General features: G+C 43.9%; 1 protein-coding gene across 2 annotated transcripts; it reads left to right on the top strand.

Moving 5' to 3' along the window:
• Positions 1-16856: 16856 nt before the first annotated feature.
• kpnb3 (karyopherin (importin) beta 3) lies at positions 16857-70757 on the top strand. 2 transcript variants are annotated; one of them, XM_084324413.1, is made up of 26 exons: positions 16857-17028; positions 19340-19420; positions 24973-25165; positions 28057-28159; positions 28400-28496; positions 29279-29383; positions 33391-33513; positions 35375-35495; positions 37325-37412; positions 37673-37779; positions 38958-39082; positions 39775-39864; positions 41106-41279; positions 42372-42590; positions 45887-45970; positions 48593-48725; positions 51334-51455; positions 55184-55280; positions 56247-56419; positions 57883-57994; positions 59412-59467; positions 60479-60601; positions 65344-65563; positions 67106-67334; positions 68738-68879; positions 69394-70757. In XM_084324413.1, the coding sequence occupies exons 1-26, from the start codon at positions 16951-16953 to the stop codon at positions 69478-69480; spliced, it is 3282 nt and encodes a 1093-aa protein (XP_084180539.1). In that variant the 5' UTR covers positions 16857-16950; the 3' UTR covers positions 69481-70757. The 2 variants fall into 2 exon arrangements, with proteins under 2 accessions (XP_084180539.1, XP_084180540.1); XM_084324414.1 differs by lacking the exons at positions 16857-17028; positions 19340-19420; positions 24973-25165; ... (2 more) ...; positions 29279-29383; positions 33391-33513 and adding an exon at positions 34893-34920.
• Positions 70758-72089: the final 1332 nt, after the last annotated feature.

The following is a 72089-nucleotide window of genomic DNA, read 5'->3' as shown; positions in this document are numbered from 1 at the left end:
ACCCTCATCTGCACCATTGTTTACACTGTTCATGTTTCCCATATTTCTATATTCAGAGTTAATTATATTGTTTACACTGTAATTTTTTTCGCTCATATTTTTATATTCAGATCTTAATTTATGTCTTTCTACTATTACCCTGCCCATACCTATCCCTCCCCAATGTTGCTATGACGCCCCCCCCCCCCTAAGTAAAATGCATATCTTATATTATCTTATATTTTATTACGCTTGTCTTGTGACGCCACTTATCGATTTCACACAGTTATCGATAAATCGATAAGTGGTCTCAGCCTTAGTTTTCTCTATGCTGCTCCATGAGTGCATGGTATCCCCTACATTTATTTTTTAATATTATTTTTGGAATACTCCCGATCACAGGTAAGCTTGATCCTGCAATGCTTTTACATCGATCGGGCTGATGTTTTTAGTGTTCAATGCAAATGCTGTTACTGACAATCAAATAATCAGAAACGACCCCCCCCCCCCCCCCATTTCATGCATTCATGATGGAACATAATACCTATGATATAGATTTGATTTCGGGATAATAGCGTATACAGGCAAGAAATGGCAACGTCTATAGTGGAATCGACGTATAGGGCTTTAACTGTTCCTAATTTATGCAAATGACATGTCGTCAGCTTGTGACTGCAACTTGTTTGCGGACGACTCAGCCCTGCTGGTCTCTGACAAGAACAAGTTGCAGGTTGAAAAAACCCTCAGCTTGGAACTAGGCAAAATCTGCATATGGCTCGCTGATAACAAACTATCATTACACATGGTCAAAACAGAGTCCATTCTCTTCGGTTCAAATAACAAACTCAGCAAGACCGACGGCTTCTCAGTTACAGTGGGTGACAATATTGTCACAAGGAAAGATGAAATTACCTACCTGGGTTCCATCCTAGAGGCAAATCTTTCCTGTGACAAAATGGCATCCAATGTAATAAAAAAAGTCAACCAACGATTCTTGTACCGGATCTCCTCTCTGGTAAACAAGAATACCCTGAAGACTCTGGCAGGAGCACTCATTCAAGGGTACTACGACTATGCTTGCACCTCATGGTACAAAGCACCTCAAAGGCGCTAAAAACAAGATTACAAACTAGTCAGACTACTACTTGTAACTTGACCTTACCCCTAGAACCCACCTCACCCCTGCACACTTTGACAACCTAGGATGGCTTAGAGTAGACGACAGAGTACAGCAACTTGCAATGGGCCTGGTCTACAAGATACACTATACGACTAAGGTACCCATGTACATGTCAAAATACTTCCCAAAGGTCAGTGAATACCACGACCACAACACCAGAGGAAACTCAACAAATCATGTTAAACCCAGATTCGGCTCAAACAAGGGACTAAACACGTTTCGCAATTATGCCACATCAATGTGGAACGCCCTACCCAAAGCTGTAAAGGAATGTGAATCCCTACCCACATTCAAAACCGCTCTTAAAGAGCACCTACGGGAGGCTGCAATTCGAAACTGGCCACCATAAATGTCCAAACCCCCCACCCCCACCCCCTCCTAATAGACAGTCTCCTCCCCACCGCATGTATATATTCTCTCCCCGCCGTATATGTATATTTCTCTCCCACCCACCCACCCACCCACCCACCCCCTCCTAATGTACAGTCCCCTCCCCATCATATGTATATACTCTGTCAGGATCTATGAGTAACAGTACTGTATATTTGAATACCGTATATGTCACAAATGTATCAGTACTAAATACCTATATGTCCCGGACCCTATGCCATAAATGTCATGTATGTTGAGTATGTCTTAAATGTCAATATGAAATGAAAATGGGGGACCCTGATGTAAACAAGACAAACGTCTTTCTCTGGTCTGCATCCTCTTAACAATTGTGTGTATTGAGCCGTACTGTATTGTACCCATTCTGCAATCTGTTAAATAAAGTTGAGTTCATTCATTCAACTCAACATTTCATGAATTACCCTAGACCGCTCTAAAACCATACTTATATTCACCACGGTATAACACGGGAACGTATGGATGAAAAGATTTATTCTTTTTCACATATTGAACGATAAATAGGTGATGTCAAATGGGCCATAGTATTGTATCCATAGCTATAATATAGAATATAGTTATAGCTCTACAAACAAGGTGACTCAGTGCAAAGCATGGTGTATTTTGGGGGGAAATAACCCTTTGGGGTGGGAAGAAGAAAAAGAAAAGAAGACTATTTACGTTTTGAAAAGTTACAACTAAGCCAGCAGTGTAGCCAGGACCAGTGGTGAGTCATATTGAGAAAGAGTCACGTTATTCTTTTTTTTGTGTTTTATTTTTCTTTATTAATCAAATCAAATCAAATGTATTTGTAAGGCCCGACAACACACGTTAATGTCCCCATTATTATTGTTATTATTATTTCTATTGAACAAGAGAGAACAGCCAGGACCAGTGGTGAGTCATATTGAGTAATACTATTGTTTATCATTGTTTTTCAATTAGTTATCACGCTGAGTAAATTGTAGGTTTACTGACAGCTATTGTTTCCCATGCACTATAGCCTGCCCTTCCAGCATCAGTGAGGGGCAATTAGATTAACACCAGGGAGTGGGCAGGATTATGAAGTTTACACTGTTCTCCTGTTCTTACTCTGTAAATACAGAATACCTACTCTGTACAGACAGAGTAACAACAGAGGGTAGGCTGGATTATGAGGTTTACAGTTTTCTCTGTTTCTTACTCTGTTAAATACACAGAACCAACAAGGCATGTGCTGTTATCCCGTTCTTACTGTATTATTACCCAATAAAAACAAATGATCACAGTAAACTCTGTCAAACATTACATCTGATGTTACAATAAGGGACCCAAGACTAGCTGTTTGGTTCTATAGCTTTCATGTCACAAACACCATGCAACATTAACTTTTGAACAGACGGTGAGAAAACTAAATAGAAATATAATTCTTTCTTTCTTTTTATTCTTACCAAAACAAAACAAATAATTAATTACCACAACAAAACCTAATATTAAACTTGAATTTATTTCTTATAAAATATTACTTATTTCTTATAATCGATTACTTATTCTAGTATGTAATAATTAATAATAAATATTCTTCCATCGACTAAAAACAATCAATATTTTCAATCAATATCTGAAAAGAAAATCTTACTGTCTTTTACTATTATGTACTATGCTACTATGCCTATACTACTATCTACTATGCTAATATGCCTATACTACTATCTACTATGCTATCTACTATGAAGATAATCTCACACATATCCCAAGGTTCTAAACTGTATGTTACACACATTAATTTAGTTTGACAGTTATTGAGAATTAATGAGTTTGAATATATCCTCCTGTGATGTCATCGGGGGACACTGAATCCTTGTGACAGAAAAGGCTAGCAGAGAACAAAGCCAGCAGAGAACAAAGCCAATTTATCAAGCACACTGGTAATGCGCTGGTTATTTTTTCCAGATCTTCACCCATCCCCTTTATAAAATGTTCCTAAAACCATGAATGAATGAATGAATGAATGAATGAATGAATGAATGAATGAATGAATGAATGAATGAATGAATGAATGAATGAATGAATGAATGAATGAATGCATGAATGATAATAGAGACTCTAATAAGGGTCATCGAACATTGCAATAGTTGTAGGTTCTGCACTTGTATGCTGTCATCCTATCTCAATGGCCGCTCCTATCAAGTATCACAGAGAGGCACCCTATCGGACCCCCACTCCCTACAGATGGGTGTCCCCCAGGGCTAGGTCCTTGGACCCCTTCTCTTCTCTTCTACTCACATCTCATGCCTTCTGTGCACGCTACCGCAGCCTCCCAGGCAGAACCAACAGGACCACGAATAGTTTCTTCCCCAGTCAGACTTCTGAATCAAAACTCACTGTATACCTGTGTATATAGCCCATAGCTTATGTAGACTTTATACCACTGTTAAATTGATGACACTTAAAGGAACACGCCAACATTTTGGGAAATTAGCTCACCGTCTTCTCCAGAGATAGGCAAGAAGATAGATACCAGTTTCCTCTCTGTGCGTTCAGTAGAAAGCTATCTGGCTGCATGTTAGCCTAGCTTAGCACAATGAATGGAAGCGGACATGACCGCTTATTGATTGATTGATTGAAAACTTTATTAACAGATTGCAGAATGGGTACAATACAGTACAGCTCAATACACGCAATTGTTAAGGGGATGCAGACCAGAGAAAGACTTTCGTCTTGTTTACATCAGGGTCCCCCATTTTCAATTCATCAGGACATATATGACATACATGACATACAGATAGTCAGTACTGCTACATCTATACATTTATGACATACTAGATTTGCAAATACAGTACTGTTTGTGATACAGAAGGAGTCAAGAAAAGGGAGTATATACATTTGACGTAGAAACTGTACATTGGAGGAGGTTGGGTGGGGGGGGTTGGGTACGTTGGGATATTGACAACCATACTGGGTAATTTACATTGGAGGTGGTTGGGGGGGGGGGGGCACACTGTATAAACAAGCAAAACTGTACATTGAGGGGGGGGGGAGACACTGTACAAACAAACAAAATTGTACATTGGACTATTGACAAAACCATACTAGGTAAATGACTGTACATTGGAGGGGGTTGGGTTAGGATATTTACAGGGGCCAGTGTTGAATTGCAGTCTCCCGTAGGTGTCCCTTGAGAGAGGTTTTGAAAGTGGGTAGTGATCCACATTCCTTTACAGCTTTGGGTAGGGCGTTCCACATTGATGTGGCATAATTGCGAAACGTGTTTAGTCCCTTATTTGAGCCGAATCTGGGTTTAACATGATTTGTGGAGCTTAGCCTAGACATTATCCAACTAACACCTCTCCCGAAGGCTAACCGGTCATGTCCGCTTCCATTCATTGTGCTAGGCTAACATGCAGCCAGATAGCTTTCCCAAGATGTTGGCATGTTCTTTTAACTCTTCCTCTCCTTTCCTCCTTCAAATACCCAAGAAAGGATCTCTGGCTGCCGGTCCGACATTTCCGCCTGGATGACAATGAACCTCAAACTGAACCTGAGCAAAACAGAGCTACTTCACTTGCGAAGTTCGATCCTCCCCACTGATCGAACTTTCCCCCGTCCGCGACCGTCAAGAACCTGGGTGTGGTCCTTGATAGCCGGCTGGACTTCTCTGCTGACATCGCCTCAACAACCAGAACCTGCTGATTCTTCCTGAGCAACGTGTAAAGGATCAGCACCTTCCTGACAAAAGATGTCTCGCCTTGACTATTGCAATGCACTTCTAGCTGTTCCCGCCTGCTGCAAGGTTCTTGACCTGGCATTCTGTGCAACAAAGGGAACGGCTCCCTCCTACAGTACCTCCAGTCAATGGTCTCTAACTACACCCCCTCAAGATCCCTATGCTCTGGGCGGCTGTGTAGCGCAGTGGACTAAGCACTCGCCTACAACCGCAGAGACTCTGGGATCGAATCCAGCTGTCAGCGGTACCTCCGGCTTGGTCAGTCGTCCTTACTAACACAATTGGCAGTGTTAGTGAGTGGGAAGCCGGTGGGGGGGGGGGGGGGGTGTGCTGGTCGTTGTAAACTGCGACTCCTAATGGTCGGTCGGGGCACCTGTTCAGCAGGGAGGGGATCTGGGGGAAATAGCGTGCCGTGAACCTCCGCACACGTTACGTTCCCCCAGTGAAACTCCTCGCTGTCGGGTGAAAAGAAGCGGCTGGCGACTCCACATGTATCGGAGGAGGCATGTGGTGGTTCTACACCCTCCCCAGGCCGACAGTGGGGAAATGTGCGCAACGACCAGAAAGGGAATTGGCATAACGAATAATTGGGATGGGTGAAAAATACAGAAAGCCCAAAAATAAATAGAAAAAAAAAAGAATAATAATAAAAAGAATAAAAACATCCCTATGCTCTGCAACTTCTGGCTACCTGAGACCCACTTCTATTCGGGCTCCTGGTTGAAACGAAACTATTCTCTGTCCCCGCTCCATGGTGGTGTTCAGGTGTTCTCACCAGTCAGGACAGCTGAAACCTGTCAAATATTCTGCCATCGACTAAAAACACACCTTTTCAATCAATATCAACAAACCTTCTTACTATTTATGTACTATGCTACTATGCCTATATTACTATCTACTATGCTAATATGCCTATACTACTATCTACTATGCTACGGGCGACAGTGGCTCGAGAGGTAGAACAGTCGTCTGGCAATCCGGAGGTTCTCGGTTCGATTCCCGCTCCTCCCGGGCAGCGTGTCGGTGTCCTTGAGCAAGACACTTCACCCCTAATTGCTACCGATGAGCAGGTTGGCACCTTGCATGGTTGCCTCCGCTGTCGGTGTGTGAATGTGTGAGTGAATGGGTAAAATGTGAGTAACAAATTGTAAAGCGCTTTGCATAAAAGCTCTATATAAAAAAAAGCAGCCATTTACTATGCCTATACTACTATCTACTATGCTAATATGCCTATACTACTATCTACTATGCGAATATGCCTATACTACTATCTACTATGCGAATATGCCTATACTACTATCTACTATGCGAATATGCCTATACTACTATCTACTATGCGAATATGCCTATACTACTATGCACTCAGAGTGAAGCACTCAAGTTCAGCACTGCTAGATGAACAATACCACTTACCCAAAGGTGTATTCCTCCTGTTGACACAATTTGTAAGTCGCCTTGGATAAAAGCATCAGCTAAAAGACTAAATGTGAATGTAGTATGTACCCATCGATGTTGACCCCAGTGCAGAATATAAAATGCAGAAGTAGCTTGTGGTCTGGTTATCTGCCACACAGCAAAAACTGCTAATGTAGTTTAAATGGTTTACATTTGTTTTTATTTATGTGGAGTTTATTTTCTCTGTGACAGCAAAACGGGACAAGCGATCATAAACTCCTGTCAGTTACTGTAAACTGTACTTTATAAACGTGTTTATGGTTGTGTAATGTCCATCTTATGGGTTCCATTTAAAGCATGCATATGATACTTTAATGTATAACTATTCTTATAAATGAATGCTAGTGACAGGTGCAATGCATTCCTATTACTTCCTTGTCTCCACCTGTGGTAAGCTCCGGAGCTCCGGTATAGACCATGACTTCAGCAGGTAAGTGCAATGTTTTTTCCACATTCAGAGACATTCTATTTCAGTCTTTTGACTCTTTTCCCTTTTTTTATTCTTCTCAACTGTGTATAATTCACTATCTGTTGATTCTCATGGGGTAGCGAGGCTGAGGGTGTGAGTATGATGACACCCTGCCCAGGCTGCCCAAAAGCACTCAGACTGTTTGGGTAGTGCCATTGCCTTGGGTAATGTGTGGTCAACAATACAATTTACATTATTACTCTGCCATGCGAGAAGCCTTCTCTGGTGTCTCTCCTTGGATTGGGTGCCTTGACATGTAGTCAGATGCAGGGATAGGCAAAACTCACAAAATAACTGGGAACTATTCAAATACTAATCAAACCCCCCTCCCATGAAGATTTGACCGTGCGCATGATGGACCTATCTGGTTCCACCACACCGTACACCAGGATGTCATCACCGATGTTCCTCACACTGGGCCTGGGGACACCTTCTAGCATTTCTTGAATTATGTTTCGGAACACTTAGGCATGGAACTGATGCTGCAATTGAGTCTGGTAAACCTCCAGAGGCCAGTGTGGGTCAAGAAAGTGGTGATGTACCTTGATTCTGGATGCAATTCATGCTGATGTTAGCAGAGCATTCAGGTCCGTTTGCGTTGTATTGCCTGATTTGGAAGGCGCATGTTCATGCAGATGCAAACCGTTTCAGCGTTCTTTGGCTTTGTTGTAACAACCATAGGAGAAACCCATGGTGTCGGTTCGCTGATCTTTTCAATAATTCCTTGCTTCTGAAGCTTGTCCATCTGATCCGGCTGAACAGAGGGTTGTATCATGATGTCATCAATGTGCAGTTTGACCTGGAACTACGCCTTTCCTATGCGGCTGTTGAACTCTTTAGGAGAAAAGAGAGCCAAATGTATTTTATTGACTCAAAATTACATATATTATTTATCCAAAACAAATGGTACAATTTAAATGTCCCCTAAATGATCAAATGTACTCCTTGCAACTATTTTCAAGGTAAACCAGAAATGAAATGAAATGTAAGGTTAAAAAGAGAATAATTTACATCAGGCATCTATGTGGGCAGCATGGGAGGGCTTGACTGGTTTACCATCTGGCATATATGGGGGCAGCCCAGAGGACTTGCTCATTCAGTCCATGATTCAGTCAGTCATTGAGTCAGCTCATTGTGCTAAATGAGTTAAGCTGCAATCAAACCAGGAACGTGATGACCCAATGGTATGTTCACTTTTACCTTCCCTGCTTGCTTAGATGTGCATGTGCCCTGCTTGCTTAGATGTGCATGTGCCCTGCTTGCTTAGATGTGCATGTGCCCTGCTTGCTTTATGATATATGCTCTGCTTGCTCTGTTCATGTGCTTTGCTTGTGTTAGCATGTTAGCTCTGCTCAACATGAAATGTTTGTAGCATGTTAGCTCTGTTCATGTGCTTTGCTTGTGTTAGCATGTTAGCTCTGCTCAACATGAAATGTTTGTAGCATGTTAGCTCTGCTCAGCATGCTATGTTTGACATGCGGCCCCAGTGCACCCTGGGAAATGGTGTTTCTGTAGGCCTGTAATGTCTGGCATTACAACAGTTTTTGAATATATTGTTTGAACATTTTGATGCATGACATTCATGACATGGTTAAGTTTAAAGAACAATGTTGATTGGTGTAATAAATAAATAAGTAAATACTATATATATAATATAGGTTATATATGGTATGTTGTATATATATATATATATATATATATATTAAAGGTTATATGTGGTATATATATATATAAATAAATAATAAATAAATGGATAAATATATAAATAAATAGATAAATATATATATATATAATATAGGTTATATGGTGTATATATATATATATATATAATAAGAATAATACAAAATGTCAAATGTATTGGTAAATGCTGAATGAATGTTCTTAATGAAAATGCATTTGGTAATTGTTTATTTGAATGAACTGATAATATAGGCTAAATGTATTAATGTTAACTATAATTTATGGTATTATTATAGCCTATGTATTTATGTTGAAACTTTCCTTTCATACCCTTTCAGGTTTATAACCTGCTATTGTGACTGCTATTGAGACAACCATTTGTCAACCAAATAATGACAAACAAAGGTCAAAGAAGTCACAGAGTTATATCCATCCTTGATCACGTTGCCTGAGCCCTTCAAGTGGGGAAAATAAGAACAAACTTGACAGCGGCCATCTGGTAATCAGATGGTTCCCTGTTAGATTCCAGCTCCTCCCGGCAGCATGTTGAAGTTTCCTTGACACTTAACCCCTAACTGCTCCCGATTAACAGGTTGGCACCTTGCATGATTGCCTCTGCTGTTGGTGTGTGAATGTGTGAGTGAATGGGTGAATGTGAGGCATAAGTTGTCTTAAGCACTTTGGATATTCAGATTCAGACAACTTTATTGATCTTTGACTTTATTGACTTTATTGATTGAGTGGGGCAATTCATATTTGTAGCTTCACGAGTAACAAAAACAACAAACAACAAAAACAAAACAAAACATCTCAATGACAGCACGGCAACAACAACATTCCATGCAATACACAATCCAGTAATGTCATAATCACGGCGAGAGCCTTCCTCACCCCTCCTCCTTCCACACCCTTATATGGGCAACATCCGACCCCAGCATTCCCACGCTGCCAGAGGGACATCAATCAGTGCAGCTGTGAGGGATTCCCTCATCAAACAACCCCTACATCAGCCCACGGATCCTGCTCTCCCTCGTCGCAGTGTTAACCTAACAACCTAGGTACGACGACGCACTCTAGCCTTGCTACTCTATCCTTGTTGCCTGCCTTGTCCTAATATTTGTTCTCCCTGTGCCTAGGACCACCACTCCCGAGCTACGCCGTCTCCCGAGACACCACCCACCTGGACGCTCCTGTGCTGCACAAGGAGTGCACCTGTCCATTTGCACATTCCTGTACTATCATACCTGTCTGCCTGGTGCCTACATTAAAACCAACCTAAAACATTCCATTCTCTCTCTCCTGTGTTCTGCTATTGCGCTCCGCCACTGCTGCCCTAACAAGTCAAAGTCAAAGTCAAAAATAGATAGGCCACTGAACCAGCAGATAAAATAAAAAGTTAACACATTCCCTGCCACGGTTATATCCATCAATGTAGCCTCACTGCCACCACTCTAAGCCTATGGAGATGTTCACCTTCTTTGCAGGGCTATAACTTTTTAAATTGTATTGCTATATTGACATTACTATGGCCCATTCAACATCGATTATCTATTGTTCAGGATGTAGGAACGTTATACTTTTTCATTCATAGATTCATACAAAAATACCTTCTAGAATTTAAGTATGTTTTTATCGTTTTCTGCAGTAATTCATAGAATGTGAGTTATAGGCATAAACGCATATATAATCAATTGCCGTTTATTCCCGATACACGCTATATTAAAAAATTCAACTGTATATGATCCTATACGTTATGCGTCATCATGCGCGGATGAAAGGGGGGGGGGTTGTTTATAATTCCGTGATCGTCAGTAAATGCTTTATGTAGTATGGGTGATATATTGATCAGATCGGTTTGCAGTGAAATTAATGAACAATTGGGCTGAAAATAGCGTCAGCGTCCTCTTACCGTGCGTCAATGAGACTGGCGGGGAAAGATCCCAGGTATAGGACGTCGATCGCCTAGGTCCATTTCCGGTTTGTATGTCGAAATAAACGCAGAAATCATATCGATTATTAAGTTTATAAAGCGATCGATATGTACATAGTGTCTGTCGGGAGCCTTGCGACAATATCTGACGGCCGGATGAATGTAATCGACGCACACCTCCCACTTCCTGTTGTTCGAGTGTAACTCGCCCGACCATCCACCAGGCGGCGCTATTGAGCCGTCGTTGTATTGAGCCGTAGGGTCCAGCTTCAGCGCCGGAGGTGTATATATGAATTATGAATGCCATGGCGAAAAAATGAAATATTGATCTCAATATTGCTGTACAGCGTGGTCTGGCGGTCAAAGCATGGCGGGCAATAACGTTTTTATTTTTTTTAAACTTTGGCCATTCCGCTGGCTCTTTTTTGCGTTTATCGCATTTTCTCTGGTCAAGAATGACCGACAGAAACAGGTTTGAATGGGTACAGATGGGGGGAAGACACTCTGAGAAAGATACGGCTGCAGTCCGGGAATCGAACTCGCTAACCCCAGATCCGTGACGAGCACGGTTGTCCCCGGCGCCGAAATAGCGCTCGAGGTACGCGGTGAGCTACTGGAGCTCCCCAGGGCAATAACGTTTTAAAGCGTTTCCGGCGGTGGATGTGTTAAAGGAACACGCCAACATTTTTGGAAATTAGCTTACCGTCTTCTCCAGAGAGAGACAAGAAGATATACCAGTTTCCTCTCTGTGCGTTCAGTAGAAAGCTATCTAGCTGCATGTTAGCCTAGCTTAGCACAATGAATGGAAGCGGACATGACCGGTTAGCCTTCGGGAGACGTGTTAGTTGGACAATGCCTAGGCTAACCGGTCATGTCCGCTTCCATTCATTGTGCTAAGCTAGGCTAACGTGCAGCCAGATTGCTTTCTACTGAACACACAGGGAGGAAACTGGTATCTCTCTTCTTGTCTCTCTCTGGAGAAGATGGTAAGCTAATTTCCAAACATTTTGGCGTGTTCCTTTAAGAAGCATAACAGCAATGGCCCGGGCTTAATAAAGGAACACTTGACTTGACCAAACACAACTTCAATTGTTGTACCCTTCTGCATGATTAAGTGGAGATTAAGATTAGATTAAAACTGGACTTTGAAGAAGAAGATTAAGATTAAGATTAAACTGGACTTTGAAGAAGTCTTTATTCATTGCACACATTGACAATGTGAAGCGAACCTTAAAAACATAGGCCATTCAAATTTTTTTGAGTACCACACCATCACACGGAGGCTTACAAGGTTACTGTATTAACCCTTTATTGCTCATGATGAGCAGGTTGGCACCTTTCATGGTTGCCTCCGCCGTCGGTGTGAATATGTGAGTGAATGGGTAAAATGTGAGGAACAAATTGTAAAGCACTTTGGATAAATGCAGCCATTTACCATTTACCAGTAAGTGCAAGTAGTAATGATAATAGTAGTTGTAGGAGCCAAAGCCATATATTTAGGTTATTGTATTATATGAATGTTTATGTTTATTTGTATAACCTTACATTGAAACGGCATTAGGAATATTGATTAGATTTAGATAAAGTCATTGAACCGTGTTATTTGTCATAATAGAACATTCTAGAACATTTGTGATGTCACAGTATGATGTCATGCCAGAACGTTCTAGAACATTTGTGATGTCACAGTATGATGTCATGACCGAACGTTCTGGAACATTCGTGATGTCACTGTATGATGTCATAACCGAACATTCTAGAACATTTGTGTCTCTATTATAGTCCACAATAGCGTCGCCGCCGAGATGGTGGATATTCAACTATGAATTGGGGGGATTGGCGGGATTGTGGATTGCTCTTGAACAATTCTCTCGAGACGTCGTATGTGGAGGCAGCTAAGGTGCATCGGCCTAAGAAGAAGAAGTCTTCAGTGGAGAAAGAGTCAGAGTCAGTGAAGGGATTGATCGGCGACGGTGACATGAAGGGGAGTGACATCAAAAAGGAGGCGCGAGCGCTCAGGGAGGGGAGGAACGACAGCGATAGGGGTGAGAATAGCCAGGGCAAAGGGAAGGAGTCGGGTGGTGACAGAATGGAGTATAGTGGGGAGGAGAGTGAGAAAGAAGGGTGGGAAAAGGTGGGGAAGAAGAGTAGGGAAAGTGAGGGAAAGGGGAGTAAGAGGAAGAAAGAGGAGGAGAGGAACGACAGCGATGGGGGTGAGAATAGCCAGGGCAAGGGTAAGGGGTCGGGTGGTGACGATATAGAGTGTAGGGGGGAGGAGAGTGGGGAAGAAGGGTGGACGAAGGTGGAGAAGAAGAGTGAGGTAAGTGAGGGGAAGGGGAGTAAGAGGAAGAAAGTGAGGGAAGATAGCTCAAGTGGGTCAGAAGGCGAGGGTGGAGGAAATGATGTTGCAGAAGTGATTCATATAGTGGTTAGGCTTGAGGGGGAGAGGGGAGTGAGGAAATTAGGTATGCTTGAGTTGCCCAAACTCATTGACGAGCAATTAGGTGAGGTAAAGTACGCGAGAGTTTTGGGGGATGGGAATCTGGCCGTAGGGTGTGTTAGTGAGGAGCAGGTGGAGAGGGCTAGGAAGATGAGGAGCATTGGTGGGGTGGGTATAAGTAAGGTAGTGAGAGTAGGGGAGAAGAGGGAGGGGGGATGTAAGGGGGTGATAGCTGGGGTACTGGTCGAGGTTAGCGTAGAGCAGCTGGTGGAAGAGTTAAGGGGGGACGTGCATAATGGCATAGTTAAGAGTGCAGAAAGGATGAAGAGGGGAGCAGATAGGATAGTGACGGAGACGGTAGTGATTAAGTTTGAGGGTGGGGTTGTTCCCAGTGAGGTGTTTGTAGGGCATAGGATGTTTAGGGTTAGGTAATTTGTTCAGAGTCCTCTTAGGTGTTATAGGTGCCAGGAGTTTGGCCATATAGCTATTACGTGTAGGAAGGGACAGAGGTGTGCTAGGTGTGGCGGGGAACATGACTATGGGAAGTGTGGAGAGGGAGTGAAGCTGAAGTGTTGTAGTTGTGGTGGGGAGCATAGTGTAGCATTTAGGGGGTGTGAGGTGATGAAGAGGGAGGTCGTGGTTCAGAGAGTGAGAAGGGAGGGTAAGTTATCGTATGCAGAGGCGGCTAGGAGGGTAGGACAGGGAAGTCAAGAAAGGGTGCAGGGGGTTGGAGAAGGGCATTTGGCAGAGAGGGTAGAGCAGGAGGATAGAGAGAGGGTATGGGAGGAGAAATTTGGTATTGTGGCCTTCGTGGCAGGGGTAGTTAATGTTACGGCAGAGATTAAGGGTAGAACAGATAGGGTAAAGATGATTGTTAGGATAGCGGTTCAACATTTGGGAATGGAAGGTCTGAAATGGGAGGAGGTGGTTAGGGAATTGGATAAGGGGGTTGTGAGGGACCAAGCAGTCCAGAATAAGATCGCAGGGGGCAAGGAGTGTCTCGCAGAGGGGGGCTCAGTCAGGAAGTAGCAGCATTAGGTGCACTCCATTGGACAATGTAGGGGATGACGGATTCCAGTAGACTGCGGGAAATTCAAAAGAAGAAAGAAGAAGAAGAAGAGCTCATCAAAAGAACTGCAGAGGGCAGTAATAAGCCACGATGCGTCTACACTGCCGGAAATTCAAAAGAAGAAGAAGAAGAAGAACATGGAGCGTGTAGCTTGAAACAGGACTGAACAGGACTGAACAGATAGACTAAACAACATAGACTGAAGCCTGCATTTTTCAACCAAGGTGCCAAGCCTATACCATTTTGCTGTGGAAAGAGCCGGCAAGTTGATTTACGGCTTTCCAGTGTGGAGGCATTTTCATGTGTCGAGTCGGCGGTGATTTTGGAGACTGGGAAAATACAGTTTTCTTACATTGTAGTAGTGATGTGAATATTTAGGAAAGTAGCTTTAGGACCACTTCTGTAAAGAAAGACTTCGCTGTGGAAGAGAAATAAACCATTTGGATATCTTTGTTTTACACTGGAGCGGCTGTGGACATTATTTTCCTTTATCAACGAACGTACTACTCACGAGTAAGCAACTTTAACCAGTAGAGTGGAACGTCGGCCCTCATAGTAGTAGTGAACAGTAGTGGGTGGAAGGATTCAATCAGACAGTAGTAATAGTGATGATGGTCCAAACCGTAGTAACACACTGCACCAGAGTCCGTGCCGTGTTTATTATTAAGGGTCAGACAGTCCGACTCAAAACAGTTCTCAAGTTCACCAGCCGTTAGCTCTCCAGCAATTGATAGCAGTCCGTGCCTCACGGCTGTGGAGCCTGGTGGCCACTGGCACATCTGAAAAGTAAAATAAGTAATGCTGTGTTCTGTCAGGATCTAGCAGGTTTTTTTGCTATAAAAAATATCTATCTATAAATCTACCATATCTATCTGTCTATCTATCCGTCTATAAGTCTATCTATTGTAAATGACTTAAACAAGTGTGTACAATCAACTGTTATCTACTGTGTTAAAACTATTGGTATATGTGTGCACACAGGGAATGTCAAATCCATACATTCTTGTTAGGAGACGAGAGTCTGTGTTCTAATAATATTGAGCTCAGTTGTAATCCAGTCCTACCTAGCTGACCAATACCTGTTCAGATAGTAGATTTGGGTGAAGGCCCGACTGGATTATTTGACAATTTATATGTGAGTAAATATCTCACAGTTCTTTTTTTTCTTATGGACAAAAGTGGAGAAGAGAGAAGCAGCAGCATGTCACTAGCGTTAATGTACAAGAATAGTTATACTTTAATTTAAAGTATTGTATCAAGATTCAAATCATGTCCTGACATCCATGCTATGGAACCCATGAGATGGACATTACAACTGACGACAAGCGAAAGAGCTTCATGAAAGTAAGACCAACACCTCTAACCAGCTACTCCTAACAAGCTATCCAGAAAACTCTGAAAATGACTTCTGCGTCTACTCTCCCGTCCTTGATTGATTGATTGATTGCTCAATACATACAATTGCTTTCGTCTTGTTTACATCAGGGTCCCCCATTTTCAATTCATCATATTCCCCATGTTCAACGTACACAGTGAACCCAACTTAATTGTCTCGAGATGGAAGAAATGGAGGAACAGGTTTGATAACTTCCTTGTTAAATTTACTTTTACATAACATTTACATTACATTTAGTAATTTAGCTGACACTTTCATCCAAAGTGACTTACAAATTGTGTAAAACAAGTTAGCAGGAAGGATACATCTCTGGGGTAAGTGGCATTGTTCATCTAGCAATGCCAAGGTTGAGTGCACACTGAGAGGTAAATTCACCACCACCATCAGCTCCAAGAAAATGATGATTACTGCTACCTGATATGAAATAATAAAGGTAATGCTGGCTCACTGCTCACCTATCAGACAGAAACAGAGCTTGAACTAATGGTAAATGGACAGCATTTATATTGCGCTATTATCCGCTATTATTAAATTATTATTATTTTTAATAATGATCTATTATTAAGATGATGCACGAAGGAGTTGTACTGTACTGTAGGTGCTCGTATGCCTTAATACAGTAACGAACAAACAATAGATTATTGTTACGTTATTCTCTATTAGTCTATGTTTATTTATGTTACGACACATGTGTTCCTGACACTGACATATCCTGACTTTATCGAAGGCGGTTTTTGCTAAATAGATGTGAATGAATGAATGAATGAATGAATGAATGAATGGGTACAATACAGTACGGCTCAATATACACAATTGTTAAGGGGATGCAGAGCAGACCAGAGAAAGACGTTTGTCTTGTTTACATCAGGGTCCCCCATTTTCAATTCATAGTGAAGTATGTAAAGGGGTGTCACGCAGAATCACATCTTCATTGTTGCTATTTTTCTCAACGTCAACGTGTGTCAATTTCCCGCGCTTTAACTATATTCACCGCGATCGAATAGGAACGGCGCGTTCACGTTTCCGGTATAAATCCTACCCAATAAGGTGCGGGCAACACCGTGGGCCAATCGAAAATGTGTTCCGCGGAACTCCGAACCAACCAACCGACGAGCGGGAGTTGATAATACGAGCCAATCAGCTCATAGCGGCATTGTGTGTCCGGAGCGAGGGGTCGGCGCTACGCAACTGTGTCTCCGTGTCGGGCTCATCTCACACAGCTCTTTTAGGTTCTTCTTTTTCTCCTGGCTCTCACTGCAATGGCGGAACAGCAGCAATTCTACCTCTTGCTGAGCAACCTGATGAGCCCTGACAACACCGTCAGGAAACAGTCGGAGGTGAGATAATAACACGCCGCTATTTTCGGGACTGACAACAACTAAGCGCGAGGCCAGCCAGCCAGGTTGCCGCCTGTTAGCCGAGCTGCTCGCGAGCTCCTCGCCTAGCCGCGCGCGCAGCACACGTCCAGCCCGAGCAGCCCACGTGGGGACCGAAGCCGTGCTCAGACCCTGTACTAGACGCCTAACTCTAAACCGCGAGCTAACCGCGAGCTAACGAGCTTCTTCAACCGTGTTGCGTAGTTATTAGCTCGTCGCCCCCCCATCTTGAGAGGCCGCGCTGGTCACGGCAGCACCACCAGCTATAGTTGCTGCACGTCCCAGACCAGAGTGTTGCTCTGAAGTGAAATAATGTCCCGTTAACTTTGTTGCCTTCTTCTTACCTAACCTAGAGACAGCTGACTGGTTATAGCTAACGTCAGCTAACTGGCTAGCAGAGGAAGTAGTAGCGCTAGTTGACGTTGACGTTAGGGGAGCATGTCTATGTGCCCCGGGTTCTATGTCCCCCCGGGTTCTATGTTCCCCGGGTTCTATGCTCCCCGGTCGAGATAACTAACGTCAGCTAACTGTCTAGCAGAGGAAGAAGTAACGCTAGTTGACGTTAGCTAGCTATCCCATCTTGGAGGTGGCTACACTAACGTTGAGCTACCCAGCAAGCTAATGCTGGCCAAAGTAGCCATGGGGGGGGGGGGGGGGGGGGGGTGGATCATGTGTGGTCGATATAACGTTAGCTGTTGTTGGATGAAGGACATAGCCTTAAAAATACTAACTTTTTTTGGACTGAAATGTAACGATAACTAACTATCCTTAATAGTGGACACTGGACACTCAGCTTTGCTAACTCAAATAATTTCTGAGCCAACGTGACTGCCATAGCATCAAAGTTAGTTTCTTTAGATTAGAAATGGGTCGTTCGGTTGCTAATCAAGCTATTATTGTCTTGTCGCTGTTTGTGAATATGACTTATCAAGCCAGGTAATCAGGCCGGTTTAACACACGTCACTAATGTCATAAATGTATAGATGTAGCAGTACTGTCTATCTGTATGTCATATATGTCCTGATGAATTGAAAATGGGGGACCCTGATGTAAACAAGACAAACGTCTTTCTCTGGTCTGCATCCCCTGAACAATTGTGTGTATTGAGCTGTACTGTATTGTACCCATTCTGTAATCTGTTAATAAAGTTTTCAATCACATAGCCTCAACTATGGTCATCATCCCCCTCGGATGCTACTCATTGGATTACTCTCTCCCGGGGGATTTGTATGGCGAGAGTCTAGCTGCTTGCCCATTCACTTTTTCCTCCCTGTGATTAGCCTCTTATCCGCTACACAGCATTGTTGTGATCGCTTCCTCATCGGCTCCCCTACTTTGGATGCGGTTGCTGAATCTTATCACCCCTACCACCCCCCCCCCCCCCCCCCCCCCCCACACACACACACACCAGCGGTCAGCAGTTTCTTTTATGAAACACAATGAGTGTCTGCCACGATGGCTAAGCTCATTGGAATCCATCCTTTGGACACACACAGACCTACACAGGGCTACCCCTACCCGCAATGGGTCCAGCTATGCAGGACGTACACTGGCTGGTGGTGGCACAGTATTCGGAAGTAATTCAGACGTTCATGTTCAATTTGGGACTTTATCCACTACTTCTTGCATGGGCAAAGTTGAATCTAACCTTACTATTCATAGAGCCTCTGTTTGATTGGTTAACCAGACTCGCTGTCCAGATATTGCGACATGGTTTTAGGCAAGTCGTGAACTGCAGTGTCCTGTAACTGAAGCGGCGTGTTGTGACTGTCTGTGGTAATTGAGTCCCAAGTAGATGTAGAATGTAGGGACTCGAGATCTCAAAGATTCCAATGACTCGGTGGCTCAGAAGAACTGCCTTGCGCAATTGCAGCATTGAGCCAGTTGAAGCTACCAACTCTGTATGAGGTCATCCGGCTAGTTTGGGGCCCCAGATAACGGTAGCACACGTGCCCCTGGGGTTCCGTCACCGGCCCCCACCACCGAGACCGGAGCAATCCCTCTACGTCACCCGAACATCCTGCCCTCGCATTCCTAGCATTGCTTTTAAGAACCAGCTGAACCTAAAGTATGTGTGGGTCATAGGCAAGGTACATAACAACTCTAGTCACTGTTGTACCTTTTTATCCCTCATCCCAATGATCTGTTTTCTCCACAATTCCCATATGCCCCCCCCCCCCCCCACACACACAGTTAATATTTGTTATCTTGATTTCAGAAATTGTGCTTCTCTGATGTCTGTCTAATTTAATTTGTCTAATTTAATTTGCAGGAGACCTATGACACGATCCCTGGTCAGACCAAGATCACATTCTTGCTCCAGGCCATCAGAGATGCATCGGCCACAGAGGAGGTATGTACACTGCATCACAAGCACTCACTCTGTTCCTCTTACCGGCAGGGGGAATTGGGTTTTTGTAAAGGGAAAAACCATGCGTCGTAGTGCATCCCTGTCGATGTGCACATCCAACTCTTATTGGTTTGTAAAGCTGGTGATTGTTATATTAGTGTGATAGCGCAATGACCAGGGGGAATTGGCATAATTAATAAATTGGGGATATGGGAGAAAAAGGAAAAATTAAAAACGATTGGTTGATCATTGCCGAAATAATCTATTTACTTGGTGCAGTTAATCGTGACACCCATGGGTTAATTCAGCTTCCCATGGATGGTTCGGATGGCTGCAGGTTTTTAAAAAGTCATAAAATGTCTTTACATTTACTAATAAAAGGCCTTAAAATGTATAAAATGGTGGTGAATTCTGTTTGGGAAGGTCTTAAATATATATTTGCTGAATGCAGGGTCCAAAATTAACACCAAGCTCCAAATGTCTGTAAAATTGATCCTTAACGAAATCAACAGTTTAATTTGAATGTCTTGTTCTCACATTACAGTCTTTGTACTTTGTGTTCTCAAACCATGTCCCCGGGTGACGAGGCTAGCCAGCTAGAAGCTAGAACTCTTGTTTCTCTGGGTTTAATTTCTACCCTTCTCGTGTGCCTCCTTTTCATTTCCAGTATTTCAGAGCAAATCTCATTCATCATAGTTAACAAGTGTCATTGCAGCCGTTACTTGAACCAGTGATTCACAACGCGCGGTCCCTCACACATATTTAGAATATATTACACCTATTCAGAATATAAATGCAAGGAATGATGTCGGCTAAATAATTTGTAGAAACATTGCCGGGCAAATTGTCCAACTCCAACAATATTTGGGCAAATGATGAGCTGTAACAATTGGTTCGATCTACACAAGGAAGTTGACTAGATTCATTGTGATGCAACTCCTGTAGGCTACATGGGACAGGGTGGCATTTACCTTTTTATTTAAGTCATGTATAAACTATGAAACGGAGAACCACCATAATAACACAGCTGGGGTCTAAATAACCTTCAACATTTACAGTGTACCTTGATATAGCTTCAACATGGCCAGCCCAACCACAGAAGCCACACTAGTCTGTCTTACAGGTAGCCTAGCCCCTTTCGTGACTGATGCACGCCAACACGGTTTGGCAGAGTGAATCCAGTCCCTTGCTCCCCCTTAGGAAACCACCCTATTCTAACTCTGAAGAACTGGTCCGACACGATACGTTCGTTATACAAGTATCGCCGAGAAATTTCAAAGGCACTCACAGTTACACGAGGGTCTTGGACAGAGAACGAACGGCAATGGTTTGAAAGCTCGGTGTTGCTAATAAACATTTAAAATGTTTATAAACGTGTAAACAGCGAAGATCGTATGGCTGCTGTCCCCCGAACCCTGCAATGAGGAGTAGGGTATATCTGCAGAGCCGCACTGCCGTCTCTGTGATTTTTACACATGTATAAAAAATAAAAAATAAACGTTTATTAGCAACGCCGAGCTTTCAACCCATTGCCGTTCTCTGTCCAAAACCCTTGTGCAACTGAGTACCTTTGAAAGTTATCTGAGATACTTGTATAATGACCGTTTCGCGTCGGACCAGTTCTTCAGAGTTAAAATAGGGTGGTTTCCTATGGGGGAGCAAGGGACTGTGGATTCACTCGGCCAAACCGTGTTGGCGTGCATCGCAGTCACGAAAGGGGCTACAGGTGAGGTAGCCCAACAATACACAATTGTGAGAAGTAGGCCTACAGAGGGGTCCTTGGCAGGTGAGCCAGAAGTTTAATTTCAGACTCTGGCTGTAAGACAATTGTAGTGATTAATTTCATTAAGGACAAATACATTTTCTAATTTAATAAACTTATTTTTGACAAGTTGTCATTGTGAATGAGATTAAATTAAACGGTGGCATTAAAATGTATTACATTTACATTATCTGCATGTAGATATCCTGTTCAGCCCAGATTGAAAGGAAATTAATAGTATGTGTTGAGATTTTCTAGTGTTTCTGATCTTATGTACTAAATATTGTACATAGACGACCTGTTTTGTTTCTTGCCGTTTGGCACTCGCCGCTACACCCAAAAATCCTCTTGCAGATGTCAACGTTGTGTGTGTAGTCATGCATTTGGCAGTCCACGTTTACTGGGTGTCTCTGCCATGGGCTGTCTGGCTCCCGGGCTGCCTGGCTTTGACCACAGGCTGTCTGGCCATGGGCTGCCTAGCTCTGGCTGTCTGTCCATGGGCTGTCTGGCTCTGGCCACTGGCTGTCTGGCTCTGGCCATGGGCTGCCTAGCTCTGGCTGTCTGGCCATGGGCTGCCTAGCTCTGGCTGTCTGTCCATGGGCTGCCTAGCTCTGGCTGTCTGTCCATGGGCTGCCTAGCTCTGGCTGTCTGGCCATGGGCTGCCTAGCTCTGGCTGTCTGGCCATGGGCTGCCTAGCTCTGGCTCTCTGGCTCCAGCCTGCACTCTCTTACTACCTCATGACTGATATTTTTAGAGCGTTGAAACGGGAGCAGCAGCCGCCGGCCCTGGCAGTGTGACACTGCGCTTTCAGAGATGCTGTGAGTTTAGTCAAAGCAATAAAGGTGTTTGTAGTGATTTAAGATGTAATCCCCCACACCTTTTTTATTCTGGCATTCCACACGGCAGACATTTGACTTCTAAATACATTTCCATAACCCTTTAACTAACACACTATCAAAGGGTTAACCCTTTCACTGCGACAATACAGAAGGTTAACCCTTTCGCTGCCACGCGACAAAGGTTTAAGCTGCAAGCAGATGTGTGTGTGTGTGTGTATAATTCAAGGCCGGACCAAGGCGACCTGAAAGTAAATGTTTTCAAAATGAACGTGGTACGTACTGAGTCGGCACAAGCGCTTTGTGGTGAATCCCGGTGATTATCGATGCTGTGTAGTTATTGTGGTACTCTCCCCCATGACATTGCATTGAAGCATGAAAATCGAATACAGAATTGTTTCGTTTGAATGATCGGAGAGCGGTTCTTAATCTGTCCCTTTTTTTCCAGTGGATGTGTGAAGATGTTGATGTTCTGTTATTATTTCTAGCACCGCCTCCAGTCTTGCAGATGTCTTTAGTTTGGCTCATGTTGAGTTTTTGATTTAAACTCTAAAGGCAACTGCAGTTTCCCATTTAGTCACGTCGAGTGTATATACAGAAAATAAGCAAAAAATAACATATAAAATCAGAAGACCAACCACAAGGCGAGTCAAAAAGCAAGGATAACATATCAATTAAAACATGTACAACTTTGTTTTAAACTCTGAGGGAGGACTGTTGGAGTTCATTCCATGAGCTCGGGGCATCATAGCAAAATGCAGATTTACCCTGTTTCAAGCAAACTCTTGACCAGCCTGTCATTAGAACGGGTTCCATAGGTTCCAAAATTCTAATAATGTAGTATAAGGAGGTAGCTTACCAATAAGGGCCTTTTTAAAAATGAACAAATACCAGTGTTTGTTGCACCTCTTCGCCAGAACCAACCTTCTCAGAATTACTTGGAACTATGTTGTGCCAAACACGAATAATTCGTTATTAGAGCTGCATTTCAGTTTCCTGTGAAGCGCAGGCACGTTGATTCATTTCCTCGCTTGTTATTGAGTTCTTAGCCAGCATTCTAGATAGCAGTAACTTACTGCACACGGCATGGGTTTAATGTAACAATGGCGGGGCACCAGGGTCTCGTGGTATTGTATGCAGTGGGCTTGGACTTGGCAGAATGTATTGTTGAAAGTGAAAGACGAGGAGGAGACTAGTTTGAAAATAACTGCTACGTTACTGTTGGCATTAGCAACTAGCTAGCTGTCAAATAATCTCTTCATTCTCGCATTTCCTTTACTTCTCACGCTGGACACTAATGCAGGAAACAATCCCACCGCTGCCACCAATGAGGAATAGTCCGCCTATACTTTCACTATAGTAAAATAAAATCACAGGAGAATTGATATCTGATCATCAACATAACGATTTTCTTCCCTTTTCCACTCCACAGACCTGTAGTTGACTAAAACTTGACTAAATGAAACATAGATGAAAGTGACTAAATATGAACGAAAAAGAGCAAGACTAAAGGGGTCCCCTCACACGGCGAGCGATTTTAGCCAGGCGACCGATTTTTTTAGCGAGGCGACCGACAGAATTGTATTGCCTCCATTGTTATGAATGGGAGAACCCACATGGCAGGAGATTTTGAAGCGACGGTCGCGCAGCTATTTCTGTCGCCTGGCTAAAAATCGCCTTGATCCTATTTTTTGAGGCGACACTGAAAGGACAATGAGGAAATAACATGACTTCTACTGGTGTATCATTTGTACACCATTAATGTATCAATACATTCATTGATCAATAACCTACATATTATTACCATGCTACTTATGTTAATTATTATTAACAGGAACAATAAAAATAAATAACGTTAGTTGGAGAACTTAAGGTTTAGTGGCCGCTTGTCATTAACTAACTGACAATGCGCCACGATGCACCTACTAGATGTTTTTGTACTCGGGTAACAAAATAAGTTGTGGATGTTGACTGAGTTTAATGTCCAGGCTGCAGCTGATGTGGTTTATAAGGTTTATTGTCCAAAGAAATGATGGTTGAGAACAGAACAGCGTCTTCAGTGAAAAAACATTCTCTCTCAGCTGCATAATAATACTTGTCCAATCGGTGATAATGAACGTATCGTAGCGATCAGTCATGCAGTAATGTCAGGAAGAATGAGGAGAGGTTGAACTTGTATTTGTATATGGTGGTTTAATTCCAGCTCAATATGGGTTTTACAGGTTAATATTCCCTCGTAACGCGCAACACAGCTACCTGCTAGTGCTAGTGAAGAGCTGCTAATATGCTCACTTCACAACAACATGACGTCCGGTCCCGGCGGTCCGTCCTCCTATATCTCCCGGGGGGAAACAAGTAACCACACCCCCAGCTAGACAGAGCGACGGTCGCCTCTGGTGTGGGGGGACAAGCGATTGTCGTTGAGCAACAGGCGATCGCATCGCCAGGCGACGTCTGTCGCCCGCCGTGTGCAGACCACTTAAGACTAAAACTAAACTAAAATAAAAATAGCTGACGAAATGAACACTGGTCTTGTGTATGTATAGACCTGTTCGCTGTTTACAAACATACCGCGTTTGAGCCAATCAGCAATACCAACCTGCTGCACTAAAAGTATGACAGGGCTCTATGTCCCCTGACAAAATGTTTTCAAACAAACTGCTGGATGTAATTTTGCCAAAATCGGCATGGCTGTGAGTAAGTCTTTCACCTTTTACTTATCTAGCTTTGGTATGGATTGATTGTTTAGATCGCTACTAGCATGGCTAACTAATGCAAATATATTGTAGTCTGCCCCGTTGTTCTGACCAAGATTACGTTCTTCTCTGCTCCGGGGTCTGCACGCGCATATTGGTCATGATGATGATGTCGTCGGTGAACAGGTCTTAAATACTGTAGCAATGTTTTCTATCTAATTTCTACCGGTGATCCCCTGCTCCTCCCTCCTCCACCACCAGGTCAAACAGATGGCGGCGGTGCTGCTGCGGCGGCTCCTGTCCTCCTCCTTCGAGGACGTCTACCCCGGCCTGACTGTGGAGATGCAGACGGCCATCAAGACTGAGCTCCTGGCCAGCATCCAGCAGGAGACAGCGCCCAACATCCGCAAGAAAGTGTGCGACATCGCCGCCGAGCTCTGCCGCAATCTCATCGGTAAGGAACCACACTGTACACTGCGCTCTGCATCAACCTCATCGCTAAGGAACCACACTGTACACAGCGCTCTGCATCAACCTCATCGGTAAGGAACCACACCGTACACAGCGCTCTGCATCAACCTCATCGCTAAGGAACCACACTGTACACAGCGCTCTGCATCAACCTCATCGGTAAGGAACCACACTGTACACTGCGCTCTGCATCAACCTCATCGGTAAGGAACCACACCGTACACAGCGCTCTGCATCAACCTCATCAGTAAGGAACCACACCGTACACGGCGCTCTGCATCAACCTCATCGGTAAGGAACCACACCGTACACAGCGCTCTGCCGCAACCTCATCGTTAAGGAACCACACTGTACACACCGCTCCGACACATGGCAACTTGCTGAACACCATTCACACGGATATATGTTGAAAACGGGTGGAAAATACAGAGACTTGGATGGACTAAATTGTTCATTTAGCGCTTTTATCCAACAATTTGTTCCTCACATTGACTCATTCACTCATCGGCAGCAATTAGGGGTTACGTTTCTTGCTCAAGGACACTTCGACACCGTGCCCTGGAAGAGCGAGGACCGGGAACCTCCGGATTACTAGACGACTGCTCTACCCCCCCCCCCCCCCCCCCCCCAGGCCCAGGTGGCCGTGTTTTGTTGTACAAATATTTTCGGACTTCCTCTCCCAGTCTTTCTTCGATTTGGTCCATATTTGTAAAGTAGTTAATCATGATCGATAATAGAATGCTCTGACCAACTCCCAAGATGATAAATACGGAAGTATGTCAGAGGAACACGGCCCAGTGCAGGGCTGCGGCCAATCGCTGTGTCCAATCGCTGTGTCCATGTCTGCTCACATCGAAATGATGCAAAGTTAAATTCTTGGCCAGCTGCATGTGGGCGTCGCCAGCTGCATGTGGGCGTCGCCAGCTGCATGTGGGCGTCGCCAGCTGCATGTGATTGTGGGCATCGCCGGTAGGCTTGCAGGATCTCGGCTGGCTTGCAACCGTCGCAACCACTTTCACACCAGAGTATAAATGAGGAATTAGTGACTTGGTGTAATTCACAAAGCACTAGTAACTTCCAAACAAGTATTCTTCCACCCCTTTTCACCATCAGTCTGCCATCGTCAATGGTGTTGTTCAGTGAAGTGGGCTGAGACCTGCTAAAACGCACACGTACACGCTTACCAACACAAAATTGATTAAAGACCGTTCATTGAAACATGCTTTGAAAATACACCATTCTACTGACTGCTACAATGTAATAAGAGACGGACAACATATCATTGTTTGATAGTAGATCGAGTAAGAGGAATCGAGGAAGAGGTCAAGGTCCTGGCGGGATGGTGCCAGGAAAACAGCCTCTCCCTGAACGTCAGCAAAACAAAGGAGATGATTGTGGACTTCAGGAGGTCGGGGGTCAAGGACTACAGCCCCCTCAGCATCGACGGGGCACCGGTTGAGAGAGTCAACAGCTTCAAGTACCTCGGAGCCCACATATCCGAGGACTTGAAATGGACCATACACATTAACAGTGTGGTGAAGAAGGCACGACAACGCCTCTACTTCCTCAGGCGCCTAAGGAAGTTCCAAGTCAGCCAGAAGATCCTTAAGAACTTCTACTCATGTACAATAGAGAGCATCTTGACCGGCAACATCACCTCCTGGTTTGGGAATAGCACTGCAAAAGACCAAAGCAGACTACAAAGAGTGACACGTTCAGCCGAACGCACAATTGGAGGGGGGCTCCCCACCCTCCAGAACATTTACTACAAGCGTTGCAAGGGGAAGGCTAAGAGAATTATTAAGGACTCGAGCCACCCGAACAACTGCCTCTTTGAACTGCTGCCGTCAGGCAAGCGATACAGGAGTCTCAAGGCGAGCACAGAAAGACTCAGAAGTAGCTTCTATCCCCAGGCCATCAGGCTGCTAAACGAACAATGAATGAACACTACACAACAACAACCACCAAACACACATAGCACACACATCCACACGCACACACTCACTTTAAACAAACACACTGTAGCACCCACTACACACACTTTATAGCACACACCCACTTTAAACAAACACACTGTAGCACCCACTCCCCACACTTTATATTTATGGATGAAGGATTGCACTACAACTCGTACACCTTACTGTAAATTGTACCTAAAATTGTACCTCATCCCATTTCTGCTTTGCACTAGATAGTACTGTACATTAGTACACTGCATAGTTGTGTATTGTATATTATATGGTAACTCAGAACATTGTACATATGTCTATACCGAACAACTGTGACCTCATTTTCTTCTTCTAAATTCATGCTATATTATGTTATTATGTTATTTGATACTATCTTGTCTAGCACAGTCTCTGGAGCGTAACAGTAAGAAGCATTTTGTATGAAAGTATTCTGTACTTCTGTATGACAACTATTAAAGAACTTGAACTTGAGTAAATGTCACATGTTGGAGTAAATCCTTAATGATCAATCGATCTTCCATTAATTGTTAACGTCCCTAATTCAGATTAAAAAATGTGCCTATGTTTGTCTTTCTTCTATTACCCTTCCCTTACCTTACCCCCGCCCCCCTCCCCCATGCTGCTTTGATGCCTTAATTTCCCCAGGGGGATCAATAAAGGAATATCTTATCTTATATATTAAGCCTTTACTTAAGCTTTTTCTCCATTAACGGTCCAGAGTTTTCTTTTAACAGAGCCAAGGCTGATATTGATATTATTATGTGAAGCAACTCATTTACCCAGAATGTCACCCAGTTAACCACACTGCCCCTAATGGCAGTTCACAGGCACTGCACCTAGACTCATCCTCAGGGGAATCTGCCCAGACTCTTTGCATCTGTGACACCGTCTGGTTTCTCTACAGATGACGATGGTAACAACCAGTGGCCAGAGCTGCTAAAGTTCCTGTTCGACTCGGTCAACTCCACAAACACGGGCCTGCGAGAGGCTGCCCTGCACATATTCTGGTGAGCTCCTATTCAACTTACTGGTACCCCTGTTACTACTACTGTTTGTCAACCCTCAGGGTTTCCCCCAGGACGGTAGTCTTGAGGTTTTATTGAAATACACATTTATTTCTTTGTCTAACCTTAATTGAGGGGTCTAGAATTCAGTGCAGGGGGTGTTGGGCCTTTGCTAATAAGATCTTTCCACTTCATACAACAGACCAGTATTTTGGGAGATTGAATCTGGCGTTTGGTTTGTAGGAACTTCCCTGGGATTTTCGGCAACCAGCAGCAGCATTACATGGAGGTGATCAAGAGGATGTTGGTTCAGTGCATGTCTGACCAGGACAACCCACAGGTGAGACCTCTGACCCACTCACGGGTCATCCATCGTTTTTCCGCAATCGGCGACTAGAAAGCATTATCGGAATTCCCCAATCTCATATTTATAGTGAATATCGGCCGATACCGATTGCTGGCCGATCGATTGATTGAAAACTTTATTAACAGATTGCAGAATGGGTACAGTACAGCTCAATACATACAATTGTATTGATGCAGACCAGAGAAAGACTTTCGTCTTGTTTACATCAGGGTCCCCCATTTTCAATTCATCATGACATGCATGACATACAGATGGACTACTGCTACATCTATACATTTATGACATACCAGATTTGCAAATACAGTACTGTTTGTGATACAAAAAGAGTCCAGAAAAGAGAGTATACACATTTGATGTAGAAACTGTACATTGGAGGTGGTTGGGTGGGTGGGTGGGGGACACTGTACAACTGTACAAGCAAAACTGTACATTGGAATATTGACAACCATACTTCGTCATTTACTGTACATTGGATTGCGGCATCCCTACCCGTTACCCTTTGAGTGGCCCTTCTATCCTCTCCCCAGGCAATCATTGTAGATAAGAATTTGTTCTTAATTGACCTGCCTGGTTAATAAAGGTTAAATATAAATAAAATATAACCGAGAACTGAAAAATACAACATAAAGCTGTGACTACTTTTCTGTGATCGCAAATGCCAAGGCACTCAAAGACGACATTGCGGTAGACCGACCTACAAATGGTTTGATCGTGACGGCTGATTGTGAGAACACTTGTCTTCTGGGTCCCTGCAGATCCGTACGTTGGCGGCGAGAGCGGCGGCCTCCTTCGTCCTGGCCAACGAGAGCAACACGGCCCTGTTGAAGCACTTCTCTGACCTGCTGCCTGGCATCCTGCAGGTGAGCTCCTCACATCCCCCCCGCTGCTCATTTCTCCAACCCCATGTTTACATATCGTTAGCCTCATACAATAATTACCTAAGTAATTTCTTTTGGCCAAACTGTATTCTCTTCACACTGCTGCCACGCCCCCTGGCGTAGTGCCCATGTCCTCAAGTTTCAAGTTTCAAGTTTCTTTAATAGTTGTCATACAGAAGTACAGAATACTTTTGTACAAAATGCTTCTTACTGTTGCGCTCCAGAGACTGTGCATGACAAGATAAGTATGAAATAAAAACATAGTAAAAATTAGAAGAAAAAAAAAAGAGGTCACAGTGTTCAGTTTAGACATATGTACAATGTTCGCAGACGTAGTTACCATACAATATACAATACTGTGCAGTGTACTAATATACAATACTATATAGTGCAAGGCATAAATGGACGAGGTGCAGTTTAGGTACAATTCACAGTAGGTGTACGAGTTGTAGTGCAAATCCTTTATCAATAAATATAAAGTGTAAGTGTGTTTGTGTGATCTAAAGTGTGGAGAGTGGGTGCTGCAGTGTGTTGTTTGAGTGAGTGAGTGTGTGTGTGCGTGTGGGTGTGTGTGCTGTGTGCATTTGATGGTTGTTGCATAGTGATTATTGTTCGTTTAGCGATTATTGTTCGTTTAGCAGCCTGATGGCCTGGGGATAGAAGCTCCTTCTGAGTCTTTCTGTGCTCGCCATAAGACTCCGGTATCGCTTGCCTGACGGCAGCAGTTCAAAGAGGCAGTTGTTCGGGTGGCTCGAGTCCTTAATAATTCTCTTAGCCTTCCCCTTGCACCGCTTGTTGTAAATGTTCTGGAGGGTGGGAAGCCCCCCTCTAATTGTGCGTTCGGCTGAACGTGTCACTCTTTGTAGTCTGCTACGGTCTTGTGCAGTGCTATTCCCAAACCAGGAGGTGATGTTGCCGGTCAGGATGCTCTCTATTGTACATGAGTAGAAGTTCCTAAGGATCTTCTGACTGACTTGGAACTTCCTTAGGCGCCTGAGGAAGTAGAGGCGTTGTCGTGCCTTCTTCACAACACTGTCAATGTGTGTGGTCCATGTCAAGTCCTCGGATATGTGGGCTCCGAGGTACTTGAAACTGTTCACTCTCTCAACTGGTGCCCCGTCGATGCTGAGGGGGCTGTAGTCCTTGACCCCCGACCTCCTGAAGTCCACAATCATCTCTTTTGTTTTGCTGACGTTCAGGGAGAGGCAGTTCTCCTGACACCACTGTGACAGGTTCTCTACCTCTTCCAGGTAGGCCCTTTCGTCGTTGGCAGAGATCAGGCCCACCACTACTGTGTCATCAGCAAATTTGATGATGGTGTTGTTGTTCCGCTGTGCTACGCAGTCATGTGTGTACAGGGAGTAGAGGAGGGGGCTCAGAACACAGCCCTGGGGGGCCCCTATGTTGAGCGTGATGGATGAGGAGGTGCAGTTGCCGGCTCTTACCACCTGGGGTCTGCCCGTCAGGAAGTCCAGGACCCACTGGCACAGGTCATAGTTCAAGCCCAGGTCCCTGAGCTTGGCTATGAGTTTGGAGGGGACTATGGTATTGAATGCTGAGCTGTAGTCGATGAACAGCATTCTCACATAGTTCCCCTTCCTCTTGTCCAGATGTGATGCTGCTGTGTGCAGCACATGGGCTATGGCGTCCTCCGTGGACCTGTTGGGGCGATATGCAAATTGCAGAGGGTCCAGGTTGGTTGGGAGGGAGGAACAGATGTAGCCCTTCACTAGCTTCTCAAAGCACTTCATGGCTATGGAGGTGAGGGCTACAGGGCGGTAGTCGTTGAGGCAAGCGGGCGTAGATTTTTTGGGTACAGGGATGATGGTGGACTTCTTCAGACAGGTGGGGATGACGGCCTGTTCCAAGGACAGGTTGAAGATGTCAGTGAATACCGGGGCCAGTTGGTCGGCACAGACTTTTAGGACGCGGCCGGGGATGCCGTCCGGTCCTGCTGCCTTCCTGATATCCACTTTTTTAAAGATCCGTCTCACCTCATGCTCTGTTACCCTGAACACTGAGTCTCCATCAGCAGACCCCCCCCCCCCCATTGCCGTGGTTTGTAGGCTGGTGTTGTTATTCACAGCCTCAAACCTCGCATAGAAGGAGTTGAGATCATTTGCTAAGGAGATGTCACTGTTCAGTTTGAGGGGGGTTCCTTTGTAGTCTGTCATTGTTCTGAGGCCCTGCCACATGCCTCTAGAGTCAGCCTGTTCAAACTGAAGTTCAACTTTATCCTTGTAACGCCGTTTTGCCTCTATTACTGCTCTCCTGACGTTGTATCTTGCCATCTTGTGTTCTTCCATGTTGCCTGTCACCAGCCCGGTGTTGTATGCTGATGTGCGCACTTTCAGAGCCTCACGGACGGATTTGTCTACCCAGGGCTTTTGGTTTGGGTAGATATTAATTTTGGTGGTGGGGATTATTACTTCTACCTGAGTACAGACATAGTCAATCACCGTTTCGGTGTATTCGTTAATATTGGCTGTGTTATCACGGAGTACACTCCATTCTGTGCTTCCCAGCACTGCTTGGAGTGACTCTACTGACGTCACGGTCCAACGCTTAACCTCTCGCGAGACCACCGGCGTTCGCTTGAGACACTGTTTGTACTTAGGCAAAAGAAAAATTGCTGCGTGATCGCTTTTACCGAATGGACTAAGAGCCTGTGACTTGTACCCATTCTTAAATTGCGAGTATACATGGTCTAATATGTTCTCGCCTCTGGTGGGACAGGTCACATGCTGATAGAAATTCGGCAGCACCTTTTTAAGACGCGCGCTGTTGAAATCCCCCAAGACCAAAATGGCCGCGTCAACGTTAGCTGCCTGGAGTTTGTTTACCTCGTCGTGAAGTTTTGAAAGTGCGACCTCAGTGTTCGCGTGTGGTGGAATGTACACTCCGATGAGGATGATGGACGTTAACTCTCTTGGGAGGAAGAAGGGTCGACATTTTATCGTGATAAACTCCAGGTCTGGGGAGCAGTGGTTAGACATTTCTTTTGTGTTGCCTAAATCGCACCACTCCTTGTTTATCATGAAGGCGATGCCGCCTCCTTTCTTCTTTAGTGACTCTAATGCCGTCCGGTCTTTTCGTAGAACGAAGAAGTGGTCTGCCGGTTCTATTGCATGATTCGGGACATCTGGACTCAGCCAAGTTTCTGTGAAACAGAGGACGTTACAATCCCGAATGTCCCTCTGGAATTGGATCCTTGCTCTGATGTCGTCCAATTTGTTTCCTATCGATTGCACATTGGCCAACAATATGCTGGGCAATGTGGTTCTGTGTCGTTTGGACCTCAGTCTGTTCCGGACCCCGGCTCTCTTTCCTCGTCTTCGCGGCGGCTTTTGTCCGTGGCCGGCATAACAAAGGATCTCGGCAGGCCATTTCTGCTGTTCAGCGATCCGATCCAGAGAGCAATCCAAACGGTAAGTTTTCCTTAATCCAATGTCAATGATTGACTGACGGTCATACACATATAATGCACCAACAGTTGGTGCAAATAAAACTCCTAATACTATAAAAATTAACAAAATAAAGCACAGTCTCGTCGGAGCGATCAGAAAGGCAGCCATCACAGCAGCGCCAGTGTGTCCTCAGCCAATCGGAACGCTTGTTTTATGTTCAAAGATCCCCATCTGCCTAACTCACTCGTGTGACTTGTGCATTTTAACGTTGCATACACAGGCGGCGATCGCATGACATGTATGCATGTAAGAGGAAAAAAATGCCTAAAGTCACAATATATTTTGTTTAAAATTCACCGTATTTTGTTATGCAATGGTTGTTGTGTTTTTGTATTTTTGCAAACTTGTTGATGCACCTTGTGGAACTTTATTTTCTAAATATAAATAAAAAACATACACATTTGCTCAATTATCGTAGGAGGCTAACGATATAGAGAAACATGAATGCTCTGCCTGACCACCTTGGACTGTACAGATTTCCACTCGACATGTGTAACCGCAGCTTGTATTCCCTTCATGCAGGCGGTGAATGAGTCTTGTTACCAAGGAGACGACTCCGTGCTCAAGTCCCTGGTGGAGATCGCAGACACGGCACCCAAATACCTGAGGCCCAACCTAGAGGCCACGTTACAGCTCAGTCTGAAGGTGGGTTAGGATCAACCTGGAGGCCACGTTACAGCTCAGTCTGAAGGTGGGTTAGGATCAACCTAGAGGCCACGTTACAGCTCAGTGTGAAGGTGGGATCAACCTAGAGGCCACGTTACAGCTCAGTGTGAAGGTGGGATCAACCTAGAGGCCACGTTACAGCTCAGTCTGAAGGTGGGATCAACCTAGAGGCCACGTTACAGCTCAGTGTGAAGGTGGGATCAACCTAGAGGCCACGTTACAGCTCAGTCTGAAGGTGGGATCAACCTAGAGGCCACGTTACAGCTCAGTCTGAAGGTGGGTTAGGATCAACCTGGAGGCCACGTTACAGCTCAGTGTGAAGGTGGGATCAACCTAGAGGCCACGTTACAGCTCAGTGTGAAGGTGGGATCAACCTAGAGGCCACGTTACAGCTCAGTCTGAAGGTGGGATCAACCTAGAGGCCACGTTACAGCTCAGTCTGAAGGTGGGTTAGGATCAACCTGGAGGCCACGTTACAGCTCAGTGTGAAGGTGGGTTAGGATCAACCTAGAGGCCACGTTACAGCTCAGTGTGAAGGTGGGTTAGGATCAACCTGGAGGCCACGTTACAGCTCAGTGTGAAGGTGGGTTAGGATCAACCTGGAGGCCACGTTACAGCTCAGTCTGAAGGTGGGTTAGGATCAACCTGGAGGCCACGTTACAGCTCAGTGTGAAGGTGGGATCAACCTAGAGGCCACGTTACAGCTCAGTCTGAAGGTGGGATCAACCTAGAGGCCACGTTACAGCTCAGTGTGAAGGTGGGATCAACCTAGAGGCCACGTTACAGCTCAGTCTGAAGGTGGGATCAACCTAGAGGCCACGTTACAGCTCAGTCTGAAGGTGGGTTAGGATCAACCTGGAGGCCACGTTACAGCTCAGTGTGAAGGTGGGATCAACCTAGAGGCCACGTTACAGCTCAGTCTGAAGGTGGGTTAGGATCAACCTAGAGGCCACGTTACAGCTCAGTGTGAAGGTGGGTTAGGATCAACCTAGAGGCCACGTTACAGCTCAGTGTGAAGGTGGGTTAGGATCAACCTAGAGGCCACGTTACAGCTCAGTGTGAAGGTGGGTTAGGATCAACCTAGAGGCCACGTTACAGCTCAGTGTGAAGGTGGGTTAGGATCAACCTAGAGGCCACGTTACAGCTCAGTGTGAAGGTGGGTTAGGATCAACCTAGAGGCCACGTTACAGCTCAGTGTGAAGGTGGGTTAGGATCAACCTAGAGGCCACGTTACAGCTCAGTGTGAAGGTGGGTTAGGATCAACCTAGAGGCCACGTTACAGCTCAGTCTGAAGGTGGGTTAGGATCAACCTAGAGGCCACGTTACAGCTCAGTCTGAAGGTGGGTTAGGATCAACCTAGAGGCCACGTTACAGCTCAGTCTGAAGGTGGGTTAGGATCTTGGTATACTCTCTTTCCACCACGTGTTCCAGTAGATGACGGCGGAGTTGTCGAACAGCATTGTTCACATACTTGCTTGTGTATTTTGCCTGTACCTGGAGGGTTGAAATGTCCATCCACTAGGGCAGGGGTTCTCAAACTTTTTCATACCACGACCCCATTTTATTTAGGATTTCTTTTGGCGACCCCACACACTTAATGTATTGCGTTTTTTTTTTTTTTTTTTTTTTTTTTTTTTTTATGTGTTTTATTTTTACTATAAACAAATGTATGAATGCTCCATGGGGCATTAGAAACAATTCAAATGTGCCCTGAGGTTGCATAATGTACAAACAATTATATGTATAAACCATTATCATCGTTCCGATAATTTTGCGCTAGACCGCGTCAAACAAATGACCCAATACCAACCGCTAACAACCGGTTCCCTGTGCGTTGCAGCTGTGTGCCGACACCAACCTGACCAACATGCAGAGGCAGCTGGCGCTCGAGGTCATTGTCACGCTGTCGGAGACCGCCGCCGCCATGCTGAGGAAACACACCGCCATCGTGGCTCAGAGCGGTGAGGGAGGCGCCCACCGCCACTAACTGACACGAGGGCCACTTCACCCGTGGCCTTTTTATAGATGGATGGATGGATGGATCTTTTTATTTGTCCACTGTTTGTGGTCATTTTGTTCTGGCTTCACCGTGGTTGCAATCGACAACACAGTACAAACACCACACGGGCACAAAAGACATTGACCCAATACATAGACAAATGGAGAAACGACAACAACAGGGACGGGGCTTCAGGTACCTAACCAGTACCATTTAAATCTTTAAGAATTCATCAGAGCAGTGGGATGAAGGACTTCTTAAATATGTTTTCTCAGAATCTCACACGCGTCTAAACTCTTTCTTTTTTTTTGCACACATTCACTTAGTTTGACAGTTATTGAGACCGGTGTGCGTCTGAACCGGCCAGTGTGTATTTGAACTGGTGTGTATCTGTGTCCAGTGTGTATCTGAACCGGTGTCTATCTGAACCGGTGTATCTGTGTCCAGTAGGGGTGGAACGGTATGCATTCGAATCGTACACCGTTCGGCACGACCTCCACGGTTCGGCGCGTGTGGGTATTGTTCGGTTCAGGGGATGCAAAAAATTTGGCACGGAGAGGTGAAGCGCCGGCTGCAGCATCAGGTGCTGTCGGTTCATAGAAAGTGCGTGGAAATGGCAAGCGCAATATAAATCAATCTTCATTACGACATTTGGCATTAACATTACATAGGCCTACAACTTGCCATAACATTAGCATGGTTTGTGACGCTACAAGTACAACGCACGTTGGTAGCCCGCTAGCTCCCAATACAGCCAGTGAAATCATTATCAGACATCAATGAAATGTTACCATAGCTAGCAGAGGATAAAATGGGAGTCTGAGGCGGGGTGTCGAAAGACGGTGACGTTTATTCAACATCCAAGAAGGCTAACATTGTGTTTACTAACTCCAACCGGGACTATTGCTGCTTTCCCACTGCATGGTATCAACTCGATTCCACTCCACTCAACTTCCACTGTAGGTAGAGTCAAGAACGAAGGTACCACACGCAAAATGGTCCGTGCGGACGCCCAACCCATAGACTGTTCTGTGTGTGAATTACGTTAATCCACCACTGTTTCACAATTACTGTGTTGCACAACTTGCACTCAATATTTAAATAATGTTAGTCTAAATAAATGTAGAGATGATGTACGTATTTTAAAAATAGAATGAACCGAAGTGTTTTGAAACGGTAGGCCTACAGTGTGTGTTGGTTTGATTTATGCTGCATTTGATATTGATGGCCTTCTAATTTGTTTTTTATTTATTTTAAATAACTGACACTTTTTCTTTTGATAAGAAATCCAGCCATATTCCTTTCATTGTATTTCAAATACTGCACTTTAATTTCAAGCGGAAAACGAATCTTTCCAAGAACTGACAATCGGGGAATTTAAACATTGTTGACATTGTTTTTTTGTGTTTTATTTTAAAGAAAGGAAAGTCTAGTGCTGGTTGAGCATATGCATACTTTATGTTGATGGTCTTTGTCTATAATGTGGCCACAAAAATAGAAAAGTTTAATTATTTTGTTTGCACTAAGTTAATACTTTGACAAATGTAGCCTATATTTTTCAGTCAGTTCGGTCTTTGTGTGCCAAACATTATTTAAGGCAAACCGCTGTAAACCTTATTTAATTTTTTCAAATAAATGAGAAGCATGTTTACATTTTTAGAGTGTTACATTAAAACATATCGAACCGAACCGAAAACCGTGAGCACAAAACCGTGAACCGAACCGTGTATTTTGTGAACCGCTCCACCCCTAGTGTCCAGTGTGTATTTGAACCGGTGTGTATCTGTCCAGTGCCCCAGATGCTGGCTATGATGGTGGACTTGGAGGAAGACGAGGAGTGGGCCATGGCCGATGAGCTGGAGGATGATGACTTTGACAGGTGCACCCTACACCCACCCACTGCTCCTTACTGACCAATCACCATTATGAAATGGGTACTGTAGCTCAAATCAAGCAATCGGATCACTCTGCGTCTGAGGGGGAGGGGGGGGAAAAACCATTAGCCTTGTTAACCCTTTCACTGCCACACTACAGAAGGGTTATGTGTATATTGTATTTAATATCTACTTGATTCCGACTGCGTGGTGTGAAGAGGGCAGAGATTGAGTTTTTTTTTTTTTTGCCCTTTTGCCCCAACAGTAATGCTGTAGCTGGGGAGAGCGCGCTGGACAGGATTGCCTGTGGGCTGGGAGGCAAGATCGTGCTGCCCATGATCAAACAACACATCATGCAGATGCTGCAGAACCGTGAGTGAACACACAGGGTCACAGGGAGTGATGTTCAGGGTCACAGGTAGTGATGTTCAGGGTCACAGCGAGTGAACTCACAGGGAGTGAACACGGGGTCACGCGCTCGGGCGGCAGAACCGTGCGATCAATACAGGTGTCTTGCCTAAATCTGTAGTCCTATGAAAGGGGAGACCCAGGGCTTTCGAATTTCATAAAACTACACTACCCAGCTCACGCCAGCCACTGTCAAACGTGGAGCCGTCTGGCGTGAGCGTTTTCTTTGCGATTATGTCTCACAGTTCGAACAAACCTTGTATTGAATATTAATAGGGATGTCCGATATTATCGGCCGTTATTGGCATTAAAATGTGATATCGGAAAATATCTATCGGTTTTCAAAAAGAAAATTAAGTTTAAAAATATGTTTAAAAACAGGGTTCTAGAATCTTATAGTCAAATGTAACCTACAATCTGTTTTTCTCTACCATGAAACTCTGGTATTGCAGATGCATTTTTTTTTTTTTTTTGTTGGCTTGTTCTTTTCAGGAATGGTTTTTGTTGATTTTTTTTGTTTTTATCTTGCAAACTTTAACTTTTTTTTGTTTTCTGGATCGGTTTTTGTTGATTTTGATTGTTGATTTATTTATTTTGTTATATTTTGAAAACTTAAACTTTTTTTGAATTTGTTTTTTGAATTAGGGGTAGGTTGCTCTATAAGCCTTCGGCTTCAAACCTATCCTTTTCGTTTGTTTATTTGTAAAAAATTTCGAAAAATTCTTAATTAATTAATAAAAATGTATTTGTTTTTATTTATTTGTATTTGTAAACATTCGAAATAAAATAATTCATTCATTAAAAAAAAAAAATTACATTTCTATAACCTTTATTTACCCAGGCAAGCAAGAACTAATTCTGATTTTATTTATTGTCAAAAGTATGCATAATGTTGTGTTAATTTCACAACAAGAGATATGTAATGTTAATTACCGGTACCTGAAATTATTCAGTTTTTTGGGGGGGAAACCCTGCATATATCGGTTGATATCTGTATCGGAAATTAAGAGTTGGACAATATCGGTATTGGTAAAAAAGCCAATATCGAGCATCCCTATTAATGTTAATATTGTTTTAGGTTTGAATTTCTGTTTTTAAAACTGTAAGACATTCTCTGTACTGATGCGTGTTCCTCCCCCCAGCTGACTGGAAGTACCGCCACGCTGGGCTCATGGCGCTGTCGGCCATCGGTGAGGGCTGCCACCAGCAGATGGAGGCCATCCTCAACGAGATTGTCAGCTTCGTCCTTCTCTTCTGCTCCGACCCTGTAAGACACACCATACGTTAACACCCCCCCCCCCCCCCCCATTTAATTAATAATGGTTGTATTAATATAATAAAATAACTTAACATCTTCATATTGACTTATTGAAGAAACTCAAGCTCACACTCTTTCAACTCCGTAGATTAGGGATGGGCAAAACTCACAAAATTGCTATTCGATTGTCACTGGGAACTATCAAAATCATAAAGCATTCATTACGAAAGTTACATCACTGGTGCTTGAAATGTGTGAACTTAAACTGAAAATGCATACGGCAAACGTACACAACTTTGCTACAATGTAACATGTCTGCCTCTCCCTCCTCAGCACCCAGAGTGTCGTATGTAGTGGAGGGCTGACCCCTATTAGTCGATTAGTCGGTCGAAAGGAGCCGTAGTCGACTGCCAACCTCTTAGTCTAATACAAAAAAAATATTTGTATAAAAAAATATTTTTAAAGAGTAACGCTAATGGCACGCATACCAGAGGCTAACTGCCTACGAAAACAGGCCCAGAGGCACTGAAAGAGGATTTCACCCATCTAATGAACACACTAGACTACTAGACAAATATCAAGATGTATCCATCAGTGGACCAATAGACCTATCTCAAACCCTGCCCTCTTTTCTTGATCCTCCAATCACAACTGTCGCTTAGTCGACTCCTTCAGACATTAAGCTGCCTCTCTCTCCTCAGCACCCCAGAGTGCGCTACGCTGCCTGCAATGCCATTGGACAGATGGCCACAGACTTCGCCCCCACCTTCCAGAAGAAATTCCACGATAAGGTATCTGAACTATAATAATAATAAATTTTATTTGTAGTGCACTTTTTGTTCACTTTGATCCCAAAGTGCTACAGGGTTAAAACATGGTTAAAACATAGTTAAAAACATAGTATAAACAGAAAAGTAAAAACACCAGCACAGGAATAAAATCACAAGAAATGGCTAGCAATCAAATGCCTTTTTAAACAGGTTTTCAGGCCTGCTTTAAAAGAGTCCAGGCTCTGCAGGTGTGGCGCAGCCGAGCAGAAGGTCCCCCATGGTGCAGACTAGTACTTAAGAGGTTTATAACATTCTGTTAGGCTGTCTTTAGGTAGTCCAGTTCACACAAAGTGTATATGTTTTGTATTATTATTGCACAATGGTGTGAAAATGTACTACACATTGGCTAACACTACAGCTTCATATTCTCATAAGCAGCCTCCAAGATGCATTCAGATGTTACAGGCGTACTTTGACATTTTGAATTTCAATAGAATTTTCTTCACTATTAGCATTCCTCATTGAAGCCAAGGGGCTCAGCTAGCTGCGAGCGTTATGCTAGTATTGCCCCTTGGTTTCAATGAGGAATGCTAATGAGGCTAACTTGCCATTTCTGGGAAACTGAAGGACATTATGCGTAAACTTGTTTTTCCTCCAGTGAGGCAAGTGAAGAATAATCAACTCGGAACAAGTCAGAATGTCAAAGTACTTTTTTTATCCACCTTTTCTCCTGTTTTTCTCCCATCCCAATTTAGTCGTTATGCCAATGCCCATCCTCGCATGTGCCCCCCACTTGTCGGTCTAGGGAGCCCTGAAGTCTATCGGATGCTTCCTCCGAGACATAGGAGAGACAACCAGCAGCCTTTTTTCACCTGACAGCGCGGACTCTCATTGGTGAGGTGTAACGTGTGGGAGGTCACACTACCCTCACCATCTCCCTCCCTCGCTGTGCAGGCGCCCTGACCGACCTGTAGGAGTCGCTGTTTACAACGACCAGAATACCACCCTCCGGCTTCCCTCCCGCTGACACCGCCAATTGAGCCAGTATGATGGCCGGCCAAGCCGGAAGGCAACACTGACAGCCGGATTCGATACCAGTGTCTCTCGCGTTGGTGACGAGCGCTTAGTCCGCTGCGCCGCCCTCACTTCACACGTTTCTATAATTGTTTTGTCGTAACCAGAAAGCCATTTTAGGAGACATATCTCTTACCGGCCTACTCGACCCCTGACTGTGTGCGCTCTCGTCTCTCTCTCTCTCCCAGGTTATCTCGGCTCTGCTGCAGACCATGGAGGACCAGAGTAACCCCCGGGTTCAGGCGCACGCCGCCGCCGCCCTAATCAACTTCACTGAGGACTGTCCCAAGTCTCTGCTCATCCCCTACCTGGAGAGCCTGGTGCAGCACCTGCACGTCATCATGGTGGCCAAGCTGCAGGAGGTCAGTGGTGAACGGCTGTGTGTGTGTGAACAACGATCTCTATCAGAAAATGTAAATAAAGTACTTAACCTGTTGAGAATTAAGATTTTAGAATTTCAACCGCAAGAGCTGCAGCCATCTTGAGTTTTCATGATAAGACTAATTCATTGGTCCAATTGATGTGATTTTGGTCGGAATCTATCTGTATCATGTAGAGCTGGACGATATGGAAGATGATCACAAGGACTTTCCTCATGGGGTACTCGGATCGGTTTATCACATGGAGTCTTGCTTTTCACTAGCAAATGGTTAACCCTTTCACTGCGACAATACAGAAGGTTAACCCTTTCACTAGCACACTACCAAATGGTTAACCCTTTCACCGCGACAATACAGAAGGTTAACCCTTTCACTGCCACACGACAAATGGTTAACCCTTTTCACCGCGACAATACAGAAGGTTAACCCTTTCACTAGCACACTACCAAATGGTTAACCCTTTCACCGCGACAATACAGAAGGTTAACCCTTTCACTGCCACACGACAAATGGTTAACCCTTTTCACCGTGCCAATACAGAAGGTTAACCCTTTCACTGCCACATGACAAAGGGTTAACCCTTTCACAACCACACTACAGAAGGTTAACCGCCTGTAGCGTGGTAGTGAAAGGTTAACCTTCTGTAGCGTGGTAGTGAAAGGTTAACCGTCTGTAGCGTGGTAGTGAAAGGTTAACCTTCTGTAGTGTGGTAGTGAAAGGGTTAATTAAATCTTTTGTATATACACGTGGCCAATATCAGATTCCAGTGTGAACTGGTCATGCTCCTGAACAGAACTGACCAGAATGCGCAAATTAACGATACAGTTGTGACGAAAAAGAAATTGTGACTAATATCAATCGCATTGCAAAAAAAAATTAATAATCAAGACTCCATGTGATAAACCGATCCGAGTCCCCTATGAGGAAAGTCCTTGTGATCATCTTCCATATCGTCCAGCTCTACTAAGGCAAAAGAAGAAGAAGAAATATCTTGAGCAATAAATGAGAATTGAGCACTATTGAGGCTTGCAGTGTGAACGTGGCCCAACTGTCCTTCTCCGCTCCTCCACCCAGCTGATCCAGAAGGGCACCAAGCTGGTGCTGGAGCAGGTGGTGACGTCCATCGCCTCCGTGGCCGACACGGCCGAGGAGAAGTTCGTGCCGTACTACGAGCTGTTCATGCCCTCGCTGAAGCACATCGTGGAGAACGCCGTGCAGAAGGAGCTGCGCCTGCTCCGCGGCAAGACCATCGAGTGCATCAGCCTGATCGGCCTGGCCGTGGGCAAGGAGAAGGTGGGTGGTGGTGCCGCACGTAATATAACCTGATCGGCCTGGCCGTGGGCAAGGAGAAGGTGGGTGGTGGTGCCGCACGTAATATAACCTGATCGGCCTGGCCGTGGGCAAGGAGAAGGTGGGTGGTGGTGCCGCACGTAATATAACCTGATCGGCCTGGCCGTGGGCAAGGAGAAGGTGGGTGGTGGTGCTGCACGTAATATAACCTGATCGGCCTGGCCGTGGGCAAGGAGAAGGTGGGTGGTGGTGCCGCACGTAATATAACCTGATCGGCCTGGCCGTGGGCAAGGAGAAGGTGGGTGGTGGTGCTGCACGTAATATAACCTGATCGGCCTGGCCGTGGGCAAGGAGAAGGTGGGTGGTGGTGCCGCACGTAATATAACCTGATCGGCCTGGCCGTGGGCAAGGAGAAGGTGGGTGGTGGTGCCGCACGTAATATAACCTGATCGGCCTGGCCGTGGGCAAGGAGAAGGTGGGTGGTGGTGCCGCACGTAATATAACCTGATCGGCCTGGCCGTGGGCAAGGAGAAGGTGGGTGGTGGTGCCGCACGTAATATAACCTGATCGGCCTGGCCGTGGGCAAGGAGAAGGTGGGTGGTGGTGCTGCACGTAATATAACCTGATCGGCCTGGCCGTGGGCAAGGAGAAGGTGGGTGGTGGTGCCGCACGTAATATAACCTGATCGGCCTGGCCGTGGCAAGGAGAAGGTGGGTGGTGGTGCCGCACGTAATATAACCTGATCGGCCTGGCCGTGGCAAGGAGAAGGTGGGTGGTGGTGCAGCACGCCTTCGCTTATTGGAATAGTATACAGAGAAATATAACCGTTAACTAGGGATGTTCGATATTGGCTTTTTTTAGCGATATACCGATATTGTCCCAACTCTTAATTTCCGATACCGATTATATGCAGGGTTTCCCCCCCCCCCAAATTTTTTTAATAATTTCAGGTAATTAACATTACATATCTCTTGTCGTGGAATTTGGTTAATTATGAAATGTTAATCTTATTGTTTTTAATAGTGTTTTTGAGAGTATTCGAAATACGCGTTCGGAAACACCAAGGAGTATTCAAAGCCTGTAAAATGGGACAGCCCTACACTAAATATATATATATGTTTTTAATAAATTATCTGTATTTTAAACTATTAACGCTGACTCATTCCTTCAGTCCACTCAAAATGATGCTAATATTCCTTATGTTTATTATATTAATTGAAAATTGCATACGAGAGTATTGGGTAGTAATAATAACACATGGCGATATACTAAAAAGCGATTTATAATTTTTGGCTGGTAGTTTTTTAAATGTTTTTTAAACCTTGGCTGGTAAGCCAAAAAGTAAATTTTGTTCCCTGATCCTGCGCATGTATGACCGCAGGAGGGGGCCGGGGGTGTGGTCTTTTGTGTGTAACCTGGACCCACAATGGATAGGTTTGTTGTCGGAAGTGGTGCCGGTTATGGGGTGGAACGATTCACAAAATTGACTGTTCGGTTCGTATCACGGTTTTCGTTTCGGTTCGATATACGTTGTTTAAAAAAAATAAAAATATGTAACACAAAATTTTAACATGCTTCTCATTTATATATATATATATATATATATTAAAAAAAAATTTACAGTGGTTTGCCTTGAATAATGTTTGGCACACAAAGACCGAACTGACTGAAAAATATAGGCTACATTTGTCAAAGTATTAACTTAGTGCAAACAAACAATATGCTCAGCCAGCACTAGACTTTCCTTTCTTTAAAATAAACACAAAAAATCAATGTCAACAATGTTTAAATTCCCTGATTGTCGGTTCTTAATGGAAAGATTAGTTCTCCGCTTGAAATTAAAGTGCAGTATTTGAAATACAATGAAAGGAATATCGCTGGATTTCTTATCAAAAGGAAAAGTGTCACTGTTATTTAAAATAAACTAACGCACACACACTGTACTGTTTCAAAACAACACTGCTATGTTCATTCTATTTTTTAAATACGTACATTATCTGTCTACATTTATTTAGACTAACATTATTTAAATATTGAGTGCAACTGTGGTGGATTAACGTAATTCGGTGAGTTGGAACTATATGGGTTGGGGGACCGCACGGACAATTTAGCGTCACGGACCTTCTCGACTCAAACGTTACCGGAGTTGAATCGTGTTGATAACATGCAGTGGAAAAGCGGCAATAGTCCCGGTTGGAGTTTGTGTGTTGTATGTTAGCCTTCTTGGATGTTGAATAAACGCCTATCATTGTTTTTCAACACCCCGCCTCTCAGACTCTCATTTTCTCCTCTGCTAGCTAGTAGCTGTTAACATTTCATTCGGCTGTATTAGGGCTGGCGGGCTACCATAGTTAAAGTGCGTTGTACGCTGAAGTGAGGTGGCTATCTCGAGGCAGAGTATTAAATCGCCTTTTTTAACTGCGAGAAGAAGCGCAGATTTTCCTTGCAGACAAAAACAACCGATTGGCAGAGACATGTGCTGATAATGAGCTGCATTACGAAACTCCGTTAGTGACACTCCAGGTTAATTAGCTGCGTTTTTGGGGTAATTCGTGTGACGAGCTACTGAAAGTCAAGTTCACTGGACAGGCCCTCGAAAAGTTCTGGATATCAGTCCGGAACGAGTACCCAGTGTTGTGTAATGCTGCGCTGAGAAAGCATGTCCCCTTCTCATCAACATACCTCTGTGAGGCCGGAACCAAACCATTTTTTCTTTTAGGCCTTAGCCGTCGGGAGAGGTGTTGGTTGGACAGTGCTTAGGCTAATGGCTAATTCATTGTGCTAAGCTAGGCTAACGTGCAGCCAGATGGCTTTCTACTGAACTCGGAGAGGAAACTGGTATCTATCTATCTTGTCTCTCTCTGGAGAAGACGTTAAGCTAAATTCCCAAAATGTTGGCGTGTTCCTTCAACATATTTAACAGTTTTACTTAAAGGAACAAGCCAACTTTTTGGGAAATTTGCTTATTTGCCATCTACCCTGGAGTTAGACGAGCAGATGCATACCCTTTTGTGACCTGTGTATTTACCACGTTAAAAAATAAATAAAAAAGTGTTGGATATTTTAGTTTTCTAAGCAGATGTATACTCTGAACAATTGTTTAGTCGAACCCCTGCTGCCCGCGCGCAGTGATTTCACGCATCGCCTGAAAAGCCCTGTTTCACTCAATGAAAGCGCATTTCCTTGTTAACGGAGCTTCTCAGGTGATGCGTGAAATCACTGCGCCCCGGCAGCAGCGGTTCGGCAAAAAGATTCCAATGCCCTGACATCCACCCCCCCGCTCTCTCGTATCTCCACAGTTCATGCCAGACGCCTCGGCCGTGATGCAGCTGCTGCTCAAGACCCAGACGGACTTCAACGACCTGGAGGACGACGACCCCCAGGTAGGGAGCGAGACCACCCCCAGGTAGGGAGCGAGACGAGGCGACCCCCAGGTAGGGAGCGAGACTACTCCCAGGTAGGGAGCGAGACGTCCCCCAGGTAGGGAGCGAGACGACCCCCAGGACGAGGGCTTTTCATTCTCTACTCATTCGCTTGTACTCCGTCCCCGACGTTCCTGGCCAAATTCCCAATCAGGTCTAGGCCACCTAATCATCCCTTCCCCTTAATTGGCCGATATCAATCCCCGTCTCCTGAGCCGTTCAGCCATTGTGTAGTGTGATGTGTGCCTGGTGCCAGTGTATGGTAGTCATTGTGTAGTGTGATGTGTGCCTGGTGCCAGTGTATGGTAGTTGGTGTGTAGTGTGCCTGGTGCCAGTATATGGTAGTCATTGTGATGTGTGCCTGGTGCCAGTGTATGGTAGTCATTGTGATGTGTGCCTGGTGCCAGTGTATGGTAGTCATTGTGTAGTGTGCCTGGTGCCAGTGTATGGTAGTCATTGTGTAGTGTGATGTGTGCCTGGTGCCAGTGTATGGTAGTCATTGTGTAGTGTGATGTGTGCCTGGTGCCAGTGTATGGTAGTCATTGTGTAGTGTGATGTGTGCCTGGTGCCAGTGTATGGTAGTCATTGTGTAGTGTGATGTGTGCCTGGTGCCAGTATATGGTAGTCATTGTGATGTGTGCCTGGTGCCAGTGTATGGTAGTCATTGTGTAGTGTGCCTGGTGCCAGTGTATGGTAGTCATTGTGTAGAGTGATGCGTGTCTGGTGCCAGTGTATGGTAGTTAGGGCTGCAACGATTAGTCGACATAATTGACGACGTCGATCATAAAAACTCGTCGACGCCGAATCATTAGTTCCCTGGGATGTTAAGCTAAGAAGTCTAAGAAGGATATTATTATTTTATTTCATTGTGTTTTTAGCCATAGTTGCACTTTTGTTGCAACCCCAGTTATCCCATTAGTTCCCCCAAACGTACTGTCGGCCTGTTATGTTAAGCTAAGAAGTCTGCTAAGAGCCGCGCTCACAGGAAGCAGAGATGGAGGGTGTGACAGAAATAATTGTTAGATTAGTCGACTAAAAAAATAATCGACGGATTAGTTGACTACCAAAATAATCGTTAGTTGCAGCCCTAATGGTAGTCATTGTGTAGTGTGATGTGTGCCTGGTGCCAGTGTATGGCAGCCATTGAGCCTGTGTAGTCCAAGGTTGGGTGCTACCAGTGGTGGTGAAGGAGGCCATTTCCACCCTACATTGTGGGGAGCGCTTTGAGTGTCTAGAAAAACACTATACAATTTATGAATTATTACACTCTGAATTGTTGTCACTTGATCCTCGGGACGCCGTGTGTTGGGAGATGTGTTCCTCCACCCGGCTCTGTGGTAACGGTGTGCGTCGACCGGTTAATGTGAGTTTACTGCCGTGCGAGGAAGATGAGCCTCGGAGCACAGTGCTTGGATTACCTGCTGTGTCCGTCGCACGGCGGGCGCACGTTTAGTTTTGATGAATAATTTAAACGGATTAGGACATCAATCATCAAGTGATCTTTTTTTTTTAGTTTAGGGTTTGGCTCTCCCAGTGAGTGTGTGGTTTAGGTGTGCGTGTGTAAAAGGATGTGTAGAATTTAAATCCCATTTAGGATATAAACCATCAAGTGTTCACTGTATTGGAACTAGTGGTCTAACGATTCAACCTCACAACGATTAGATTCGATTACGATTCTTCAGGCAACGATTCAATGCATCATGAAATCTCTTCATTTGACCACGATTCGATACATTTTCTATCAGTTAATTCTCTAAAAAAATTCTGAATACACAAATGTGGCTGGGGGAACTGATTCACTCAGCATGACTGGACTATAGGTCAATAAAAACAGTACACAAACTTAATTTTTTCATTTAGATTCTAACATTTTCAAATCGATGCAGTTGAATCATCACATTAGGATCGATGCATTTCGATTATGGTTGGATACCTTTCACATTTGAACCGGTACCTGTGAATCGTTACCGGTACCCAACGGTACCTTTTTTCGGTACTTTAGTCTCTAAAAATGTAATCTACCTACCTCGGTTGTAAAAAAAATTATAAAAAACTTCAAATACCCACACTATCGACCGTTTTCGGCTTGCCATTGCCCAGACTGCTTTGTTGTTGAATCAAGTCAAATCCTAGGTAAGCGTATATTGTGCATGTGAACGTTGACATGAAAGAAAAAAATGTACCGAAATGTGGCACAGACGGATCTCGCGTGAATCGGTACTCTGTAGTACCGACGTGATTCGGTACCCATCCCTAATTTCGATGCATCGTTACACCCCTAATTGCAACAGATCATTTGCATCATGGATTTTCACATTTAACCAACTCGACAGGAAATGTGCACAAGCACCGTTTTCCCATTGTTCTTTCACAAGCCTCATTAGATTTCCCAGGGATGGTCTCCTGTTTATATAGGCCCAGTTTTTCTGTGACTGAAGTACATGCGAAAGATCCTTCTGTTTATATAGACCCAGCATTTCTGTGTGACTGAAGTACCTCTGGACGGATCCCTCTCAATCTCACTTTCTCAGTCATCGTGATTCTATTGTTCAGCCCTATTAATGCATCCATCTTCTTGGTTAGATCTCGTACATGATCTCGGCCTGGGCGAGGATGTGTAAGATCCTGGGGAAGGAGTTCCAGCAGTACCTGCCTGTGGTCATGGGCCCCCTGATGAAGACGGCCTCCATCAAGCCTGAGGTGGCCCTCCTGGACAGTAAGCTCCAAGGGATGGGGATAGGACGAAATATGGGTAGATCAAAGAGGGGGGAAGGGGGTCTTATGTCATGTATGCGCATGTGCTGCACATGTGGGAGATGAGGAAATGTAGGGGGTTTGCCTACCGCGCTCTCGCAAGCCTAACTCATGTTTTGAACTGACGTAGACAAGATACAAGATACTTTAACACATTCGGCGCCAATGACGACAAGTCGGGTTATCTCGCCGATGGTTGAGCGCCAATCACGAGAAAAGTCGGGTTTTAATCGTTATTTCTTTTATTCGCTATATCCATACATTTTTCATCCATCCAGCCTGATGTTATCATTGGGAATGGGTCTGAGCTCGCAAAAGGCCAATACCGCCGCCTTGTGGCCGGTATTGCACATCATTGGAATCCCTCTGTGTTGGTCTAAGAAGTCCAGTCCAGGTTTTCCTTTCCAGGCATGGGGAGTGGTTATAACTAGTGCTGTCAGGCGATTACAAAAAATGAATCTAATTAATTACAGGATTTGTAATTAATTAATCTCATTTTAATCGCATAACTATTTTATGCCTGATATTCTATATTCTATAATCGTATTTCAAATGGCATGTGTCCGGATGGCAGAATTCAGTACTACTGTATCTACAAAACCTTCTGTTTAATCATCTTCCATCTATTAATTCGCTTAGATTTTTCTGGTCAATTTGAGCATAGTGTTATTCAGTCAAAGATTAAAAAAAAATTATATTCTCATTTGGTTCATTACAATTTACTCGAAATAAAATGTTCAATCAATCACGCACAGATTGATTGATTGAATGAAAATGTTATTAACAGATTGCAGAATGGGTACAATACTGTACGGCTCAATACACGCTTGTTAAGGGGATGCAGAGAGACTTTCGTCTTGTTTACATCAGGGTCCCCCATTTTCAATTCATAATGAATTGTAAGTGAGGGTGCAACTTTCACCGTGCATTCCATTCTTTGTGGATCTAGCCCACACAGTATTTCTGACACTGGGAATACATTCCCTGAGATTCATAGATGTCCCTAGAATCGGATGCCAAGAACATGCAAATGGTCCATATTAAAAAAAATAAAAGGCTAAATGTGTATTCTACATTCTTATGGAATGAATGAGATACAAAATATTTTTTTTTAATTAATTCTCATAACGCGATAATTTGCTGTGTAATTAATTAACGCAACAAACTGACAGCCCTAGTTATAACACATGGACTGGGGACACTGCACCGGGGATTCATGTCTTTTGGTTGAGAAACGTTGGAAAGACTACCGCGATCAATATTTGGAATGGCGATCAGGAATTGGATTATTCTTTTTGCAGTACATCAGACGTGAGGTAAGGACTCTATGTTACCAATCTTGGCTTAATCTGATGTTTTTTTCCCGCAGAGAACACAACGTGTGTGTGCCTGCCGTTGGCTGCGACTAAAGCACGGAGGGGCGACTTTTCCTCCCCCGCTTCCGTGCATTTATGATGAAATATAATACAGATAATCTAAGAATACGATTTCTAAGAAAATACATTGAAGCGCCGTTTGCTGGGGTTATTGGGATTTGACAGGATCACTCTAAAACTATACTCAATCAATCAATCAGATTTATTTATATAGCACATTTAACATGACACGTGTCAACCAAAGTGCTGTACAGAGGGTAGATACACATAGATACTGAGTGGGCAATGAGGCCTGTTTGTCGAACCGGGTATAGAAGTGGTATGTCTGTCTGTCTGTCTGTCTAGCTCTAGCTCCCAATGCGCAAAATATTGTCGACAGCCAGCATTAGGGATGCCCCCCGAAACCCGGTTCTAAACGGGAACCGGTACTAAATTAGAAAAACTGAGTACAGATAAGCTCCGACGTTATCGGTTCTGATATCGGTAGTCTAGGAGCGGATTAGCTACGGCGCTAACGGAGCGTACCATCCATCTGCGACGCAACGGTGGAAGCAACACTGGAAACTCCATCAACTTAATTAAACTCTTCATGGAAACGGGTTAACGTTATGTCGAGTTCATACTACACTACACGTATGAACTCGACTTAACGTTACTCCGTTTCCATGAAGTGTTTAATTATTAGCAGCAATCTGTTGTTGAAAATGTAACGTTAAGTTAGGTATTCGACGCCTTCGCTCCGTGCATTGCATTGCACCGGAAATGCGAGGACAGGAAGCCGTCATGAAATCGTTGTAGTCATATTGTAGTCTTTTAGTCTTAACTAAAAGATTTTAACAAAATAAAAAGCAGCAGCACTATTGCATAACGTGAGTCACGTTTGCTATGTATTTCTTTCTTTAGGGGAGTAGGACATTTGTTTCACAGACCACTTATCGATTTATAGATAACTGCGTGAAATCGATACGTGGCATCACTTATAATTTTTTTTGCATGTGTAAAACGTATCCAACATTAGTTTGTGTGATCTTTTTTAATATAGATCTTTTTTCATATTTCATTTATTTATAATAATAAAACAATCTATCGATCATTGTCCCGATTTATCGATTTTTCCAAATGGCATGTCGTCTCAGCCTTAGTGTGACCTCTTCCCTGTAACTGTCCAGTAACCCTGTGTGTCCCACCCCTCAGCTCAGGACATGGAGAATATGTCGGAGGACGACGGCTGGGAGTTTGTCAACCTGGGAGACCAGCAGAGCTTCGGCATCAAGACAGCCGGCCTGGAGGAGAAGGCCACCGCCTGCCAGATGCTGGTGAGACACTCGTGTACACCTTGGTGTAGGAGTCGGGTCACAAGGTCATACAGCTTAGTGTAGGAGTCGGGTCACAAGGTCATATACAGCTTAGTGTAGGAGTCGGGTCACAAGGTCAAATACAGCTTAGTGTAGGAGTCGGGTCACAAGGTCAAATACAGCTTAGTGTAGGAGTCGGGTCACAAGGTCAAATACAGCTTAGTGTAGGAGTCAGGGTCACAAGGTCATATACAGCTTAGTGTAGGAGTCAGGTCACAAGGTCATATACAGCTTAGTGTAGGAGTCAGGTCACAAGGTCATATACAGCTTAGTGTAGGAGTCAGGGTCACAAGGTCATATACAGCTTAGTGTAGGAGTCGGGTCACAAGGTCAAATACAGCTTAGTGTAGGAGTCGGGTCACAAGGTCAAATACAGCTTAGTGTAGGAGTCAGGGTCACAAGGTCATATACAGCTTAGTGTAGGAGTCAGGTCACAAGGTCATATACAGCTTAGTGTAGGAGTCAGGTCACAAGGTCATATACAGCTTAGTGTAGGAGTCAGGGTCACAAGGTCATATACAGCTTAAATGGCTGTATTTATATAGCGCTTTTATCCAAAGTGCTTTACAATTTGTTCCTCACATTTTACACATTCACACACCGATGGTGGAGGCAACCATGCAAGGAGCCAACCTGCTCATCGGGAGCAATTAGGGGTTAAGTGTCTTGCTCAGGGACACTTCGACAGGCTGCCCGGGAGGAGCGGGAATCGAACCGGGAACCTCCGGATTGTCAGACGACTGCTCTACCTCCTGAGCCACTGTTGCCCTTTAGCTTAGTGTAGGAGTCGGGGTCACAAGGTCAAATCCAGCTTAGCATAGGAGCATGCCCTGGCTCAAAGGCTTACATGGCCCAAAAACATGACCCGCCTTTAAAAACATCAAACATGGCCTGCCTTAAAAGCTTAACCTGGCTTAGAAACATGACCTGGCAAAGTCTATTACCTTATAGATTAAGTACCCGGCTCTAGTTTAATAGATTTCTACCAGTATGGTGCCTTGTTGCCACCAATATTAATTGCTAGGAGTGCACCAACTGCAATCGTCTTGGCCAATTCAATTTATTTATTACCACTTTATATATTAAGTCTCGCATGCAGATTATGGCTGATTTCTTTTTAAGAACTATGTTCAAAAAAAAATTCATTTTAGGGCGGCTACGTGGTGCAGTGGGCAAGGCTCTCACCACGAATACTGGAGACGCTGGGTTCGCCTGTTCGAGCCCAGCGCTCCACATTGCTTTCAGTTTAGCTGGTCGTCCGCACTAATACACATTGGCCGTATTAGGGGGTGGGAAACTGATTGGTGGGGATCGGGCGTTGTGGACAGCGACTCCTACAGGTCGGTTCGCAGCAGAATCAGGAAGCGACGGGGGCGGCGCCCCTCCAAAGCGCAGACCCCTGACGCTGAAAGATCGCGCTGCGCAGGTGAAAAGATGCGACGGCTGCTACCTCGAGTATCGGAGGGGACTCGTGCTATGTATGACTTAGTCCACATTGCAGCCGGCTTGTGGGAGGCAAGAAACGGCGTTCGAGACAGGGGAGGGTTGAATTGGACGATATGAAAAATTGGGATGGGAGAAAAATAGAAAATGGGAGAAAAAGTGGATAAAAAAAATAAATAAACATTTTCATTTTATACTAATTGCTGTGGTGCACTCTGGACTGCGGTCCATGTGTGAAGAGTACTATATAGATGGTTATTAATCATTATTGTTATATTGTAGAAATGTGTGCATTGAAATATCTAAAGTCTCGATAACATTGAAAATGAGGGTGACCTCGATTGTATTTGAGAATAAATAAAGGATGATAAATGGAACTGTAGTAGCTCAACTTTAGTGTCCGAGCAAACACTGTCCCCATCGGATTGGAGCCTGGTGAGATAATGCATCAGAGCCAAGTTTGTCAATACTAAAGCAATTGTTCAAATTATTGCCCGTACTAAATTAAGTCTACAGTGTGTCAAGTGTGTACAGTATTTTGGATAATATGAGGCCTCTCTGGAAGCTATCCTATGCACTTCTGGTTTGTTTTAGGTTGTAAGATTCATAACATTACTGTCCTTGGTTGGTATCAGATCTGTAACATTACTGTCCTTGGATCATGTAAGATGCATAGCGTTACTGTCCTTGGATCATGTAAGATGCATAGCGTTACTGTCCTGTGTTGGTGTAAGATGCATAGTGTTACTGTCCTGTGTTGGTGTAAGATGCATAGCGTTACTGTCCTGTGTTGGTGTAAGATGCATAGCGTTACTGTCCTGGGTTGGTGTAAGATGCATAGCGTTACTGTCCTGGGTTGGTGTAAGATGCATAGCGTTACTGTCCTGTGTTGGTGTAAGATGCATAGCGTTACTGTCCTTGGATCATGTAAGATGCATAGTGTTACTGTCCTGTGTTGGTGTAAGATGCATAGCGTTACTGTCCTGTGTTGGTGTAGGATGCATAGCGTTACTGTCCTTGGATCATGTAAGATGCATAGTGTTACTGTCCTGTGTTGGTGTAAGATGCATAGCGTTACTGTCCTGTGTTGGTGTAAGATGCATAGCGTTACTGTCCTGTGTTGGTGTAAGATGCATAGTGTTACTGTCCTGTGTTGGTGTAAGATGCATAGCGTTACTGTCCTGGGTTGGTGTAAGATGCATATCGTTACTGTCCTGTGTTGGTGTAAGATGCATAGCGTTACTGTCCTGCCTGTGTTGGTGTAAGATGCATAGCGTTACTGTCCTGCCTGTGTTGGTGTAAGATGGATGCATAGCGTTACTGTCCTGCCTGTGTTGGTGTAAGATGGATGCATAGCGTTACTGTCCTGGGTTGGTGTAAGATGGATGCATAGCGTTACTGTCACTGTCCTGGGTTGGTGTAAGATAGATGCATAGCGTAACGTTACTGTCCTGGGTTGGTGTAAGATGGATGCATAGCGTAACGTTACTGTCCTGGGTTGGTGTAAGATAGATGCATAGCGTTACTGTCTACCAAAGGGGACCAAGCGTTTGCAGTGTCTCTGGAACGCCCTCCCCTTAAACTTGAAAACTGCTCCCTCAGAGCTCATTTTAACCCATTGAAACCGGGAAACACATTTCTGTGTATATACAGGCTATATAATGCATTATTAGCAGACGTTAAAAAAAAAAGTACTTCTACAGACATGCTTTTTAAACACCAATAGCCGATTCTTTCTGTTCATGTGTTTTTTTTTTCACTTTTTTATTTCTTGTATTTTTACTGATGTTTTAAAATGCTGTGAAGTAGGGCTGGGCGATTAATCGATATTTTTAGGACTATTTTGAAAAATGTATATACCGGTATATATATTTTGTCTTTATTTTACAAAAAGTGATGTTTGGTGAAGTTAGATTTGTACTTTATTAATCCCAATAGGGAGATGATCAAGAGGCACCTTTTATTTGTTTTAAGTAAAGTTTGGTGAAAAAGCAAGTTATTGCACTATTAATCCCAATAGTCAAATAAAAACAAAGGTTATTTGAATGATTTCCTTGGCGTTTCTAGTTTTCAAGAGAAAAAAATTGAAATCCCATTAATAAGAAAAGAAAAAAACTAATCTGGGATTTTATTTTTAGGCCATAATCGCCCAGCCCTACTGTGAAGCACTCTGTGCGCTCGGCTCGTGCTGAGAAGGGCGCTATAAAAGATAAAGTGTTTCTTACTTACCGTCCTCTGTCCTCCAGGTGTGCTATGCCAAGGAGCTGAAGGAGGGCTTTGTGGATTACACGGAGCAGGTGGTGAAGCTCATGGTGCCGCTGCTGAAGTTCTACTTCCACGATGATATCCTTCCGCCGGCTCTGAAACCACAACTCTGTACTCGGGACGGGAATATAGTTCCATTTTTACTTATCAAATTAAATGAATTGATATCCTATCCCAGAGAGAGACGAGAAGATGGATACCAGTTTCCTCTCGGACGTGACCGGTTAGCCTAGGCGTTGTCCAACGAACACCTCTCCCGAAGGCTAACCGGTCATGTCCGCTTCCGTTCATTGTGCTAAACTAGTAGTGTTGTAAAAAATATATATATATATTTTTTTATACATATCGATTCTGAATATTTAAAACTGTTTCAATACTAATTTCCTGCAATATCGATACTTTCTGCACTATCTATTTTCAAAAAAGTGATGTTTGGTGAAAGTTAGATTTGCACTTTATTAATCCCAATAGGGAAATTCATTCTTGTTTGATGATCAAGAGGCACCTTTTATTTGTTTTAAGTGAAGTTTGGTGAAAAAGCAAGTTATTGCACTATTAATCCCAATAGGGACATTCATCTTTGTTTGATCAAGAGTAACCTTTTATATATATATTATTATATAATTTTTTTTAATGAAGATTGGTGAAAGTTGGGTTTGCACTTCAATCCCAATAGGGAAATAAATCTGATAAAGAAGAAAAAAAAAATCTTTAGGCCATATCACCCAGCCCTAGAACAAAGGGTTTTAAAAGTGTTATATTTCTCTTCTCTTATAATACCAGAGAGGTGAGGAGAATCGACCAGCAACAAAAGCTATAAAAAAAAAAATTTACATTTGAATCTTTTCCCTGTGGTATCGAAAATGATATAGATACTTTTCAAGGTATCATATCGAAGTTAGAAATTCCAGTATCTGGTATCTATCTTGGTGTGTTCCTTTGAACAGCTTTGAATTAGTCACCGGACGAATCCGTGTGTTCAATTGTGTGTGTTTTGCGATGCGTGTCCAAGGCTCATGGTTTGTTGGTCCTTGACCGGCCCACGTGTGCGGGTGGCCGCGGCGGAGTCCATGCCGCTGCTGCTGGAGTGTGCGCGGGTTCGAGGACCCGAGTACCTGTCCCAGATGTGGCACTTCATGTGCGACGCCCTCATCAAGTCCATCGGCACCGAGCCCGACTCAGACGTCCTGTCGGAAATCATGCATTCATTCGCCAAGGTAACGTTCACCGCCGGGGATTAGCCTTATCATGTGGTAGCCAGTAACGGCATTCCCATTGAACACTAAAAACGGTTATCAGCCCGATCGGTATGAAAGCATTGCAGGATCAAGCTCAAATTGACATCAAATCGCCCTTACCTGTGGCCGGGAGTAATCCAAAAAGAATATTCCAATTGTTTGATTGCCATCTGGTATATCCAATGTCCTTTTGCTCGACGGCATAATCCACCATAACATATGGATCGTGCATATTTGACGGGCTTCAATGTAACCGGCAGAACCGTTCGTCTTGCCCGACAAGGACAAATCTTTATCCCAAACCCTTGGCCATCCCACAGCCCAGGATACAATGTTAGAAAGGGTGCTCGATACCGTCGTCTAGCATGATGCGGCCGGTATTGCACCTAGGCATTCTCAATGCGATTCCCAATGTTAACCCAGAGTCAGTGGGCCTGTAATGAATAGAAATATTGAATAAAAGAAATAACGAGTATACTCTAGTTAAAGCGTTTCCGCTGAATCTACTCACGCGATATTATTTTGCTAATTTAGCTGTGCTGGACAACGAAAAATGTAGGTATTAGAAAAATGCTTGTCAAAAGAATTTTTATTGACCATCCCCCAATTTTTAGGAGACTATTTCATTTTGCATTCTTAAATGTGTGATTAAAACTCTTAAACATGACAAAATGCCTTAGTCATTTCATAAAATGTCTTTATGCAGAATAACAACCTAAAAGTACATTTTGGTGGTATTCTCCCTTTTTCACCTCTTAAGCCGATTTATTTCAGCAGTCAAAGTGTATATATTCAGCACTACTTTGTTTACCAATGATTTTAAGTGTTAAAATCATTATTATATCCCCACCTGTTGGGGGATCCCCTTTGAACATCCCATTTGAGGTTTCTCTCCTCCGTGCCGCTTGTGGTGCTTTTTTTTCCCTTTCCTTTTATTTTTTTATTTTTATTTTTTGCGAGTCGTTCTTCATCTTCATTGGGGGAAGTTGTTGTATATGGTTTTTGTCCTCTATCTATTGTGATGTTTCTTCTAGATTTTTAAAGCCCATGGGGGCTATTCCATGTGATCTCGGGCTATACAAATCAATTTGATTTGATTAGTGAAGCCATGGCTTTCGATGGATGTCTAAATTTCATAAAACTACACTACCTAGCTCACTCCAGCCGCTGGCAATTTCTCACTTCTGGTCAATGTTGGCATGACCAGGGGTAATAAATAAACTTGTTAGGACAGTTGTTAGTACCAGTTCCCCCTACATTAGTTGAAACCTTCTCTCCACAAATTGAAGCACGTTACATCTGTATTTGTAGATCTGGTATGTCATATATGTTATGATTAACTGTATTGTACCCATTCTGCAATCTGTTAAAACAATTTTCAATCAATCAACACCCCTGCTGGGTCTCCTCTCGCTCTCTCTGTCTCTCTCTCTTCCTCGCAGTGCATCGAGCTGCTGGGTGACGGCTGCCTGAACAACGAGCACTTTGAGGAGCTGGGAGGCATCCTGAAGGGCAAGCTGGAGGAGCACTTTAAGAACCAGGAGTTGAGACACGGTGAGGCTCCATCAGCGCCCCGCTTTCCGTCGACCCCCATTTGATGCAACGCTACACATAGCTTAAAGGAACACGCCAACATTTTGGGAAATTGGCTTACAGTCTTCTCCAGAGAGAGACACGAATATAGATACCAGTTTCCTCTCTGTGTTCAGTAGAAAGCCATCTGCACTTTAGCCTAGCTTAGCACAATGAATGGAAGTGGACCGTGCCGGTTAGCCTTCAGGAGAGGTGTTAGTTGGACAATGCCTAGGCTAATCGGCACTGTCCGCTTCCATTCATTGTGCTAAGTTAGGCTAACGTGCAGCCAGATAGCTTTCTACAGAATGCACAGAGAGGAAACTGGTATCCATCTTCTTGTCTCTCTGGAGAAGACTAAGCTAATTTACCAAAATGTTGGCGTGTTCCTTTAACACAGTGGGACCCAACCAGTCGATCGCGATCGACAGGTAGATCGCGGGCTGATTTCAAGTAGATCTTGAAATAAAATTCGATTATTTAAAAAAAAAAAAAAAAAAAAAAAAAAAAAAAATTGCTAAATCAACTCTTCCTCTCCTTGTTAACTACAACAAGCAATGCTGTTTGTTATTTAAGATGAGGTCAGACTCTGCACTGACAGATTTGTGTTCATTATGCTGCTTTTATAAAGCCTCAAATGATGGCTTACAATATACAATTTTGGCTGGTAGCTCTCGGGCTAGGTGGTAAATAAAAAAGTAGATCTTGGTTCAAAAAAGGTTGGACACCCCTGCTTTAACACTATGGTTGCCGAAAACGTAGAACTGTCGCCCGATCGTATCTACGTTTTTCTCACGGTATTTATTTTATTCGCTATTGCCTTCATAATTCACCTTGTGCATGCTCTACTGAATGTGTCTGAGCTGGCAGACTGTCTTATACCGCCCTCTAACGCCTTCGGCCATTATTGCACCCCGTTAGAAACTGGTTAGTTTTTTTCCCTACCGAGTGGGGGCGGGTCCTAAACACTCCGCTTGTAGGGATGGTTTGGATTACTGACCCCGCCCGCCCATTGAAGTGCAATCTAAATCATATTGCATGCGTGCATGAGGCGTGTTTTCCCTGGAATGACTCTGAAGCAACTAAACTATATTCATATTCAAAGCGGAAATGTACGGATGAAAAAATTATTGTTTTTTGCACGTTGACCAGAAGCAACTCAATGAGACTCGACAGCGTTATTAGACCCATAGCTATACTATAAAATATAGGTTTAGCTCTACAAACTACAACTACTTTTACATGGGTTTAATGGATTTCAAGGAAGGGGTCACTTCCCCGAAGGGGCGTGGCACTCGATGTGTTAACAAAGACATTGTAATATGTAAAGGTAAACTGAATCCACTGACTTCTGCACACTGTGAGGCTGGCGGCACTAACATCGCCTCTTCCTCCTCAGGCAAAAGACAGGATGAAGACTATGATGAGCAGGTGGAGGAAACGTTACAAGATGAGGTGAGCGGCACCAGAGGCCACTATAATATCACCATATTAAAGTCACCATGTTGTAATAACGCAACATTGCCATTTATTACGTGGGCCACAGTGGCTCAGGAGTTGAGGTTCCTGGTTCGATTCACTGCTCCTCCCCAGCAGTGCGTCGGAAGTGTCCTTCACAGAGACACTTGACCCCCTAACTGCTCCTGATGAGCTGGTCGGCACCATGCATGTTCGCCGCCGCCGTTGGTGTGTGAGTGAATGGGTGAATGTGAGGCATAAAGTTGTAAAGCGCTTTGGATAAATATATAAACTTCTCAAAAAAAAGTTCAGAAACGTTATTTCGGTCGATTATTCCTCCCCTTTATTAATGCCAATTGGTATTGTATTTATTGCCAATTGGTATTGTACCGTGTGGGTAGCGGCCCAACAGAATGTGCCAAAATCCCCTGCAATATTCTTCTGTTGGTATCCTCTCGTTTTGAGTTGCTTGGTGGATTGGAAGATTGCAGACATTTTTTATTGTCGAGCAATTTCTATTTACACTTTTTTAAGAAATGTATCTATTAATCTCCTTTATTTAATCTGTACTCATGTACCATGCCTTGTTCAATATATATATATATGTGTATATTACAGAAAAGAGCACTATGAATTATTCATACAGTAGTGCATTCAAGAGAACACCAACAGCCTGTATTTATTTAGGTGATCAGGACTTATGAAAGATAAAGTTGAGTTAGAAGAGTATTGCCAGAAAGCTTGCAGAAGTTTTAGGATCGGATCGGGAGCAAAAAAAAAATATCGGGACATCCCTAGTTTTAAGCCATACATATTGGATTCGATTGTTTCCCCCCTATAAAAACTGCATTTAAAAGACTCTTTTAAAATGAGAAATGAGTGCTTGGAAAGGTGCTTGAAAGTCCTTGAATTTCATATTGCAATGTCTGGCAACCCTGTTAAATGTATACCATGCATCATTCAAATGATAATAAATATATATAATTGTTTTGCTGTGTTCTTGTGCAGGACGAGAACGACGTGTACATCCTGACTAAAGTGTCGGACATCCTGCACTCGGTCTTCAGCAGCTACAAGGAGAAGGTTCTGCCTTGGTTTGAACAACTGCTGCAGCTCATCGTCCAGCTAATAGTGAGTTGTTATTGTTCACGACTATGTACAGTTTGTGTCCGATGGGGCAACACAATATCGGGAAACAAAAATAAAGTTATATTGGACCACAGGAAAAAGGGTACATAATGTATGTTGTTCTATAGCCATTTATTGACATATTGTATCGGCAAAACGACACACAAACACGACTCTCACTTCATTTGTAAAGCCTCAACCCACTGAGATTGTCCATGCTATCTGGCCCATCGTTGTTGTCTGGCTCGTCCTCCACATCCAAAACAAGTTACAATGCTTGTTGAATATTATATTTATTTTCATATCTATTTGCCATTTTATTATAAAACCAGCTTCTCTCTTTATCCTCTCTCACGCATGACCAGTGTGCACATCTGAGGAGAATCCAGGGAAGGAGAACCAGCCCATGTGACCATTTCTAGCATTTATATTGGCTATAGTGCAACAACAGATTCATAGAAGGGAAGGATTTACTGATCTGGATATGCAAGACAATCCTATGTAGAACTTCCATGACAATTTAAAACAAAGCTTTAAAGGTTTCGTTATGAGGAAGTGCCTCATTTGCATATATAAACATTAGGGTTGGAACGGTACGTATTCGAACCGGCACGACCTCCCCGGTTCGGGGCGTGTGTATTCGGTTCATTTGGCACGGAGCCGGTAGAGGTGACGTGCTGGCTGCTCAGCTGGCAGCAGGTGCTAGTGTGGAAATTGCAAGCGCAATATATTCTAAATCAATCTTCATTACGACTTTAAAAACATAGCCATTAACATTACATAGGCCTACACACATCTTGCCATAACGTTAGCACTTAGCACTGTTTGTTCAACGCACTTGTTTTGAAACCGTACAGTGTGTTCGTTTATTTATTTATTTTAAATAACCGTGACACTTTTCCATTTGATAAGAAATCCAGCCATATTCCTTTCATTGTATTTCAAATACTGCACTTTAATTTCAAGTGGAAAACTAATCTTTCCATTAAGAACTGACAATCAGGGAATTTAAACATTGTTGACATTGTTTTTGTGTTTATTTCAAAGAAAGGAAAGTCTAGTGCTGGCTGAGCATATTGTTTGTTTGCACTAAGTTAATACTTTGACAAATGTACCCTATATTTTTCAGTCAGTTCGGTCTTTGTGTGCCAAACATTATTTAAGGCAAACCACTGTAAACCTTTTTTTTTATATATATATATAAATGAGAAGCATGTTTACATTTCTGGAGTGTTAATTTTTTTTTTTTTATAAAAAAACTACGTATATCGAACCGAAAACCGTTAGCCCAAAACCGTGATATGAACCGAACCGTCGATTTTGTGAACCGTTCCACCCCTAATAAACATACAATTCTGTAAACTTGCAATATTTTTTCTTAGTTTATATGTACCGGTACATAACAAACTGGGACATTTTCATAGTGATATCTATTCAAATATTTGTTTAGCCTATTCAAATATTTGTTTAGCCTATTAGGGGCTACTGTCTCACCTAAAAAGTGAAAGTAAAAACCCTTTTTATTATTCCGGGGCAATACAATGTTCCGTTTCGTCCATTTCATCACTTGTACTATCGTTTGTGGCCATCTTCTGTAGCTTGTCACTCTGACTGTCTATTCTTCTGATGGCAGGTGTTTAATCAATGATCCCAGTGTTCTAGTCTTGCACAAGGACCATCGGCATGGGTATGGGCGGGTTAATTTTCCATTGATGGGGATTTGATTGGCTGTTTTTAAATAAAGTGTGGCCGCAGGCGCACGATTAATAACATTAACCTTAGTTCCACCAGAGAAACAAATATAGTAATTAAAATGGTTGGACCTGTGAGATTTGTACTTTGTAGGTCTGCATTTTAAATGAAATACTGCTTTCCAGTCTACATCATCTGGCAACTCTAATATATAATAAATAATGTCCTTGTTAGCCACTAGATGGTATCCAACGGCCTTGTTAAAATGACATTTCTTTTGGCAGTAGATTGTGTGCCTCGGCTGTTTTCTACTCCGGAGGTAAACAAGCGGCTCAAGTGAAACTGTGTGACTGACCTCGGGTCTCGGGCAAAATGCATCTTTGGTTTCTGTAAACACGTCCAAGGGACACCTGAAAGATCACAATGTTTTCAACGGATCACAGAACCCTATTAAGTCCAGCTTTGAATTGTAAATATAGTATGACAGCTAGGGCTGGGGATCGCCACTTCTTTCCGATTAAATTAGATTCCGATTCACAAGGTCTCAAATCTATTTCCAATTAAAACCGATTCAATGCTATAAAATGTAAATGGTTCAAGGAACCCTCTTAACATGTTGCATTGTTTGGTGGCTATGTGGCGTAGTGGGCAAGGCGCTCGCCACGAATGCGGGGACGCTGGGCTCGCCTGTTCGAGCCCAGCGCTCCACATTGCTTTCAGTTTAGCTGGTCGTTCATACTAATACACATTGGCCGTATTAGGGGGTGGGAAACTGATGGGTGGGGATCGGGCGTTGTGGACAGCGACTCCTACAGGTCGGTTGGTGCGCCTGCGCAGTAGAATCAGGAAGTGTCAGGGGCAGCGTGAGCCTCCCACGCGTTACTCCTCGCCACTGAGAGATCGAGCTGCGCAGGTGAAAAGATGCGACTGCTGTTAGCCTGTTAACTCAAGTACCGGAGGGGACTTGTGCTATGTATGACTTTCTCCACATTGCAGCCGGCTTGTGGGAGGCAAGAAACGGCGTTCGTGACAGGGGAGGGTTGAATTGGATGATACGAAATTGGGATGGGAGAAAATATAGAAAATGGGAGAAAAAGTGGATACAAAAAAACATGTTGCATTGTTAAAAATATCAATGGTCTCATTCCCGAACGGATTTACGACAAATTTCCTCAGGCCAATTTAAGACATATTAGCGCTAGTAGCGCGATTCCCCAAATGTTCCTGAGATCGGATTTGGCCGTGGCTGAGAGCAGAATTTAAGAGTGCTGAGGAGCACACTTATGATTGATTGACTGATTGAAAATGTTATTAACTTGACAGACTGTGTTCTCAGTGATTCCTTCATGTCAACGCATGTCAATACAAATAAAGTTTATTATTAACGCTACAGGCCTCCTTGGAATTAATTACTTAATCATAATTAAGAAAAATGACTATATTTGTACGATAAGAAATTACGCATTTGATGTCGGAAAAATTATTAATATGGATTCATCTGATCACAGGGCACCTGGATTAACCATATCTGAACCAGCTATTTTGGACAAATTTATAATTACTTTAATTACTCGGATATTCAAACACAATTATGCAATTATTGTGAATTGATTGAAAATAATTTATATTTAATGCCTTCTGTGGAATTTGTATTTCTTATTTGTTACATATCTGTTTTAATGGTTAATTATACATTTGAAAGAATGCAGGTCAACATGCAATATATCCCATTGATTTGTATACACTGGGACAGACCTTTGTTTGATATAGCTATAAACCTGCATTCCTTCGAATATCATTAATCAATTAAACTGATATTGAAATACACTATATAGCCTATACACCAACACTGAAATGACAGTGGATAACTAAATAAGAACTAAAGCTAATCGCGTGGAAATAGACTGCATTAATATTCCATAACAAGTCTTGTGTGCGCCAGTATAGCCTACGTGTCTAATGAATGAACAGTATATAGGCTTATATTATTCTAAAAGCTTGTTTCATTAGGATTTAGTAGATACTATATGCTCTGCCCTACCTACATACAGTAAGTACAGTACACATATTAAGGTCGCCAGAGTCGGGCGTACCAGCGGACTGCATGGTGGACTGTACTACGTCTACGGGGCGGGCAGTGCAGTATATTTGTTGCTCTCCTAATAAAACAAGTCATGATTAGAATAATATAAGCCTATACTGCGTTCATTCATTACGCGCGTAGGCTATACAGTACTGCGCGTGTGTGCGCACCACGAGCTGTACTATATGATAACAATACAATTAATCTAATCTCATTTTGATCGGTTGCAAAGCGCTTCCTATCGGCAACCATTTTCACACGGCTGCATCGTCCGTTTCATTCTAATGAGCTGGACAGGTGTGTCTAACTATTGACTTTTTGCGATTTTATCTGCACACTTCCCTATTGGCTGCCTTATAAGGAGCTTCGGACGGGAACGCTCGTTCATGTTTCAGAGCAGTGAAATTCCTCATCGCGGCATCTCAGCTCAGACAGTTTGAGTCATTAAGACATCTTCCCAGCGCGTTGAGGACCCAAAGTGAACTTGTCGTAGATTCTGTCTCAGTCGGTTCCAAGATAAGTCTTCCAAGAGAACTCTTTGGATAATATTCGGGAATGAGACCCAATGTTTACATTAAGAATTGACTCTAGCAGTTACATGAATGTACTTTCTAAGTGGTTTCATAGATTTGTATTTCCACAACCATTATACTGTCACTATAGCCAATGGAAATGCTATAAATGGTCACGTGGGCTGGGAGAACCAATGGAAAATGCCTATCCCGAGGCCACTTAATTCCCGACCCCTGGTCTACACCCTCCCCAGACAGACGGTGGGGCAATGTGCGCAACGTCCAGGAAGGGAATTGGCATAACGAGTAAATTTTTTTTTTTTTTAATATAAATATTGATCTTGGGATTTTATGATCGATAATCGCGAATTCAAATGAAGATCGGTTTAGAATCGGGAAATAGTTTTTTATTTATTTTTTACCCAGCCCTAATGACTGCTGTGCTTCTCCCCTTGCAGTGTCCCAGCAGGCCGTGGGCGGACAGACAGTGGGGCCTGTGCATCTTCGACGACGTGGTGGAGCACTGCAGCCCCGCCTCCTTCAAGTACGCAGAGTACTTCCTGCGGCCCATGCTGCAGTCGCTGTGTGACACGAGCCCAGAGGTGCGTCAGGCGGCGGCGTACGGCGTGGGCGTCATGGCCCAGTACGGCGGAGAGACCTACAGGCCCTTCTGCACAGGTAGCTGCACCACAGGGTCAAGAGGGTCAGCCTGGATAACTACCTTACTCCCAGGGTCAAGAGGGCCAGCCTGGATAACTACCTTACTCCCAGGGTCAAGAGGGCCAGGGTCATGAGGGCCAGCCTCGATAACTACCTTACTCCCAGGGTCATGAGGGCCAGCCTCGATAACTACCTTACTCCTAGGGGTGGGACGATACATCGATCCAGATCGATACATCGATGTAATTATCAACAATCGAATCGGATCGATGCGATGTAATAAGATCGATTCATATCGATACTCTTATTTTGAAAATCCTGTGGCGAGTCTCATATCCGCCCAAGAACAACAGCAGTAGCTCCGTGTGTGTAGATGTTACAGCATAGCATTCTCCCTTTCTGTGTGTGTGTGTGCACGCGTCTTTGGAAAGACCAGATGAGGTCAGAGGAGTTTGATGTTTAAATGTTATTTAAACATAAACAATATAATACATAATAAATGTAGGCCTATACATGATCATGCAACATCAACAAATTGTTGTAGGAACAGTTTGGGAGAGGGAGGTTGTGAGTTTTGAGTTCCAAACAATTTAGCTTAAAGTTTAAAGCTCAATATATAAAAACGTGGCAATTTACAGTGAACAGGAGGTCTATTTGTATTAAAAACAATAGATTGATTTTCCTTTAAATGTCTGGAAGAGCTCAAAAATACAAATGTCGAATGATATTTTCATTACCTTTTTTTTGTTGATCTAAATGTTACTGATTGTGTTAAATGGGCATATGATATCATCTCATATCGATTGCAGGCACCTGAATCTAATCGTATCGTATTGTATCGTGAGAGACTTTGTGATATCGGCAAATATCGTATCGTTGTCCAAAGAATCGATATCGTATCGTATCATGATGAAACTGGTGATTCCCACCCCTACTCCCAGGTTAGCTGGTCGTCCGCACTAATACACATTGGCCGTATTAGGGGGTGGGAAACTGATGGGTGGGGATCGGGCGTTGTGGACAGCGACTCCTACAGGTCGGTTGGTGCGCCTGCCCAGTGGAATCGGGAAGTGTCGGGGGCAGCGTGAGCCTCCCACGCGTTACTCCTCGCCACTGAGAGATCGAGCTGCGCAGGTGAAAAGATGCCACTGCTGTTACCTCAAGTACCGGAGGGGACTTGTGCTATGTATGACTTAGTCCACATTGCAGCCGGCTTGTGGGAGGCAAGAAACGGCGTTCGTGACAGGGGAGGGTTGAATTGGATGATACGAAATTGGGATGGGAGAAAATATAGAAAATGGGAGAAAAAGTGGATAAAAAAAACTACCTTACTCCCAGGGTCAAGAGGGCCAGCCTCGATAACTACCTTACTCCCAGGGTCAAGAAGGCCAGCCTGGCTAACTACCTTACTCCCAGGGTTATACCTTGTAATGGTATAATCCCTTGTGATATTACATATTTCCTTGTAATGGTATAATCCCTTGTAATGGGTGCTGGAGAGGGTATTTTGGCGCGTGTCCACATCCTCACTGGCCTGATGGCCTCTCCTGCCTCCTACAGAAGCCATCCCCCTGCTGGTGGGCGTGATCCAGGCGGCGGACTCTCGCTCCAAGGAGAACGTCAACGCCACAGAGAACTGCATCTCGGCGGTGGGCAAGGTGATGAGGTTCAGGCCAGAGTGCGCCAACGTGAACGAGATTCTGCCCCACTGGCTGGGCTGGCTGCCACTCAACGAGGACAAGGAAGAGGCCGTGCACACTTTCGACTTCCTGTGTGACCTCATTGAAAGGTAAGTGGGCAGAGGGGACTTGATGATCTACCCACTCTCTCTGTGATCTACTACCCTGTCTGATCTACCACCCTCTCTGTGATCTACTCTCTGTGATCTACTACTCTCTCTGTGATCTACTCTCTATGTGATCCACCCTCTCTGTGATCTACTACCCTGTCTGATCTACCACCCTCTCTGTGATCTACTACCTCTGTGATCTACTCTCTGTGATCTACTACCCTGTCCCCTGTCTGATCTACCACCCTCTCTGTGATCTACTCTCTCTGTGATCTACTACCTCTGATCTACTCTCTCTGTGATCTACCCACCCTCTCTGTGATCTACTCTCTCTGTGATCCACCCTCTCTGTGATCTACTACCCTGTCTGATCTACCACCCTCTCTGTGATCTACTACCCTGTCTGATCTACCACCCTCTCTGTGATCTACTCTCTGTGATCTACTACTCTCTCTGTGATCTACTCTCTCTGTGATCCACCCTCTCTGTGATCTACTACCCTGTCTGATCTACCACCCTCTCTGTGATCCACCCTCTCTGTGATCTACTCTCTCTGTGATTCACCCTCTGTGATCTACTCTCTCTGTGATCTACTCTCTGTGATCTACTCTCTCTGTGATCTACTCTGTGATCTACTACTCTCTCTGTGATCTACTACTCTCTGTGATCTACTACCCTCTCTGTGATCTACTCTGTGATCTACCCTCTCTGTGATCTACTCTCTGTGATCTACCCTCTCTGTGATCTACTCTCTCTGTGATCTACTCTCTCTGTGATCTACTCTCTCTGTGATCTACTCTGTGATCTACTCTCTCTGTGATCTACTCTATCTGTGATCTACTCTCTCTCTGATCTACTCTGTGATCTACTCTGTGATCTACTCTGTGATCTACTCTCTCTGTGATCTACTCTGTGATCTACTCTCTGTGATCTACCCTCTCTGTGATCTACCCTCTCTGTGATCTACCCTCTGTGATCTACTCTCTCTGTGATCTACTCTACTCTCTATGTGATCTACTCTCTGTGATCTACTCTCTGTGATCTACCCTCTCTGTGATCTACTCTCTGTGATCTACTCTCTGTGATCTACTCTCTGTGATCTACTCTCTGTGATCTACTCTCTGTGATCTACCCTCTCTGTGATCTACCCTCTCTGTGATCTACTCTCTCTGTGATCTACTCTCTGTGATCTACTCTCTGTGATCTACCCTCTCTGTGATCTACTCTGTGATCTACCCTCTCTGTGATCTACTCTCTGTGATCTACTCTCTCTCTGATCTACCCTCTCTGTGACGATATATATATATATTTCTGCTGGGTCATGATTCTCCTCACAATATATACGTTTCTGCTGAGTCTTGATTCCCCTCACAATATATATTTCCCCCCTCCTGTTCCTATAGCAACAATCCTATTGTTCTCGGACCAGACAACTCGAATGTTCCCAAAATATTCCTCATCATCGCAGAAGGAGTAGCAAGCGAATCTGTCAAAAGCGAGGACCCTTGCAGCAAACGGTTGGCAAATGTCATCCGCCAAGTACAGGTAAACTGTGACCTCATTTGACCTTGATTTGCAATCTTGTGAAATATGTGTATTTTTAACTATTTAAAATTGTTCCGTATTCGATAACAAATAGTTTTTCCACCAAATTGTAAACTACTGAAAAAGACTTTGCATCTCTACACCTTTGCCCTCATTGAAACTTAAAGGAAAATTAGCAACAAGCATCCATTGATATTTACCATGAGATTTGAGTTAATGTTCTTGGTCTATGTCGATATCTACTCCGCTCTCTGTGTGCATCAAGTTACCACATCCTGGACTCGGATCTCAGAGAACCTCTCCCTCTCCAGGGGAAGAATGTGAAAAACAATGTGTATATAGTCAAGGCATGCTTCAAATAGGAGTTAGCCATTGGGGGGGGGGGTGCTTTTCAGGAGGATCTCTTAACATGTCATCTTTCCCTTTGTGGGATGTACTATTTCTTTGGGGGACCTTTTTGTTGAAAAGCTTTTTGGTTCTGCAGCGGTTGACCGTGTTGTGTGCTGCCCCCTAGGTGTCGGGAGTCCTCTGGACGCAGTGCATCTCCACGCTGAACGAGACCCAGCAGAAGGCCATCCAGGACCTCCTCAACACCGCCTGAGCCACCCCTCCACCCACCCGCCCCAACCTACCCTTTTTAAGAAGAAGATGATAAAAGCTGGACCATGTATGAAATGTCTGGCTCCTGGATCTCTGTAGAATCCCTCCTCTTCCTCCCGCTCTGATCTGTAGTGTGTGTGTGTGAATGGACTTTCTCTGCAGCCTGGCCCTGGCTTCACCCCCCCCCCCCCCCCCAACCACCTTTCCCTCATCCCCATCCTTCTGCTGCCACTCATCCATCGACCCGCCCTGCGACACACACACTCGACCAACCAGGAGGGACGAGGCTGGATATAACTGAGTGTCAAAGGAGACCCCCCTCCCCCCAACGGAGGACAGTGCCCATCATCCCTAAGCCACTATGTTCCGGCACTCCTCCTTTATATACTGAAGAATCGACTCCCCTCCGCCTCCTGAGGGGAAGTGTCGTTGTCACGGTTACCCCCCCCCCGGTCATATGTCTTATAGATGGACTAAAAGTTTTTTTCTTTTTGGACCCCCTTCACTGACTGTTTTGACTTGTCTAGCTTAACAATCATCCATTTATCCATGTCACCCAGAGAAGGGGCCCGAGTTGATGGTAAAACAAAGGGGGACTGGACTAGACTGACCTGGAGCGGACCGGGGACGTTGAATTTGAGGTGGGGAGTGCACGTTTGGGGGGGTGGGGGGGGGGTGCGGATCACTGCCTGCCTCCTGTGAATCATTTATTTTATTTTTTTTCTTTAGTCCTCTTTTTGTTTTCTCTTTCTGTACCTGGGGGGCGAACGGCCTCTTTAATGCCATGGCTCATGGGGACATACGTCTGATGACTAACAGCAAGCATGTGTGTCGGTGGCTAACTCACTCCTTCAACAAACGGTAGTTAGGAAAAACAAACCTATAACAAAAGGAAAGACGCACACACCATTGTGATCTGGGGAGATTTGAAAACCGAGCTGAACAGGGTTTCGGTCATAGCCTTCACGACAACGGTCTTAAGGGAAACTGAAATGACTCCTAAAATGTCAAAATATTTTTCAGAACAGTTTTGCACCTAGAATGTCGGGCAGAATGATAAGAAATGGTCACTCATAGATGGCGCAATAATCTTTTAAAAGTGGGTCTCAACTGTGATGTGGTTTTTGACAGGCTGAAGGAGCATGGATTGTAGTTTTTTTTTGTAAAACATGTGCTACCATCCTCTGCTAACATGTTTTCGGTTTAGAACCTTTGCAGTCCCACGGTTATTGATGGAATTTCCGAAAAATATCAACAATAAAATTCCAATTGAGAGAATTCCCACAGCTCAGTTTCATCTTTCAAGGTTCTAGAGTTGCATGTAGTTGGTGATTCTCTGATGCATTGGTCCAGGTTGGGTTATAACATGCGTGTGAATGAATGAGAATCTTTATTTGAAATGGACACCACGGCTACATTGGACCAGTCACAGTGGACAGACCAGATGTGTTTGTTTATAGCATGAGTGCTAGTTTTAAACACCAGTCCATTGAGGCTTTTCTAAAAGATAGAATAAAATTAACAGTATAATACAGCATTAAAATCACAAATCGGAACAAATAGTTAACAGAACAAGAGTCCATGATCAAAACGACAATCAGTCCATGTCTAGTCTACACATGTGAGCACTGCTGCTTTGATTTCAACCATACTTTTGAGTCCTCGGTTGAAGACGTTGCCATTGGACTCCCGTTTTAAGCCAGTAGGCAGAGTTCCATAAGTTTGCCCTTTTAACCCATGGACACTTAAATCATCAATCAATGCAGAAGACACTGTCCAAAAGAACTCTTGCAGAGATTTCTTTTTTGTTTTTGATGCTCAAGATCAGTTTTGGACAATTGTGGTATTGGGTATGGTCTCGACTTTCTGCAGGTTATTAAAGTCTTAAAGGAACACGCCAACATTTGGGGAAATTAGCTCGGTCTTCTCCGGACCGTGAATGGAAGCAGACTGTGCTTCCTTCTGGAGAGGTCTTAGTTTGACAATGCCTAGGGCTAACCGGCCATGTCCGCTTCCATTAATTGTGCTAAGCTAGGCTAACGTGCAGCCAGATGGCTTTCTACTGAACGCACAGAGAGGAAACTGGTATCTATCTTCTTGTCTCTCTCTGGAGAAGACGATGAGCTAATTTCCCCAAATGTTGGCGTGTTCCTTTTAAAGAGGGTGTGACGGTATCCGACGGTATCCGATGAGGGACAAACTTAGGATGTCAATACACAACACTGTCGAAGCTTATACTGTCAAAACTAAGAGGTTAACAAGTAGTTACCCCCACCACCAAAAAATAAATGAATAAAATTGGAGCCATGTTTTCATTGACTGAGCTCTTGATACAGGGACAAACTAGACTGGTAATCCTGAGTTTTTACTTGTATTTGATGTATGTTTTGGCTGTAAAATGCATAGATATAAAACGGTTGATGCAATATTACTTAATAAATCGTGGGATAACGGTCCTCCATCTTACCTGGGTGACCTTTTAGCCTGTGTTAGTATGTGGCCATGTGGTGGGAAAACACTAATCACTAGGGGTGTAACGGTACCGGTTCAGTACGCGCTGTGCACCGAACGAATAAAACCGTACGTTAACTACCAAGTTCACCCGTTCCC

The sequence above is a fragment of the Notolepis coatsorum genome (genome assembly GCF_963971535.1).
Source record: "Notolepis coatsorum genome assembly, chromosome: 1".
Classification (NCBI taxonomy): Eukaryota; Metazoa; Chordata; class Actinopteri; order Aulopiformes; family Paralepididae; genus Notolepis; species Notolepis coatsorum.
The sequence above is the reverse complement of the archived record's forward strand: the minus strand, read 5'-3'. Positions and strand labels throughout refer to the sequence as shown.

Excerpts from the sequence above, each read along its gene's own strand:
- kpnb3 (XM_084324413.1), top strand. The coding sequence starts at position 16,951 with ATGGCGGAACAGCAGCAATTCTACCTCTTGCTGAGCAACCTGATGAGC. Across the intron at positions 19,421-24,972 it reads ATGCATCGGCCACAGAGGAG|GTCAAACAGATGGCGGCGGT; the intron begins GTATGTACACTG and ends CTCCACCACCAG. Across the intron at positions 28,160-28,399 it reads GCTGCCCTGCACATATTCTG|GAACTTCCCTGGGATTTTCG; the intron begins GTGAGCTCCTAT and ends TTTGGTTTGTAG.